At 36.7% G+C, this 72,089-nt stretch overlaps 2 protein-coding genes and 1 long non-coding RNA gene across 5 annotated transcripts; 1 reads left to right on the top strand and 2 right to left on the bottom strand.

The window, feature by feature from the left end:
- Positions 1–1,158: 1,158 nt before the first annotated feature.
- On the bottom strand, positions 1,159–10,265 carry LOC128860842 (uncharacterized). Its single transcript, XR_008454307.1, has 3 exons — positions 8,216–10,265; positions 7,988–8,106; positions 1,159–2,552 (listed from the first exon to the last, which is right to left on the bottom strand). It is a non-coding gene; the product is annotated as an uncharacterized LOC128860842 (long non-coding RNA).
- A 4,364-nt stretch (positions 10,266–14,629) lies between these two features.
- Positions 14,630–56,626, bottom strand: LOC128860841 (3-phosphoinositide-dependent protein kinase 1). 3 transcript variants are annotated; one of them, XM_054098602.1, is made up of 6 exons: positions 56,353–56,626; positions 40,505–40,928; positions 40,052–40,432; positions 23,176–24,282; positions 22,837–23,111; positions 14,630–18,886 (listed from the first exon to the last, which is right to left on the bottom strand). In XM_054098602.1, exons 1-6 carry the CDS (start codon positions 56,416–56,418, stop codon positions 18,611–18,613), a joined length of 2,529 nt encoding a protein of 842 aa, XP_053954577.1. In that variant the 5' UTR covers positions 56,419–56,626; the 3' UTR covers positions 14,630–18,610. The 3 variants fall into 3 exon arrangements, with proteins under 3 accessions (XP_053954577.1, XP_053954576.1, XP_053954578.1); XM_054098601.1 differs by lacking the exon at positions 56,353–56,626 and adding an exon at positions 47,858–48,119; XM_054098603.1 differs by lacking the exons at positions 40,052–40,432; positions 40,505–40,928; positions 56,353–56,626 and adding an exon at positions 29,349–29,435.
- Positions 56,627–58,926: 2,300 nt separating this feature from the next.
- LOC128860803 (jerky protein homolog-like) lies at positions 58,927–60,524 on the top strand. The gene is made up of 4 exons (XM_054098555.1): positions 58,927–59,157; positions 59,200–59,256; positions 59,338–59,679; positions 59,736–60,524. The coding sequence occupies exons 1-4, from the start codon at positions 58,927–58,929 to the stop codon at positions 60,522–60,524; spliced, it is 1,419 nt and encodes a 472-aa protein (XP_053954530.1).
- The last annotated feature ends 11,565 nt before the right edge of the window (positions 60,525–72,089 follow it).

The following is a 72,089-nucleotide window of genomic DNA, read 5'->3' as shown; positions in this document are numbered from 1 at the left end:
AGCGATGAATAGTTGCAAAATTTATTTTTTTCCTAATTTCAATTTGAATTTTTATATTTTTTGTATGTGTAAATTTTCACTGTACTCTAATTTAATTTTTTTCTTTGGAAATAATAAATTATTTTTGTTATATATTATGTACATATATAGGGTTTTCCAAACAGAGGTGTTATTTTTATATTCAAAGAATTGCGATTTCTATGCTATATTTTAATATAAATGATCGGACGTTTATTTCATTATAAAGAGGAAGGTATGCCGTTAATAGTGGAAAATACAATAGCATCAGGCAAATGACCACCACGACCACGCTACAAGACAATATCCTTTTCATGAAAGTTTCCATAACCGAATTGCAAAGTGGCTGCCCTATGTCCTCGATTGTCGACGAGGCCACGAATACCATCTTTGAGGTATTGAATCGACCCTGGGATAAGTTTAATTTTTGAGTTTAAGTTGACCATAAAAGGGTTTATTTTCTTAATTAATCTGCAAGTTAAGAAATGTAAACAAAAATAAGCCATTTGATTTGACGTATAAAAAATCTGACTACTTTTTACATCAGAAGCACAGCACATCAAATGAAAATAGGCGTCGTCTCGACGAAAAAATAAGGCTGAGGGAGAGCAGAAGATTACGTTAAGGATCGAGTTATAAGAGGTAGAGACTACTAGAAGTGTTTATAAGGCTCAATGAAACTGCGAAGAAAAACATATGAAACAATTACGGGCTCTTATTTATTTGGCATGCGGCTGTATACGTAAGCTGATTTGACAGCTTGCGTGAACATATTTAAGTTCTTACGTAACTTATGTTAAGTTTACGTCTACAGTAATTACAGGTTTTTAATTCAATTAAGAATTTATTTAATGTATAAGAATTTAAAAGTTAAGAGAAGCTAATAATTTGAGAACTTTGGGACTAGCAAATAAGTTTGTGGCTGTAGCCGAATGGATTGGTGCGAGACTACCATTTGGGAGTGCGTAGTTTCGAATCTCAATGAAAGACCCAAATGAAGAAAAGATGTTTCTAATAGCGGTCGTCCCTCGGCAGGCAATGGCAAATCTCCGAGTGTATTTCTGTCATGAAAGAGCTGCCATTCGTAGTCGGCTTAAAACTGTAGGTCTCTCCATTTGTGGAACAACATCGAGGCACGTACCACAAAAAGGAGGAGAAGCTCGACCAAACACCCAAAAAGGGTCAAATATAAAATAAAAAATGTTGGTTTGCCAAAAGAACCCCTTTAGAGTTCTCTGCTTTATAATGCAAATAAATAAGAACACAGCTTTTAGTTTTTTCTCCATCTCCTTTTTATTCTAAATATTCACACTTAACCATATACCTCTTTTATATATATATTTATATATACAATGTACATATATTTACGTATGTGCACAGTTTTTCGGATTCTGGCACACTCACACTCATTAATTTATTTTTCATATATCTTAGAAGATATTTACAAGCTTTTTTTGTTTAGAATTTTTGAAATAAATAGCCTTGTTTTAGTTGGGATAATATATATACAGACATTAATTTATATGAAATAAAAGTTCATACACATTTGAGTAACTTCCAACTCCATTTTCCGAAACATTTGCATAATGCACTGGGCGGAAAACTATAAAAATTATGAAAATTTTCCAATTGTTGTGAGTTGTTTAGTTAAGTCAAATGGATACAATAAATTTACGAAATTCATCAACATAACAAATTTCTCTTGGTTCCACTGGTTGACATTTTTCTTTTCAATTTTCGAATTTAATTAATAAAAATTTTAATGAATTAATACAAATTTTAAATAATTAAAAATTTAGTTGAAATTGAGTAATTGAGTTTCTTATTGAGTAAAATTAGAAAAAAAATGTATTTGACTCAAAAGTTTCGAAATTAATAAAAAATCAAATCTAACAATACAACTTGACAGAAAGTCGTTTCTCGAGTGTTGCCAGGATAACTGATTTTTACCCACTTCTACTTATCAAAAATGATTGTAACTAATCTTTTTATGTTGCTAATTGAGACTATTTTTGGATTATTAATGCAACTAAAAATGCACAGATTCTCATTTTTCAACTTGGGCATTATCTTAAAACCATAAAGGAAAAGTAAAATAGAACGATCAACCAGCATGAAGAAAATTTAACTGAAAGAGAAACATAATTTTTTCAAAATCATCTAATTCTCATTGAACGGATTTGATGGCGGTTTTATACGTTGTGTTCTCTTATATTTGTGGAGCCCTTGGGCCATTGAGTACGCTGCTTAGATGAAGATCCAGTTCAGTAATCATTCGATTTAGAAAAAGTAACAAAATATTCTTGTGGGTGCCGTTGAAGGTTGAGAATGGGAAAATCCATCTGCAAATACAGTGCATCCATTGTGACTACCATTCAGGGGTGTGTACGTTCGAATCTCCGCGCATGAAACAGCAAAATTATTGAAAAAAGTAAACTTCAGAGTGCATTTCTGCCATGAAAAAGCTCGTTTGCCGTTCGGAGTCAAGCATCAAGACGCACGCCACAAATAGGAGGAGGAGCTCGGCCCAGCACCTATGTAGAAGAAGTGCACGCGCCAATTATTTTTTTATTAATTTTTTTAATGCAGTGCATCAGGAAGGTGTTTTTACAAGCGGAGAAACAGTATTAACCTACATACAGTGGCTCACAGCTTATTTCGTGTGGCTGTATGTTAAACTAAAGAATTGTAAAATTATTTTTATTTGATTTACTTTAAAAAAAATTTAAATGCACAATCAAAGATAAATTATTTCTAATTGCAAACATGTATAAATGCATTCAAATTTTTTCTGCTTTAGTAGAATATTTACAACAAAAACAGAATACTAGGTAAATTGACGTCACAGCTTATTTCGTGTGTTTACTTTTACCGTTATTGGCGCCAGTAAACCGGTTAGCAATTATAGAAAATTTGTTTTGCATAGTATATTAGATTATATCCTTATTTAGTTTACACATTGAAAGGAGTCGGTTGTCCAGCTTAATTTAAAAATACCGTGATGGGTCGCCGTACGTCGATTGAAAGGCGCGAATTAGTGATTACGCATTACAAAAATGGAAAGTCGCAGAAAAAAATTGCTGAAATTGTAAATTTAAGTACTTCCACAGTACAGTACATTATTCAACGCTTTTCTCGTGAAAAAAGAGTGGTTGACGAAGGACGCCAAGCTCCAAACAAAATTTTTACAGAAGCTAATGAAAGGTGGATATTAAGAAAAATTAAAAAAGACCCACGAATTAGTGCGCCAGCTTTGACAAAAGAGCTTGAAAAAGTACTTGGTAAGTCATGTAATCCTGAAACAATAAGAAGAATTCTGCGCAAAGCCGATTTCCATGGTCGTACAGCTCGAAACAAACCGTTTGTTAATGAGCGTAACAGAAGATTAAGGGTGGAGTTTGCCGAAAACCATGTTAATAAAGACCAAATATTTTGGAATGACGTTATTTTCGCCGACGAAAGCAAATTCAACCTCTTTGGTTCCGATGGAAAGTCTTTCGTTTAGCGTAAGCCCAAGGCGGAGCTGGACCCGAAGAATCTGCGTGGTACAGTAAAACACGGTGGGGGTCATGTAATGGTTTGGGGCTGCATGTCAACAGCTGGTGTCGGAAACTTGGTTTTTATCGTCGAAATTATGGATAAAACAGTTTATTTGAATTTATTAAAAAATAATTTACTACAAAGTGCTGAAAAATTAGGCATTCGGGACAGGTTCAGGTTCTATCAGGACAATGATCCGAAGCATAAGTCGGAATTTGTGCAACGGTGGCTTATATGGAATTGCCCTCATGTGGTAAAAACGCCAGCACAATCACCTGATCTCAATGTAATTGAGAATTTATGGAATATTCTGGATCAAAAAATTAGAAAACATAACATAAGCAACAAACAAGATCTAAAAACAGCATTGCAAGTGGAGTGGGAGAAAATATCTCCTGAATACACTGGGAAACTTGTTAGCTCCATGCAATCCCGGTTAAAAGATGTATTAAAACAAAAAGGCTACCCTACAAAATATTAGATTAGTAAAAACTTAATAAATTTAAAAAAAAATCATGTTTTTTCTAGTTTGGTCAAGCACACGAAATAAGGTGTGACGTGGATTTACTTATAATTTTGATTTTGCTGTAAACATATTACTTAAGAAGAAATAATTTAAGTTTATTTATGTATGTTTGTAACAAGAAATAGTTTATCTTTGAATGTACGTTTAAGTTTTTTTTCTAAATAAAGTTTATACAAAAATATTAAACTTTTTTATTTTGATAAACGGGCACACGAAATAAGCTGTGAGCCACTGTATATTATATCTAGTCGTGGAAAAAGGTTAAGCTACTTAGATTTTGAATTTAGAATTAGAATTAATGTAAAAACAAAAAAGTCCATTCAAGGAAGAACAGAAAAAAGAACCGTGGCTTCGAAACTAAAAACATCAAATTATTTCCAAAAGGGCAAACACTGTTTTGGAGCCTAAGTAACCCACTCATTATTGATAATAGCCGTATTCGATTCGCCAAGCGTTGGCAAGTGGCGAATAGATGAAGCAAGTCGTATAAATAAGCGTATATTGGTAGCACTGGGAAATAACTGCCAAAAATTAACTTTGCTTGGAAGCACTTAATAAATATTAGTAAGACCACCTTCATGTAGGGCACCATTTGTTGCAGCCTTTGTGCTCTTGTTCTTCTCAGCGTTGCTATTGACTGTAGATCAAAATCTATTGGAACAATTGCAAGGTATGTGAACATGACGGGCAACACCAAAAGAGAGTTCGCAAAGCAACAAAATTTGCTCTGTATGAACGTGGTCCAATAAAACTTGCGTAATATCTGAAAAAAACTTTCTTAGAAACCTAAAAGCTTCTTACACTTGATGACCTGGAAAACGCACCTCCAGCAGAAGGTATGTCGAGCACTAAAAATCTCCTGGTAGATAACCTGCGGCAAGACATGGGGTCGAAGACTGGCGATAGTACCTTGGCTGTACATCACCCGAATCAGACCCAGTATTACCCTCTGGCCTCTGTAGTCCAGTGAAAGGCTACTATGGTTAATTCCAATGTAAAACCCCTAAACAGACTACAGACTGCTTGGGTATCACAGGTGCTATGACTGCGACATCTGGCGATGCCCTTAACGCCATTCTGAACTTGCAGCTTCTAGATCTTCGAATTCGAAAGGAAGCTATGAAGGTGGCGAACAGGCTGAAGTTAAACGGAATCTTGGGAAGCGAAGTAATACTGGCCACTGTCAGATATGCCACCAGTTGTCGGAGCGGTGCTCACTATTCTCTATGCCGGTGGACAATCGGATGCATTACGTTAGCTTCGGTAGGAAGTATGATGTTTTGATCCCAGACAGAGGTCAATGGTTAAGTCCAGAGAGCCTAGTTGGATTTCAGCACACTTTCTTAACCGACGGATTCAAAACCAATGATGGTAGCGGATCTGGAAGGTACGTACTCGAAGACACTAAGTAATGCTATGCTACAGGACAGTTAGCTACGGTATTCTTAACGGAAGTCAATGCGATCTTGAATGCAGCATACTGGCTAATTGAGAAAAAGTGACGGGGTAGCAGTAATGGAATTGGTAGTGGCAATAAAGCAGAACTAAGAGCCCTTGCCAATCCACGTTGCTCTTCGAAATTATTCGGTGAATGTAAGACAAAACTGAACAGTGGTGCAAAACATAACAAAGTTTGTCTTATTTAGGTGCCTGGACACTGTGGTATTGCAGCGAACGAGTTTGCTGATAAACTGGCTAATGAAGGTTCTGCAAGCATACCACTAGGCCCTGAACCCTTTCTAGGTGTCAATTCTGCATCGATTCAACTATGGATTGACAACTTCATGAGATCTACCCATAGAAGACATCGGTCTGAGTTGGGCTCCTGCAGAGTAGCCAAGTGCGTTGTGAAAGAACCAGAGAGGAAATTACCGACCTTTCTTCAAAAACTTTGTAGGAACGGCCTGAGAGAGATGAGTGTAATCACAGGGCACAACGCCTGTGGTCAGCATATGGCTATGGTGGGAATCATTGGTCAGCCAATATGCCTAGCCCGTCTTGAGAATGACGGCACTGCAGAGCATTTTCTCTGCAGATTTTCTCTGTAGGACTTGTCGAACCCCCAACAAATCTAATCTAATCTATTCTGTTACACTTAACTCAGCATTTTTTCGCGATTATTTTGTTTGTGTGTGTACTTTAAATAATGATTTAATGTTACGCTTATACTTCCATAATTGTTATAAAAATTACTAAGTCAAAAGTAGGCAGATGTAATAAATTGGAAAAAAGAAAATGTTTGTAAAGCCTTATTACTATCGTCTCAATCAGTAATAAAGTAAGGTGGTAGAAAACTTGACAAATCTTATGTTGGTCTTTGCGGTATTACACGGTTCGTTGGGCACGGATTGTTTAATATAGCGCTTTCGAATAGGGATATTTTATTTCAAGTAGTAGGGGAAAATAAAAGAGAAACCCAACTGTTGTGAAAAATCATAGTCTATACCAGACTAAGAAAACTGTCACAACTAAAAAACTTTCCCAACTAATGAGTATTGGAATGGGTTCGAATACCTCAATTTATGACAAAGCCATGCAACGTTTTTTATTACCACCGAGCGATGCGCGCGTCTTCACTGCAAGTGCTGATGATGTCTTCAAATTTGGAATTTCTCTCTCTTTAAAGACAATCCCGACCAATTTTTGCATTTGCGTATGCCATTTTCATTCTATTCTAAACAAACTAAATTTACTTTATTAGCAGCAGGTAAACATTTTCAATTCAAATATTTATCCTAATCTTTCCTAACTGCATACACCCCTTTGGTTTTAGTATTTTCTTTAAATTCATTTCTCATTGCTTTATTAATTGTCTATTCAATTAAATATTCGATCTGTTCAATTTCAGTTGCACTTAACATTTTGTATACCCGCATAGGTATTAGGTGAATGCTCTAAACTGCATTTCTCGGGTGTTTGTATTTACACGAAACTAATAAAAATTTACTGAACTATTTACATATGCAATGCAGGTGTAATATTTTCATATGTAATGTAAATGCATACATACGTATGTGTCTATATGGATAGGTATATATGTATGAGCAATTTAGCACTCGCGAATGGTATTTTAGGTGTACATCCATGGGAATACTCGATAGTTTGAATATTCCCAGAGCGATTTGTCTTACTTACACACATGTATGTAAGTGCAAGGTGGCGCAGAATAAGTCATCAATTTTATTTTTAGTAATTTAAAAAAAATAAAAAAAAATGATTTTGAGCGATGGATAACTTTATTCTGACCTTTACGCGTTCCATCGCTTGTGTGCTTGTGTACTGCAGCTATTCTAGTTCACAAGTGTCAAATACGATTGGCGTAGGACGCCATTTGCAAAAATTATAAATCTTCCGATAGGGTGATTAATTTTGTGCCACCTTGCACTTACATAGTACGTGTGCATGTGTGTGTGAAAAAACTAAAATAAATAGCATTTCTCTTCATTGCCGAATTTACGTAGTAAAGTTCCTAAAATCATTTTTTCACTCTCTTTTTTGTTTTCTTTTCACTTTTGACAAAGAAAGTTGAAAAGACTTCGCACCGCACCCCCTATATAAATATGGTGTAATATTTTTTATGAAACAGTATGAAGTTCTAAGCCTGAATTTCTGCAACCTTGACAACATCACTCGATTGGTTGGCAAAATCTTTGCAATCTCTTGCTCTTCACTAGCAAGGCAGACGCACAAAAAAAAAATGCACTTAGCAGTGGAAATAAAGGATTTTTTCCATTTTAATTAATGGTAAATTCTTTTAAATTTCAGGCATTCGAAATCGACTTTAGAGCTATGCTCTAATGCACTTTCTTCTCTTAGAATTTCATTTACAATCTGGATTGGCTGGGAATAATGTTCGAAAAAATCGTTCCATACAAATAGGCCCACCCTAATGTAGATACATACTTATCCCAGCTAGGCACATAATGCTCCGATTTACAAAGGGTTTTTGTGTTTTGAACCAAATCTCTTCTAAACGTTTTTTTCGACATAAATTGCACGAACTTATATTAGAGAGACACGCCCTGAAAGCCAAAATGTGTTAAAAAGCATAAAATTAATTGTATGCAAAAAACAGCAATAATTCAAAACAAACATAATTCTATGAAACTTTGAAACTTTGATTTAATTTACCAATATTTTCGGCTTACTGTTAAAATTTTGGAAACAAAAGAAAAATTTATTTTAAGAATTGTTCTCTGTGTGCATGTTCGCTGTGTGCTCCATTGGGCGGGAATATGGTGAGCAGCCATGCTCTCTGATTTCAATATTTGCCGATTTGTTTTTGCGCTGCTCACTACTCTAACGGGTATTTGCTGGCCTTAAAGTGAGTTCAACAAATACTTCCTGGAGAAGGAAGAGAAGTTAATGGAACCGAGATGAGAATTTTCAAACCACATTAACTACAGGTATGCTTGGGTATGTTCATGAATGCAGTATTACAGCAGCACTGCAAGATCGACAGCACGTGGCAGCGCAGCTTTGCAAACAGGGTTATTAAGGCAACATGTTATAGCGGCTTTCTGTTTACTGTACCAATAAACTAAGCTTAAAATGGAAGTGTGAATGAACTGCTTATAAATTAAGGTTTAAAGTTAGAAAATGCGTCTGGAATAACCGAAAGATCAGCCATAAACTATATATCTATTCTAAGCTTTGTCGGGAATCAGAAATAGAAATTTGAAAATTTAGAAACAAAAATTCGTTAAAATTGTTCAAAATTCGGCAAAATAATTTGTAAAAAATTTGGCTCTATCGAACTTATATGTATATACAGAGCGGAGGTGTCCGTTAGGAGAAAGTACGCTAAACATTAATACTTTAATCAAGCTTACAAAAAGTTGAAAATTTTTATGACAATTTTTTTAAATTAGTTAAATTTTGGTGAATTTTGTTTAAAGTTTGAAGCTAAATACACCTACTACATTATTTTATTTAAAAAGGATATAAAAAAAAAAGATATTTGGAACTTGGAACCTCGTCACACTACCCTTATTTTGAACACGGGTGTACATATTTTCTTCGCTAGTATTTTGCTTAATTATGTAGCTAAATAACTTATTCGTGCTCTAAGCAGTCGGATTAAAAATATAACGATTAATTGAGATCCGCATTTTTCATTGCTTGATAGTCAGCATAAATACTTGAGATTCGTAACCATAAATTGTGTAAAAATGAAATAAATGGGGCTGTGTTCTATTGTCCAATTCGATCCATACCTAGTTTATGCTACAACAACAGCAGCATAAATCTTCCCCATACATACGGGGAATGCTGCCAAGAAAAATTCCTCTTATAAAAAGTAAACAAGAGCCTCAACGAAGGTGTCAGGAATGCGCGAAACAGAATAAACGGTGTGAAACGCACAAAAGTTCCTCATAAAAATCATTTACCGTCCGGAGTTGGGTTAAAACTGTAGCTCGCTCCAATTGTGGAACAACATCAAGACGCACACCACAAATAAGAGGAGGAGCTCGGCCAAACACCTAACAGAAGTGTACGCGCTAATTATCTATTTTTTGAGTTTTTCGACAGGTATCCGTCACACCGCCTCTCTAACAGATCTGTCATAAATGGTTAAATGAAAATAATATACTATTTTTCTTAATTTACACTCATTTGTTTGAAATAAAAAAACAAAAAGAAATATAAAAATATGTATCTTAATTTGTAGTCTGTGAGACGTACGATTAATGCGAGAGTAACACTGTTTTTAGTGGTCTAGAGTTAAATATTGGGACTATATGCATTTGCGAAAACACTGCGCTAAAAACTTTAATCGAATATATTCCAAACATGAGCTCGTTACAAATCACGAGTCACGATACAGTCACCGGCTTTTCGAAATTAAATACCAGCACAAGTATATGCCAAATCCACAGCTTTGCCAATTGTGATGCATTTCCGAAGCGTCCGTAATTTAGATCAATTTGAGAAAAAATTAAGAAAACTTTAATACAGTAGAAACTCAGTTCTTGCACATATTTGATACTTGCAAGACAATTTTTTCTTTGTGTACTCAGTACTTACGAAATTGGAAGATTTTTACCTCGATACTTGCAACATTTTTTGTCTGGCATTTCTCTTTTACTCTTTGCGTTGTATATTTGAGAATAAAACTCGGGGAAGTACCGCCATAAATTTAAGCTGCTTACAATAGAAACAAAAACTGACATTCTAAACAAATTAACCCTAGAAAACTAAACCCCGCCTCTGAGGCGCAAAGATTGTCATTTTTACGTATTTCATTATGATTGAATGCAAGTGGCAGCACGAGCTTTCAAACCATTATAGTAGTCTCTTGTGTGAGTTTGTGGGCGAACGTTCATTGGGCAAAGTTTTTTTGTTACGGAGATATATTAATTCTTGTTGCCTGAGAGGCGAGGTTTAGTATTAAAGGTATTTTTCTGACTACATATTATTTGTAAATATTTCCTTTTTTTTGCGACAGTAGCTATAATGTTAATGGCTTTTTCGTTTAGAGATGTGTACTTCTGACTCCCAAATAGAAAAATGGCTGGAGGAGCTGTCGCTAAATGGAAGCGAAATAGAGGACAATTTAGAAAAGGATTTCAATTCAGACGATAGTCTAATTGATCCCAACTTTCAAATTGAATCTGAAGATGAAGTTGAAAATATAATTGTAGGCAATCAAGAACTGACTCCTGTTGCAGTTTCACCTATAGACGTACCACAAAGTAATGACCAACCTAATGACTCTTTAATAATCAAGCCTTCCGAAGCTATTGTAAGAGGTATGAACAATTTCATTTGGTCGACTGAACCGTCTTCTACAAAACGAAGCTCAAGTAGAACTCCAGCGCGAAATATTGTTCATATTTTACCGGGATCAAAGAGAGAATTTAGGGACGTTACAAAGCCATTAGATTGTTTTGAAAAATTTTTTACACCAAATATAATTGAAGAAATTCTTCTTTATACCAGCGAAGACATTAAAGTTAAATCCAATAATTACAAAAAAAAAAATCACAACCACATCATTAACTAGAACAGAAGAACTTCGTGCTCTCTTTGGAATTTTGGTTTTAAGTGGTGCGCCAAAGAACAACCATTTGTCAACTAAAGAGCTTTTTGATCCTTTGCTCTGCGGATCTAAAAATGTTGCTATAATGAGTATGGAACATTTCAGATTTCTTATAAATTGCCTTCATTTTGATGATCGGAACACACGAGAAAATAGAAGAAAGACCGATAAATTTGCTCTCATTAGAAAGATATGGGAGATTTTTATTCAGCAATGTAGAGATAACTTTAAACCGGGGTCATATGTGACAATAGACGAACAGCTACTAGCATTTAGAGGTCGATGTCCATTCCGAATGTACATACCAAACAAACCAGCTTAATACGGAATAAAAATTGTGCTGGTCTGCGATGTCAGAACTAAATATATGTTTGATGCTTCACCATATTTGGGATAAAATTTTAATACAGTAGCTGGCGAACCGTTAGGTTCTTGTTATTGTAAGCTTCTCACTAGAACTATACATGGAACAAATAGAAACATAATTGTAGACAATTGGTTCACTTCCATACCATTAGCAGAACAGCTATTAGAGGATCGTTTTAAGTTAACTTTAATTGGAACAATCAAAACTAACAAAAAAGAAATTCCAGATGAGTTCAAGCATAGTCGTATTGGAACATCCATGTTCGGTTTCCATGATAAGTTAAGTCTTGTTAGCTATAAAGCAAAGCCTTATAAAACTGTTTTTTTAATATCAACTATGCACGACGAACCCACACTTAACTCACTATCAAAAAAACCTGTAATTATTGAATCCTATAATGCAACAAAAGGTGCTGTTGACACTTTTGATCAGATGTGTTGTCATGCCAGCTGCAGCCGCAAAACCAGGCGTTGGCCATTATGTATGTTTTACGGTATGATAAATATGGCATTATTGAATAGTTATATTCTCTATGTTTCAAACTGTGTCCAAAAACAAATAAAGCCAATGAGCAGAAGGGATTTCATGAAGGATCTTGGTAAGGATTTGTGCTGTGACTGGCTCTCAATGAGACTTCAAGAAAGACCATCTATGCAAAAACGAGTTCGTGAAGCAATAACCGACTCCATTCATAGCTCCGAAGAGCAGCAAGAAAACTCTGAACCACAAATAAATAAAGGGAAAAGATCAATGTGCAATTACTGTCCATCAAGCAAGAAACGTATGAGTGTTTATTATAATAAATAAATAGTAAAATGCAATAGAACATACTGCCTGGAACATAGATCCCCAAATTGCTATACATGTGATATAAGAAAAAAGGTCTGAATTAATTTTTATGTAATATACAAAACAAAATGTTAATAATATATTTGAAATTCTTTATTTTTATGAAACTTAGTACAAATAGCTATAAGAAAAATATGAATTTTATGTTTTTGTTTTAAAGAAAAAAAAATTATAAAATTTTTTCTAAATGATATCCTTGCAAAAAAAAAAATTTAAGTGTTAATTTAGTAAGTACATAATTGGCTTATAAAAACAATTTGATGAAATATTTTTTTTATATTATAGTTAAATACTCCAACTCTCAAAAAATAAAATGTTTTTCAATACAAAAACTTAACAAAAATTAGAGAAGAATTTTGTTTTTTTTAAAAGTAGCCTGATAGGCGAGCTTTAGTTCTAAGCGTTTAAAAAAAGGTTTAGTTTTCTAGGGTTAAAGAAGTTTGTTACGCGATCTGAATTCTTAGATCTGAAAGCAAAACTTTTAAACTGTCTCGAGTTTCCAAAAATGGAAAAGGCTCTTCAATTTGAGCCTGGAGGCTTCCACGCTAGCAATGGTTGGGTTGTAAGCTTTAAAAAAGACATAGAATACGACGGGTGCAAATAAGAGTGACTCCATCAACAAATTCTTGGACAAATTTAATAAAACAATTATAGGTTTAAGTTTAAACGGGCAGATATAGATATACAATGCCGACGAATCTGGCTTATTTTGGAAGCTCTTACCCGCTAAAACTCTTATGGACTCAAAAGAAGCCTCGACTCCGGGGTATAGGATTAGTAAGGAGAGAATAACGTTCCTTGATTGTACAAATGCTGTTGGAAATCATAAAGTAAAAATAATGGTTATTGGGAAATCGGCGAATCCGCGTTCATAAAAAAAGTTTACTTACATACATATGTATAGTATATGCATATGCCTGTGGTCTACAAAAGGAAAAGAAGTACTTGGATAGCCTTAGTTTTATTTGAAGAATGGTTTCACAGAACATTTCTTTCAGAGGTATGTTAATTTTTTGTCAAAACAAAGAATCCTGTTTTAATCAAAAAATGCTTAAATTTATCTGTTTTTTCTAAGAATTCCTTCTTGCGCAAAATCTTTCCTCCAAACTGAACGGCTCTACTGTCCATGGATCAAAACGCTATAAGGCTTACTGAAGTGAACTACAAAAACATCCTCTTAAGTCACATTGTTACTCCTGGAGAAACTATGAATGAGTCACTGCGAAATATCAACCTGAAAAATGCAATATATTTCTTACTGTAACTTCAATTCAGCCATCGTTTCAAAAGCTGCTTGAAGAAGAGTCTGACTGGAATTGTAACGATATCATTCCTCTTTCGGAGCAACAATTACCGATAGTTGATATTCAATTCTATTCATTTTATTGCAACTTTGCTTCGGAAAGTAGACCCATTGCAGCAAGCCTCCCAATTTGAAATCGAGCAGTGGATTGCTTAGCCTCATTGGGAACCCGCAGCCTTAAATTCAGATACTGCAATGAAGACGACGGAACAGTCGGTGAAGGAACTTACGACGTGATGCTAAATACGAATAAAATTACATTGGAGGAGGTAATACCAACTTTCAATATATGATTAGATGAGTAGAGCAAAACAATGCTTGCTTAAACGATGTTATGACGCTGCAGAGGCTCAGAAACCGTGTGGTACTGAACAAGCGAGTGTGTACAAAGCAAACCAAGACCGAAAGTTTCTTTAATTTCAACTGAAACTTATCGCTTTAAAGTAATTTTAATTAATACAGTAAAAACAAATAAACTTGGATTTTACTATCAGTAAAAGATTTTAATCTGTATGAAAAAACCCTCAGTACTTGCGACAACCTCGAAACTTGAAGCGCGCCCGGTTTTTATTACGTGCAAGATGCGAGTTCCTACCGTACATTTTTAGCGCCGAAACGGCAGGTGGCCCAATATTCTAGAGCTCTTCCTCTTTCATAATTGTTATGCCTAATTTTTTTGAAAAATAAATTGAACTAAGCTTCTCAGTTATTTTCCAATGCTTCGACCCGTCAATTCAGTGCCAATTCAGAAGCCAATTTAAAAGGGTTATTGCAATTTTACTAGCCCAGTTGTTTATTCGCCAGCCCAATGCCCATGAAGTGTGTGACTCTTCCAATTTCAATTAACTAAAAATCTCTTTTTGTTTTGTTTTTGTAAATTTACAGTCGACTTTTATTTTAATCAGTAATTTTAATAGTATATTTTGGGGTTGTTTTTTGTGAATTTTGCTTCCCAACTTTCTTTTAAATAATTTAACTTAAACCTTTTTCTGTTTTCTGTTTTTTTTTCTTGTTTTGCCATAGTTTTCGCATAAATTTACCTTAAGTTTAAATAATAATCAGAATAGTAATATAAATTAATTCATTAAAGTAACATAAATTAATTACAAATACAAATATAATTCATCTATAAGCATTAATTTAATTAAATAAGAAATTAATTATTCGCTCTTAACTTGTTTTAACTACAATATATGTATGTATGTATGTTTTCTCATTGTTGATTAATGTGTTTTCATATTCCATGTTGTGTGTATGTGTGTATAGTATACGTATGCATGTAAAATAATGTGAATGATGACAATTGAGAAAAATCAAATAAATGTTTGCGTGCTTGTATGCGCTTTAGTACTAATCACTTATGCATATACTTAAAAACAAAAACGAAAACGAAAACAACAAAAAGTGTTGAAAAAATACAAACAAAAAATATACAGCGGTAATTGAACGAAATCTATAAATGATCGATTGCATTTGTTGCTGCTTTCATTTTCACTAAAAACTAAGATTAATTTCAGCTCTGCACATTTTTACAGCATAACGCTAAATTCAGATTCACAAAAATTCATACAAATACAAATATATACAAAATATGTATACTTTGTTGCAAAGGTTGCACTCTTTCCACACTCCACATTTTCCAATACAATACATTGTTGCACACAAACAAAAGTTCAACAAAAGTTGCGCACGGTGCTCACAAGCAGGCCTTGCGTTTTGTTGCTTTTGTTTGGCTTTCTATAGTGCCACAAATGGCTGCTTAAACTTAATTCGCTACTGCTTACTGCAAAAAGCGAAAATTCAATTTCTCAAATCTTTTCGAAATACGAAGGTTCTTTAAAGCAAAATCATAAGGTGTCTCTGGTTTGTTTAGAAATAGGCATTTTCCTAACTAGAACTAAGAGGTGGCAAAATATTTCATTTTTGCTTTTGTTTGTTTTAGGGGAAGTGCAACGTTTAGCATTTAGTTTAATTCCATTCCATACATAACAAAATTTATTTTAAATTACATTTTTAACGCTTAACTCAGAGGCTTTTACAAAGCGGCAACCAAACTGAGTTTGCAAACATTTAACTAGTCGAACAAAACATTGAAGAAAGGAACCAAAAAGAAATACGATATTCACTATGTATATGTATATTCTCCGTTACAACGTATTTTTTGTTTAATTTAATTTCTTAAAAAAATAACATTTCGAAATATTCATGCTTACAGATTTTTCGTACGCATTCAGTATTAATTCTTTGCTAGTTTTATTTAATTATTTTTGTTTATTTGTATTCTTTTTGTATGTCGTATAAAAAATGAGAAATTAAATCAATTAGGAAAACGTAACTTAGATCTTCATGCGGTTTTGTTCTGCAATACAAAAAGGAATTACATACTTTTGTTTAGAGCTTTTTCAACGGTATTTCAGTAGCTTTTGCTTTTCCACTAGAGGTCAAATTTGTTCTATAATTAGTTTAATTACTTTGTTGTTTCTGGTTTTGCTGTTATTGTTGTTGTTGTTGTTTCTGTTTCTGTTTAGTTTCAGTTTCATTAGTTGCTTTTGGTTTTCCTACCTTTTCATATTCTTGTTTTGTTTCATTTTGTCTACAATTAGATTCAAGTCTTATGCGTTGCATTATTAGGGCAAAAATACAGAGTAAACAAGGGAAACCAAAATAAAACAGGATACATACTCATACATCTACTAGAATTCTACTAACATATTTCAAAATTCAACACACCACAAAACTGTCGCTTTCAATGTATCAATGCATTAATTAGCTCATGGAAACAAAACGAAAAATCTAAGTCAAAGTAGAAGCACAAAACCTAAAAATCTGAACACGGCGGCGGCGTAGATGTGTGTTGTTGTGTGAAGATGTGTGTGCGCAAGTGCGAGCGCCCGAGCGAGAACGAGCGTGAGAGCGCCAACATGTCGCGTGTGGTGTTGGTGTGTTAAACAGTGACGCAGAGCGTTAGCAGTGACTTTGCATAAAAAACAATTTACAATTTACAGTTTACAGCTTACAGCTTACAGCTATGAACACACTACATTTGCAACGCTTAAAATTCACTCTAATCGCATAAAAATAGTTTTCGTTTCCTTAGTTAATTATTTTGTAATTTAGCTAAATGTTGTATGCAAGCACTGACGCCCAACGATAGACTCACCACCACCAGCACGCGCGTTGTGCTCGCCGACTGCATTTGCGCCGGTGCGCGCCCGCACAAGCAGCAGCTTGATTGTGTTACAAATTTGTTTGATATTAGTTTTTCAGTGTTTAACTAACGCTTTACAATTAGTACTAGAAATATTTCTGCACTGCGCACAAATTCTCATGCTTTTTCGCAATCTGCATACTATACATCGTCGTGCGCTCAACATTCCGCGCCACTTGCTTGGCTACCTTCGAATGTCCTGCTTAAAAACTACCGTTATTACGAATTTACAAACTACAATACATGCGTAAATAGTAAATAATTTACATCGGTCGACGCTGAATCTTCAGAGTTCACATTTACATTCAGCAGCATATTCGCCCAGCTTTTCGGATAGTTGGGCTGCTGCGTCGCGCAAGTTAACTACCACCGCATTGTTCATATGCAGCAGTTGCTGCATGAATAATTGGCGTAATCATAGTTATTACTGGCTGCAATATCTCACGAACTGTATGTATGTATGTGTGTATGTTTTCTTTCTTACTACGGTGTATAAATAATTACAATATTCTCATTTCATTTATGCTTTGCTTATACGCTTATACGCTTGCATGTATTCAGTATTTGTTTTTTTTTTCTTTGCCTGACCATGTATACATGATGTATATAGAGTATAATATATATGTATGGTATAATTGTAGTTATTATATATACGATTTTAATTATATTGTAGTATTTACTTGACGTTGCATTACACATTGCCCTGCTTCGCTATGCTTTGCCTACTGCCATATGTTTTGCTAGCTAGCATCGTTAAGTTAGTTCTAGCTTAAAGTTTTCTCTCTCATTTTACTATGAACGTACGTCTGTCTGCATGCCTGCTCTGCTGGTGTATAATTCATTTAATTGTGACTAACTACAAAATATTCACATTTGTTTACAATTAGAATTACATTAATTTAAATTATGCTCCATTTCGTATATACTTTGCATGTGTCTTTGCTATATATGTATGTATGTTGGCATATATGTGTATATGCTTGCTGAAAATGCTGACCACATATGTATATGTTTGCATGCATTAACTGTATTGCATTAGTATTGTTTTAGTTGTTGTAAAGATAGCATATTCGTAAATATTATGTTTGTCTGTTTCTGGTTGAATATATACTATACACTACGTCATTCGATTTACAACTCTTCAACTCCCCCGCTGCATTGCATATACATACATATGTACATTACGTCACGGCTTCACATGTGCACCTCAACTTCTCGCATACTTTTTTACCCATTCACTGCTATTGCTTCCTCCTGTTTTCGCATTTGCAACTACATATTTTGGATTTGCACACTTAAACGCTAAATATTGTTTACTAATTTTGCTATACGCATTTTTGCTATGACCTTAATTCTGCCTACTTCTGCGCTATTCTTCTTGCTCTTCTTGTTTTCATGCTACAATTATGCTTTGCTATTCTGCTATTCGCTACACTTCTGCAGTTATATACTATACATTAGTTTAATTGATATTTTTAGTAATTAATAATTATTTTATGTATTTGATGATTTGAACTAAATTTGTTCTAAACATTTTTTAGATGTGAACACAGCAACTCGCCCGCCACTTGCTGAGTCTGCTCTCTTGTTATTTATCTTATTCCATATTCTTCGGCGCTTATTTGTCCAACAGCTACTGTAGTTGCTGCCTTCGCCTTTCGCTTCCCCCGCTATAGGCATTTGAACGACGTTTTTGGGGTTTTGTAAGATTTTAGTTGCGCCTTCAGTAGATATATGAATTCCGGCTGGCGCTTCATTCAGTTTGACGCCGTTTTCATCGTCCGGCCAGTTGCAGCGGCGATAGCTGCCGTCAACATGTTACCACTGCTACTGCTGCCACTGGAGGTGCTGCCGTTGGCCAGCGCCGTTGGTGAATTTGTTCGATGGGACGATTTCGGCGAAGTGCCCGTCGCTGTTGATGCAACTGCCACTGTCTCACTGTCTGGGTACACGAGTTTTCGCATTCTTTCGATAGAATCGACCCATTCGAGCGAATAGCCATCAGGATCGTCCAGATAGTATGTTCGGTTGGGCTAAAAAAAGAAAAAGATACAATTAGTTGCAACGAAACGAAACGATGTATCAAACTACACAACAGATGTAATAACTAAAGTTCACCTAATTACGAATAAAAGATACAAAAATAAATAAGTAAAAAAAAACAATCCATACACGTGCCTTGCAAAATCTTTCTACATACACACAGATTTCCAACACTCGTAACTTAGTGAACTTTATTGCTCATATACCGCAGATGCAGGCGCTATCCCCACTAGCCCCTCCATCAGCAAGTGGGCGCACGTGTCAACGCCAGCAAAGTTTACGACTGGACAATAGCGCAACAGCGCTCGTAAAATTGGTGGCTGCAGCAAAATTTGCTAAAAACAGTTCAGCAGTGCATGAGTATGCATGTATGTGTGCCTATAAAACTGATACACCCATACCAGAGCACCGAATGTTAACATGCGCGTACACATGGATATGCGGGTAATAAACTACAAGCAGCAATGTGTGGCACACACACATCTCCAACCACCCACCCACCTACCTGTGTTGGTCTGTTGGTCGCTGCTTGCATGTAAATAAATTCACGCCCACTTTTAGCGCTATTACTGCACATTCACGTCATCGCTACATACGAGTACATACATTTTCACCGATGGCAATACTTACAAGCAAAGCCCAAACACAATAGTATATACGACTATAAATGAGTGGTGGCTAGGAGGTGGTGCAGGACGCGAGGATCGGTTGAAATTTAATATACTCAAAGCCGCACGCGCTAGCAATCGACCTCATCCTGCCGCAAAAGCTTCGCCCATTTGCTGCGTACACGCGCGCCGGCTCTTTATGGCTTAACTGTCAGCGTCGCTGCATCCATCCGGCCAGTGCAGGCACCAAGGCATATGTTGCCCATGAAAAATGCGTCATTGCCACCTTCGGCGAGCGAAGGAGAAATATTTGCGGAAAGCGAAATATTTGTTTGTTTAATTTTTGGCAAATTTTCAAAATGTTTGCAAATTATGTACATGCACGAAAACGAAATTTGAACAATCGCGCGTGAGTGTGCATGAGAACATGCACACATACATTGAAGCGTGTATGAGCGGATCTATACATTCACACATCTCCAAATATGTGCATAGACACACATAAGTGCTTTCTGGCTGGCAAACGCCCCGCGAAAATGTGGCATATTCCATACAAAATTCAATCCTTCCGCAAATTATATATGGAATATAGTAAAATTGAACGATTTCCTGTCATTTTTTGTAAAAATTGAAGTTTTCGTACAACTATTTTGACAAACTTGTGTACACTTATTAATTACAATCAGCTGGACAACGCTCACCCCCACTTTTTGTAAACTGTAGAAAATGTTGCACTTTTGCCCGATTAGAGCAAACCATTTGAAGAAAATAATACGCTAGCCTATGGCGAGAATTTTACAATCTTAGGGCCAAATAAATTCAACATAATTACGAAAAACATAAACGCTATAAATGGATTTCACTGTCTCATGTTTACTTGTATGCCAGCTGAAGGCATTGACATGCGCCGATATCCAAAAATCATTGTGTAATTTGTAGTTGCGTAAAAGGCAAACCTAAACCAACAAAGAAATGAAGAACGCGCAAGTGGAAGGAATTAAGAAACCTGACATTTATTTAGCGCCAATAATTTTCAATTTGCGGCGTCTGCATGAAAGACGATAACTTTATTTTTCCACTCAACACATAAATCTGTTGAAGATAAATATTAATTTTAATTGTGTACGATACTTATTTTTATTGTTATTGCTATCGCAAGTATCACCTTCACATTGCTGCGCATTCTCTTATTATGCAACACTCAATGCACTTCCACAAGTAGGTAATCCGAGTGGCCCAAATAATCAAATTGATAAACAGCAAGCAAACAAAAAAGCAAAGAAACACTCAGACAAAATATTAAAATAATACGAAAATAAACAAGAATTTCTCGTGGTATTAGTGACGGCAGACACACCAGTCAAAAAAAAAGAGTTGTTTTTCAATGTCAAACGATCGCAATGAATGCAGAAAAGTGTGCACGAAAGCCATCTTTTGAGGTTTTCCTAGTACGGCATGCAGAATATTGAAGGTGTGGCAAATATCGGGCCGTTAACCGGCTCTCAGCGAATTTGTCAGAATTAGCTGATAGCCTCACGAAACAGGGGAAGTGCTTATAAAAAAACTGAGATTGTGTGTGTGATTGCAAAATAAATAAATCAGCACAGCCAATGCATTTTCATGTTACTTCGTTGCCATCTGAACAACGACTGATTGGAAGAGCGTAAGAATACGTGGAAATGAGCGGGACAATTCTGCCGACAAAACTCCCGTGACGTAACAGCCATTTTCGCAATTTCACTTGGAACGGTCAATCTTGTATTCTATCCTCCTTGATTTCGCTGTGCTCTAGTCTATAGGCTAAATTCCATTGCTGGCTAGTGAGATCAACCATAGAACAAAGCAAAGGGAAATGTATGGAGAAATAAAAGAACAAAACACCGGCAAGCAATCAGCCACCCAAAGCATCTAAATATGAAAAATTAGCTGTAAAGTGTAGAAAATCTGCGGCCAAAAATAGTTAGAAACGTTGCGCTGAAGTTGGCTGTACAGGCGCGCAAAAATTTCACTCATTACAACATTCCGTTTGCGCACTCTGTGTACAATTGCATAAGCCATTGTTCAATTACTCTGTTTACAGCCATTGCTGTGAGTAATTTCGTCATCTAATGACGTCATACGTGTGTGAGACGTACAAATATGTTTGTGGTGTACAAATGGAAATGTTCAGAAGCTTCGGCACACCAATGCGATGTGATGAATTGGATTGAACTGCAAAACTATTGAATGGTTGATTGGACGTTTTTTCACTAATCTTTTGAGGGCATGAGCCGATATTTCCGAAGCTCACAGCCGAGACGAACACATAGAACAAATATAAGCGAAATAGCTAATAGACGTACATATAAGGGATGAGTAAAAAAGAAGCATGACAAATTTGAGCGGCCAGCAAATGGTAGCGATGCGTATATAACCGAAGCTCCTTATAGTTGCTTAGTCTAGTAATCGGCCGAATTTACACACACGCAGGCAAATGTCATGCCATGCCATGCCAAAAATACTGAGTACCAAAGTAACAAGTTCAATAAACCGGGTGGAGCGTGCAAAAACTAACTATTTCCGTGTACTCAAGGCCGTTTTCTGAACTCTTACTAGTTTTGCTATTCATTTAAGCTTTACGCTCATTACGTTCGCTAAATTTATGGCATTCGTTTATATACAAAAATGTGTGTGCATTCACCCAAGTAATGAGTTGATTTGTTGCAAAATTGTAGTAGAACGCTGAAGGTATTTACATATTCTATTTCGTATATGCTTCATATTATTGTGCGGAGTCTCGGTTTGTACTTTTTAACGCAAAAATACAACAGGTGTGCTGTCCGCCCTACCGCCGGTGATGTAATGCCTCTTTAAATGTGGGAATTGTAAAATGGGCAATTGTAGCGGTGCCTAATGTGGCACCATTTTTGGGACCATTTCACAATAATTAGACAGCCATGGCGCCAGTCTCATGTGTATACACCTGCAACCCGGGTAGACTTTAGTTGTGTCCACATACAAATGCGGCCAGACAAAGTGGGGCATATGCGCCGGCTATATTTAGTGCACCGAATGCGCGCCAAGTATGCAAAAGCTGGGGAATTTTTTCATAATTCATCGCAAAACGATGCCATTTTACAGTATATAAATAAAGAAAGAAAATGGTTTATATTTGGTATGGAACGCAATGATTTCACATTTTTTACACTTTTGATTTTGTGCTGAACACTTCGCGCTTATAAGATGCAGTCACGCAAAGGTTTACAAAAGGGTTATGGTGGGTGATATGGTTTTGCAACTAAATGCGATTGAAGCAAACATAAAACTGATGCCGCTAAATTTATTACACTCACCGTATGCACAAAGAATATTTTGAAGTTTTTAGGCTCAACACGCAGTTCCGCGCTCCATGGTATTTCACCTTTCTTCACCATCTGTACGGGGTCGATGTAGATCAAGCGCGGGCCCGTCGTGAGCAGCAACATGCGCTTGCGTGCGAACAGGCCTTTGCGTTTATTGATATAGCCCTTCTTCAATATGACCTCGTTGTCAGCAAAGATGTGCCACTTATCAGACTTTTGTTGCTCTAAACGTTTCTGTTTCTCAGCATCCGAAATGTCGTAAATATCTGCATAGAAATAAAGGAATTTCATTATTGAAAAGTTGCATTACAGTAGTTAAGTTTTACTCACTTTTTATTACAGTCTTTTTCTCAATCTCTCTGCCATTCTGTTTGCAATCGCCGCCACCAAGCGATGTGCCTAATTCAATGCCGAGCAAACGGGTAAGTTGCTTGTCGTCCAAGCCCGGTTCGAGATTTTCGGGCATACAGTATTGTGAGCGAAAGTCTTCGTCTTTCGAAACGCCCGGCAAGTATGGGTATATTGGGGGCGGAGTTTGTTGTCGCACAGTGCCAAAGTCAATACCGTTAAAGAACGGATGTGAGCGTATGCTCACATAGGAACCACCTCCGTCTTGTGCACCCAAGCGCTCTTCAGGCTTTACCTTCAATAGTTTTCTGACTAGATCCTCAGCATCTTTGTCGAAGCCTTGTGGAAAGTCTAGGTCGCAAGCCAAAATTTCCTTGAATATGACATAGTCATTGCTGCCGCGGAAAGGCGGTAAGCCAGATATCATCTGGTAGACTATACAGCCGAGAGCCCATAGATCAGCAGCGGGTGAAATGGGTCCATTTTGCAAAACCTCTGGCGAAACGTATTGCGCCGTACCTACAAAGCTGCCCTTGCGTCTGCGATTGTAATAACGTCCTGGTCGCCCACTATGTGTGCGATCCTCATCGCTGCCAGTATCATTGGTGTCCTCGGCGTCGTCGTCCTCATCCTCATCACTGCGATTCGGAAAACGGCTACTACGCGTCAACGTAGACGGCACATTTACACAAGTGCTGGCCACCGAGGAACGCTCATCGGGTTTGAAGATTTTCGCCGAACCGAAGTCGGCTATCAGTGTGTGCATGTCTTCATCCAATAGGATATTCTCAGGTTTCAGGTCACGATGCACCACATTGCGACGGTGCATTTGCTCGCAAGCTAATACTAATTCGGCCACATAGTGGCGTGTGCAGTCCACATCGAAGGATCCCACCTTATTGATGTACGGCAGCAAATCGCCATTCTTGGCATAGGTCATCACAAAGTACAGAGAACGTCTGTCCTGGAACGTACACGACAGATTCACAAAGCCGGGCACATTGGTCATCATGTGCATGGCTTCGCGCTCACGCCGCACATACTCCTGCTTGTCCTCACGCAGAATGTGGCGTTTCTCGCACACCTTAACTGAAATGACAGGAAGTAACAAAGAAAAAAGATGTTAGTTGAGCAAATTTTAAGGAAAAAAAAGAGATTTCGATAGAAGTTTCTAAAGCGTGAAAGTCAGCTCCAGCAATGCTTGTACACCTACATATATGTACAAATGCATATGTATGTGCATTAATTGCCCACGTTTATGACTATTTTTATTTCGCGCCACTACCGCAAAAGTTGCACTGCATAACTGCCGGATACACATACATATATGTGTATGGATATATGCATATCGACGCGCGCATGTATGTATGTATGTGCATATGTATGCGCGCATACCTAATTATAATCGAGCGGGCTGCAACGTGTTTCAAAATGCTGTTTGGAGAGAACAATAAAAACCCACACAAACACTAACAGGTATTAACTGTAAATTCTTCAAACGTGCTGCTGAAAAAATGGACTTCGAAACGAAATCTGGTGCTGCAGGAATCCCGATTTAGCCACGCGTGCGGCAATAAAATTCATGCAAATACGAGATGTCGCTGAGCAAAGCCACACAGGCATGCATATTTAATTATGGCTTTACAAATGTACATTTATAATATTTTAATAGCAACAATAATTCTGAACAAATGTTTTCGCCTCGGTCAGCCAGCAGCACAAAGCCATTTCTTTATTTTTGTTTTTTATCGAAGTTATCAATAAAAAATGCTATGCTAATTTCGGTGACAATTCACAAACACAACTTGCGAAATTCAAAAGGCATGCAAACTCGCCGCAGCAGTTTTAATACAATTAGCAATTAATTATTCGGCAGTATGCGAGATAACTTGATTTTGCATACGAATTGTACAAATGTACTGCTGCGCGACCTGCTCACCTCCTCCCTCCCTCCTTGTCCTCGGCTACAAGTGCATACATACGTGCATATGTATCACATATGTGTGTAAGTATGCACTCAGCTGTTGGGCAAGCTTTCATTTCTGAGCCATTTCGGGGCTCTGTGCAAATCAAAATCAGGTGACGTAATTGACAAAGCCGACGACCTGATCTATCGCCTACAACGCGCACAAATAACGGTTGAGACTTTTATTGGTTGTGTCCAGCGAATTCTTGGTCCCCTGTTCAGCTGAGCTATTGTACATAGCACCCACCCACTTCTTTGTGATGTATTGAAGTCATTGTCATGTTCGGTTAGCGATAAGGTTTGCTTATAAAATATTGCTTTTATTTATTTATTTTTATATTTACAATTCCTTCCAACATTTCACTTGACAACGCGAACTATTTATACAGCATTTTGCGGTTATTTTGTTGGCTGTTTTGCTGTTGGCAGTTATTTGCCTTTTTTCTTGCCATTTTTAATTGATAACTTACCTGTTTACTAAAAACGAAAGCATATACATATGCATATGCCCGAGTATATTATAACAAAGCGAGTAAATGGAGATGCACACATTCAGACATATATGTACATGTGTTTGTACTTTCGAACTTACATAGATAAGGATGTTTTTGAAAAGAGAATTTGCCGAGAAACCGAAAAAAACACAAAGTCGCAAGTAAAGCTGTTCTCAACCGCAGCTTTGCGGATGCTAGGCGATAAAAATGCTCATATGTATGTGTGAAGCTTACGGGACTATTTTTGGGTCTGGCAGTTCATTAGAACCAGCCCACTGTGCGCCCATTTGTGTTCCTCAATAACATTATTTTTTTGTTGCGATTTTGCTTAATCACAATAAACAACTTTGAGCAAATCCTCAATTGGTGGCGCTCACAGAAACACAGATACACATAATCACATAATAAAAATAAAATAAAATCAGAATATTGTATTGAAGCTCACCAATCGCGACGCCATCGTGGCGACAGATAAATAAAAATTCTGTTTATTTTTAAACATTCCGAATGTTAGTTTATTTTGGTTTGTTTGTTGTGTCTAGGCCAAGTAGTTGTAGCTGCTGACCGTTTGGCAGGCGAGCGGATGGACTCTCGTTGATTGCGGGTTGGTGGCACGTTGAGGCTGTACATACAACCGAAGCGCCCGCAACCTGTTCACCTATTTCAGCGAAGCCTTAGAGGTTTTTCAATTTTCATACAGTCACTTAAAAATGTAAAAAATCAGTTTATCATCCATTTATAAACGCAAATTTTCTATATACATCTTCATGCATCATACATCTTACAAATAAATAAGGAGCTTCCGAACGGCAGACAGTTTTTATGGCAAACAGCCATTCGAAGGTTTACCATTTGCCCGAAGGGGCGAGCGCAGGAAACGGATGGTTGTCACACAAAGCCATACGTCTGCAGAGGTCTCCGTATCAAATCTGATGAATCTGGCAAGACCCTCTGCTATTTCTGGGTGTAGACATAAGAATTAACACGCCATCCCTCTACAATTTTCTAATACATAGTTTGACTTTGCGGAGCGATTAACGGAACATAATACAATGAGCACCAAAAATATCAACAATTTCCACCATTCGCTATAACATATCTAGAATGCCACCCATAAAACACATACCAATGTATATATGTTGAAAAAAATACAAAACCAAAATTCCGATTGTTAATTTTTCTGCGAAATTGTTATTAGTTTTAGTTTGATTGTAGGTGCTTTTCTTGTTGTACTCGTATCATTGCTCATTGTTGTTCGGTATGAGCACATCGTTGTTGCTGCTGTGAAACATCTCATCGCTCAAGAATGCGTTCAGCGGAAATGTCACTCAATTGTTGGGGAGCAGCAGCAGCACTAACAGCCGCCGTCATAAACGCAATGTAAGAATAACAAATAACGAATGACATACACACATGCATACATACACACACACAAGGAAGTGGGGTAGGTGGTGATCACTGCGTTTTCATGGCTAAAATCAGTTGTGAATTATCAGGTCACCGGTCACCAGGTCTGCGAATATGCAACAGTAAAATACAAAAATATGAGAGCTGAGCGATTGTCTCATAAATACACCAAATGCCACTGACGGAACAAATTAGTCACAAAAATGTATATTCCTGATTAAATTATTGGATTTTACTTTATATTTCTTTATATACCTACATAGACACAATATCGCAATGCAGCTCCGCAAAGGAATGTAACTTCAAAAAACCCGACGCTTCAAGCAAGCTTCAACATCAGTCAATAAAAAAAAAATATTTTACAACTAAAACAAAAAATTCAAATTAAATAATAAAAACTTCAATTTCATATTTAATTGCACTAGTGACGAAAAATATCAAAACCACCTGTGAAATCAGCACTTGCATGAATTTACAGCTGATGCGTATTGCTAAAATCATGACTGAGCGCCTCATTACCAAAATAAGGCGTGTGGTAAGTATTGGTGCTGAACGAGAAACCAATGATTTCATCTGTACTGAAGGGTATATACCATACACGTATGTATGTAGCGGTAAATATGTAATCATTCGCAAAAAATACTACGAGTATAACTGCCTAGCATCGTCAAAGTACACCAACAAAACTGACAAAGCACAGGAGCGAAAGGGTACAGATCAATCTAAAATATTCATTCATTATTTCAGCAAAAGCTTCCAACATATTTCTTATCAGTGCAAGCATGAGATGGCGTATTCTAGTTGTTAACATCAATGACCTTTGTTGGCCACTCACGGCTTATTACTAATATTAATCGCAACATTCAAATGTATGTTTAATAATTTTTAATTTTTTTCGACGACAATACTACTATACGTTATTGCTTTTAAAAGACTTTCCAGCCAAAATCGATTGTGTGAATAACTAAACTTATCAGATAACCCTTGGATTCTTCCCTTAATTAACATTAAACTCTAACGCTACCCTTCCAAAATAATTCATTCCATTCGTTTCAGGGTATTTCATTTCGGCCCTATTTATGTGCCAGCACTGCACTGCATTCTCCCTATAAGTGCAACTTTTGTTACGAAACTGGGTCCAAAAAGTCAACAACATCGTCAGCAAGACCTCTTGAAAAACACACCGACCATTTAGCACGCAAAGGCAAAGCTCACCAACAACATTGTCGTTCGTTACCCCCTTGTGCCGAGATGTGCCAGTGCTGACTGACTGCCCCCCAGTTTGGTTGTATGGAAAGGTTCATTTCGCTCTTATGGAATTTTATTTTGCTGTTTACTTTACGGGAGCATCAGACAGTTGTTTTATTATTGCCGATTTGTTGTTGTTGTTGTGTTTATTTTTATATTTCTTTTAGGGGTTTATTTTTATTTCGTTTATTGTTTTCCTCCCTCCCCACAAATTTCATGTATGAAACTTTTTTTACTCTGCTTTTGTTTTCAAAAAAGGTAGCAGCGGCTTTACTGGCTATTCCACCGAACTACGAACATCGTCTGCCCATGGGTTTTTCTGTGTGATCGCAATGTTTTAATATTCTCAATGTATACTAGGCGAGACGGTCGCCGCGGTGCGACGGTTTATTCTTTTTAGGCCGGCCAACCTGCCAGCTACTTTATGTTCTGCTCTCGCTCGCAATCGCTCGTACATACATAAGTCGCAACGATAACTTGCAGAAGCGAGCAGTCAACAAACAGCCATGCGGTTAATGAACGACCAACCAGATTATACCAAGTAACCTTGAACTCCTATGTTGGCTGGCTCTGTGCTGTTTTAAGAACACAAAAAGTGAGCACGAATGCGACAAAACACCAATTAGAAGGCGGGGAGTGAAGAAGATGGTAAGCAAATATATTCCATGTTAGGCAGTTAGGCAGCTGAGCGAACGGGCAAGTGAGGTATTGTCAAATTGTATATTGCAAGGATTTCTCCAGTGCATGGCTCTCTTACCTTGCAAATTACCAGCGACCTCAGCAGCGCAGCGTCGCCCACGTGTTGGAATGTAGGCCTCGCTGGCGCGTGGACTGCCAATTCAGCAACATTCTCCAGCAATTTTTGGGTAATGTTTTATATTATTACAACAAAAACAATAATTTTTGCATTTCAGAATATAGCTTGACACGTCAAGTCATCAGATATCAGTGTTAAAAATAACTTGTTGAGTGTAAATATCAGATTGCGCTCCCAAACGAAACAAACAAAGGCGTAGAAAAGTAATAAAAAATATGCTTACCGGCGGGCAGTAGAATAGTGAGAAACCAATAATGCAGCAGCTTTCGCATACAAAACAAAATCAGTAAATATTGGCGGGGCACTACCGTTCGCCAAACAGACAGCAAAAAAAAAAAAAAAAAAATAAAATAAAACAGAAGCAGAAATGCAGAGTCGACCGTCCTAGTGGAACACCGCCTACCTGTGCATTGCAGTTGCTTTGCGTCCTGCGATACCAGTCAAGCAAACAACTGCTGGCGTTCGATCACTCACTTGTTTTTTGTCATTTATTGTTTCATTGACAGCTGTTTTCGGCTGCTCTCAGCTGTTACAATAAAAGCAAAGAGAACGTCATTATTGAGGTCATTTGCATTTGGCGATTGGCATACGTGAAAAAAATACTACAAACTACAAAAACCAAGAGTGAGCTTGTTTAGCGAGCAAAACAAAAAAATTTGCACTTGTTCGGGTGAAAAATCGTTTAAAAATATTTTGCTAATTCTTTAAAAACCAAAGCGATTTATTATCAACGCTGATCAGGCATTATGGAACAATTTCTCACACGACCTGTCTTGGGCAAATCTAATTAAACAAACGAAAAATATAAAATTATTGCTGAGCGCCATTTCGGTGCAGCCGCGAGGAGTGCCATCAGTAATCTGCAAAGTGGGGAGAATGCCCTCAATAGAATTCGCGCCAAGCGAATTGCATCTTTGGCTTGCACATCGATACACACAACTATAAAATATATGTTTATGCATGTGCATATGTATACTTACTTATATGTATGCGCATACAAAACGATGAGAGGTATGGAAAAACGAGAATGAGAAGTAAACAAATCAAAAAACAAAGCGGCTAACCAGGTGAGGTTGCAAGTAACAAACGGGCGCGCAAGCGACGTACGCTCTGTCCAAGTTCCAAGCTCCAACAGCAGCATCCCGCTGCCACAACATCGGCATCAGCATCAGCAGCAAAGCAAGAGCAACAACAGCGAAGCGACAAAAACAACGAGAACGGCAAGCGCAAGAGCAATAAAAACCGAGTTGCTGTCATTCGCAATGGAATGCAATCCGACAACTTTTGGTTGCGCACGCGCGTCGCTTTTTGTGGAGACGTTAAGTAAGCAGCTACTTCTGCTTGAAATAATGCCATTAAACTTGCAACAGCCACCAAGCCAGTAAACATAAGCAACACTCGAGCGTAGCTCTGCGCCATATAAATCGCAAACTGTTCACCGGTAATGGCAGCTATATGGCGTGTGTGTGTGTGTGTATGCATCCGCCGCCATTACACTCAATAAATAATCACCAACACAATACAAGGAATAGCATGGATGGCATGGATGATGATCGTATGCGCACGGTGAAAATGTATATATGTAAGACCCATAAGACATATCAAAACTAAGACGGGCAGGTTATTAGAAAATACAAGAATGCGGAAATTCTTTTAAAAGCTCTAATAAAATTGCAGAAAAATTTAAAATGTTGCTATTTTTACAGAATTTTACAACAAATACAACCAAACAACTTTTTCAAATAATTCAACATCAACCAAATAATTCATCACCCCAAGCTAAGGTGAAAAAAGCGATTCATTAATTGCGTTTTATTTAAATTCGGCACATTTGGCCCACACACATACATTTGCATTCTACCAAGAGTTACAGGAAAAAATGTTCTTTTTTTGTTGTTTGAAACTCCGCGGGGAGTCGTAAGCTTCCGCTAATTAACAATAGGAACTGGAGCAGGTAATCACCGAGAAAAATGTAAGTGGGTGGTCCATCCATCGCATTTATATTTATGTGCACCTATGCGCATAAGTACGGAAACAGTAGCGGTAGTAATAATTTGAAATATATCTGCGAGTTAAATTTAGCTGCCTGCAAGAGTCCACGCCATAAATAGACGGCGAGTAGCGGAAAACGTCGAACAGTAATGCCAATGTCACTTGCCCTCTACATACATATACGCGTACGTATGTATGCTTAATGCAAAAAAGATACGCGTAAAAAGTGTAACGAGTACGGAAAAAGGGGAAAATTATATATTTGTGCTTGCGTAAGGACCACCAACAGCGTTCGGGTGCAAGTTTCATACGTACGGCTTATTTTTCACTTTGGTGTGAGCTCCGGACACCCGGCGCAACTACGGAGGTGAACAACTGATTTCCAACCATTTTCACAACCCAGTTCTCACTCTCAGACAATTATAAACGGGAAGTTAAGTAAGAAAAAAGATTAACTGTACAACAGCTGTCATGTCATATTACCCCTAAATAATAGTTCAGATAATAAAAATGAGTCCTAAGCGAATGTGGCAAAGGGCCGTGAAAAATGTTACGTTTCCGTCGTCGATGCTAATTCAGGCCAATACAACTATTAGCCAACGGTTTAGCCTGTTGTTAGGGCTGACGAAATAAATCTATTTATTGTCTTGCAATCACACATTACATTATTTTTAGTTACTAAACACAGCTAATTTTGTTCTTGTTTTTTCCCCCAACTGCTGGCAGCACCATGAACAAATTTCTCAAAGCTTTAGTTTTTAAGTTTGTTAGTATGCGCTATATGTGGGATGAGGTCGAGTTTCTATGAGTAGGCCTATGACTACAATTTACCCTCAATGGAATTGCTAAGAATAAACGTATGTACGTATATAACGGCTATGAAGGTACATAGATATAATTCGGAATGGGGAAGGTGTAATAAAAAATTTGGAAAATATCTTCTCATTTGAGAGATAAAATTGAGATGGGTGTCAAGTAGCAGGCTGTGTTGTGAAGCGTAAAATTAGCCATGTGCCATCTAATGAAATGTGGAAACTGTGTAAGCGTGGGCTGAAAAAATATTGTGCGCTGCAGTCTTGCATTTATGTATCTGTCATTGGAGCGCAGCGTGTACCAAACATTATCAAGAGACAAAGCAGGCATTGCCGCAAGTTAGGAGGTAGAGCGGCGTTTTCAGCTTTTGACCAAAAGGCGCCAGACAATCCAAAAACTCATGATCAATGCGCCATACACAATAAGCAGCACATTTTTTACTACAACATATTTTTTCTCTCGGCCATACCATGTGGGTTGTCAGACATTAACAAAAAGTCTCAAAGGAAAAGGCTGACAACATGGCGAAAATTATGTCAAATCAAACAAACAAACTTATTGGCAGCACCAGAAAAATAATGCCAATTACTTTGGCAACTGAGCACTCCCTATATTCCCCCCGTATCCTTAGTTATGGCAACGATAGTCGTATGTACGTCAACGGCACCCCAAATTTACCGCCAATACGCATGCACACGCACGAACGCACGCACACACGTTCACTTTTGTTGCTCTTTCCCGCGCTGCTGAACACGTTTCCTCTTTCTTTTCGTCTACCGAAAATGTTACTAAAACCGTGACTCATAATTTTTTCGTTTATTTCATTTGTTAATTTCCCTTTCGTTTCTTCTCTATCAAGTTACCTTGTTGTTGGTGTTGTTCGAACACGTTGCTGAGTTTATTGCCCTTTGGGCGTCATATTGACTGCACGCAAAGGATTTTTAATGCCTAAACATCACTTCATTGTTGTTGCAGTTGGTGTTGGTGTTGGTGCTGCTGTTGCTTGCTATACTGTTCTCCCGCTCTGCTTCTTATCCATCGAGTGCGAATGAGACACGAATTTTAGTAAACTCAAAATCGAAGGTTATTTCATTTCACTGATATCAAAGTGTACAAAAGCAACAAACTTTATTGCTGTGTGTACATAATTTTTTTGTTGCTGTTGTCATCAAACAAATGAGAAATGAAGGGCATACCGATGAACCAATGAATAGACGAAGCAAGGAGCCGGAAAGTGACGACTTGGACAATTTTCACCGTAGCGACTTAAAACAGCTGTCGTTCTTTGCATTGGTAAACGCAGCTGTTGGCAATGCCCGCCAATCCTAAGGTTAAGTGAAACGTATTGATAACCAGTATTGCGCGCACTCCAGACGAGCCACCGAACATCGAAGCAGAGACATTGTGTTGTTGTGGGAGAGGCAAATATGATGATGAACAGACAGGTATGCTCTTGACCGCTGGACAAAGGCAAAAAACCTCTTCCTTTGTCCTTAAAACGCATGACATGCACGTCTAGGTGTGTACACACTTACTACTACATGCGAGCATGAAATATGATTATGAAAAATTGAGAGCATAAAGCAGACACACATGGGGAAAAGGTCACAACTAATGAAAACGTCAAAAGGATAATAAACAGAAGTAAACAACGCAAGCAGCAGCGCTGGAGAAGTTTTAAACGGCATCGAAAGGTTAATGACACAAATTTCAATTCGTTGGTGAGGAACAAAGTTCGAGCAACGTCTGTATTAAATTTCACCAACAAGCTAAATCGCACTGCGAGTCGAAATTGGGGCCATAAAAGCGCACACGCGTGCATACAGGCACAAAAAAATACAAAAATATTCTTTCAACTCATGCAACACATCACTTCGAGTGGAAATTCCCGCCGCAAAATAGATTTAAGTGATTTTTCTGCTTTACAAATGCAGCAAGAAACTTCATTTGTACAAACATAGTGCTGATACAGAATCGCAGATTGGAGATATAAGGGGAAAACCAAAGAAGCGCGTAAAATCGCTTTACCGTGATCACCCCTCACGATGCTTTTGCCAATTCATCACAAGCCAGGAGCAATGAGCAATTACAGCCGTTTTGTCTGCTGCATCATGTAACAACTATGAATGTAAAATGCGTACAGTTGCCACAAATAAAAAAGCAAATAAGCAACCAAGTGCTGTCGGAATATCACTGCCCGGAGTACGCACCAGTGACATGATTTATACGAATCGTTTTTCAATTTTTCGAATTGAAAACATAAAACACACACGACGCTGATGGAAGAAAATCGGTGAGAATAATGCAAACTCATCTGGAATTTCTCTGAAATAACTTGCAGCTGCGCGGGGGGCACTACTTAGGACAGTGGGCGGTCCAACGGCTTATAAACACAAAATGAGCAGACGGGTACGTAGTTACCAAGTCAACTGTAAGAATAAGGTGAAACGCAGTAGACAGAAAGCAAAAAGAAGACTCTGGTAGATAAACCAGTGAGCGCATTGCCAACGGACCAGTGTCCACAAACTGGTTGGAATTCAAATGTGCAAGAAAAGAAAATGAAGTGGCTAAGAGAAGATGCGGAATGGAAGAAATTGAAGCATTACAACATTCTTGAACACACACACACATCCTTGAGTGTGTAGTGGTTGAGGATTCATAAAATCATGCAGCTAAAATGGCGGGAAAATCATTGCAGTCGTGTGCAAGAGGAGATGCAGTCAGCAACACGTGTTGCGACCAGCGATAAAGGCGTTCTAAGAAATAAATATTTCGCATTTAAGATATTCACAATTACGAATATACAAACAGACACTATGGAACATATGAGAGTTGAGAAACGCATGATTAGCAAGCCACATACATACGCATGCAACTAAAGAAGTTAATAAAATATGTGCCTCAATACATACATATATGTATGTATGAATATTTATGCGCCTAAATATACCATCTACCTTATGTTTGCCTACTCTATATTCCCCCTCACGATGGAATGTGTACATACATGCGAAATGTGCGAATACATACATGCACATATGTAAACAACGGTTTGCGGATATTCCAATCGAATATTTTTCTTGATTTTTCTGCAACCAGGCAGTCAGAAGCACGCACCCAACTACGCCCAGCCAACAAACAATTTATCTACATACTTGCGTTGACTGAACAAAGCTCAACGCTTATCATGTGACAAAACAAGTGTACGCTACATACTTAAATACTATGTAGGTATGTACGTCAGAAGAACACACAACGACGTCAAAGTGCACGTCATCTTCTGATCCATAGGACGTCCCATATACAAGGTATAAGCAAATTGAAACCGGCTGCTCACCGCGTGTACGCTCGAAGCAACTTGGCTCCGTCGCTGCCGCTGCCGACGTCGTCGTTGTCGTCGTAATTATCGTCATCGGCGTACGTCAGTCACTGGGCCGAGGGGGGTTTGTGGAGGTGTATATGTTTGTTTTCTCACAATATAAGCTCAAAATTCATGAACTGCAGATAAGTTTTGGTTTTCAAAAAAGTAGTCGAGTAAATTTACATACATACAACGTTTTGCTGCTGTGAAGGAGCTTAAAATAAGTTAATAAAATACTGATAAAGAAGCTATTAACAGCACAAAGCGCCTTTTTTATTATTAAAGGGGCAGCGTGTCGAGCCGCGATATATTTATTTAAAATCGGCAGAAATGATGAAAGCTACAAATAAGCAAATAAATAAGTTAACAATAGAAAGGTAAACCACGAAAAATTTGAGAGTTCATTTTAACCAAAGCAACAATTTCGCTCTGAACATCGTGCTAGACTTGCAATAAGTGTACTAAGAATTTCGAAATTTTCTGAACCTTTTTCAAATCAAATAATAAAAAAGAAATGTAAAATGAAATTGCATGCATGGAGTTTGACGAGAAATTATATATTTTTTTAAGTAAGTGGTCGTAAAATTTACGAGGTTTACTTGTAATGTCACTTCAAACGGGTTTACCTTTCTGGGGATGAAACAGTTATACCAAGTACAACCTGCGTCGATTGAATTTAGAGTTAAGTTTAGATCAAGTTCGTGAATTTCAAAATTGCTGCCACACTCTGAGCATTAAACAAACAAATCAGTGACAATCTAAAAGAGCTTAAGAGAGAGAAAGAGTGCAAAGGGAACGAATTAATGTACCGCGATTTAACAAAACAAAACAAAATAAGTTTGTGTGTTTGTGCAATGTAAGTATGTACATCATACATACATGTGTATATGCATAAATTCACACCACGCGTACTTGCATGACGACACGTAAGTCCCAAAACACAATCAAATCCAGCGCGTCCGACCGAAATATCCAGCAACTTCTCAAGCCGAAAATTTGAATTCACGATTTTACGAAAAAACTAAACAGCTGGCCACTATACCAGTGAAAGAGCCACAATTTGAACCACAGCGATACAACTTTTATACATTCTTAAATACAGTGGCTCGCAGCTTATTGCGTGTGGTCATTTATTTCAAAGATAATGTAACGACATTTTTTATATAAATTAAAAATATTTGAAAAAAAAAAAACTGAAATGTGCATTTAAAAACCCATTTATTTGAATTATGAACACCAACAAATAAATTCAAAGTAACTTTCATTTAAGAAGAACATTTACAACAGAGACAATTAAAGCCGAAACGATTTCACAGCTTATTTTGATTTTTATTAATTAATATTTTGTAGGGTAGACTTAGTGTTTGGAAACTGATCTTAGCCGAGACTGGGGTCGTTGATACGGAGAAAGCGCATTGGATCTTTAAATCTTTTCACTGTTATATAGGTAGGTACAAATGTATCTATGTATGTAAAGAAATCTGTCGAAATCAGAATTTGAGGTCCAAAGGTATGAGGGAAATATAAATCACACATTTACATATATAGTCCGACGAAAACTTTCTAGTTAATACTTCTGGAAATGGCGTTGACTAAATGATATTATTATTTTATTTATTTTAAAAATCAAATGAGTTAAGTGCCAAAATAGCAATGCAGTGACTATCAAAGAAAAAAATGTTAACCACAATAAAAAGGGGGCAAACACTGGCATGTATTACATACATATGTATGTAATGTAGGTATGTATGTATGTATGTGTATATGTATGAAGAATGAGCAGCACATGAATTGGGGATAATAAGTAAAAAACAAAATATCACTAAAATTGTTGACGATGCAGACCGTTAGGAAAAAAAATCCGGAGCAACGACCAGTTTAAAATATTGAGGAGTAGAATACAAAACACGGCATTCAAGATTCACGAAAGAGAATAGGAGAGAGAGTGAGAGGCAATACAATCAGAGGAACAGCGGAGTGTAAAAACAAAAATTTTACGGCTTACACGTGTCGACATTTCAACAATTATCATTGTAAGCAGCAATATTTCAAGTGAATAGCTTAGAGGAGCGCCGGGAGCGTAAGAGTAGAGTAGTAACGCATGGAAAACAGCAATGACTTGTAACTTATTGTAGATATTTATGCATGTATGTATGTACGTATTGTAGTATGCATACATATGTGTGTACATGGCTGCCATTGATATGAGGAAACCATGCAGTGAAGTGAAATAAGTTGGAGGGAGTCGAGCAAACACAAAAGTATTCAATGAAATTATTTACACATCAAAATAAAGATGAATTAAAAACAATAAACAGATATGAGAAAATTATAAGTATAAGTGCAAGCAAACAAAATGAAATTATAAACAAAAATACTATATGTACATACGTACATATGTGTTGTACGTGTATTTGTGTATGCATGTATGTGCGTCAGCTAGAGATAATTACAAACTGCCTACGATTTGATAACAGATCCGTACTTTGACATTGTTATTGTGTTTACAACTTTTAAAAAACAGACCTGCATAAATATATATATCTACGTACATATTGATATAACGAATGTGTTTTTAGAGGTATAGAATGGTTGTATCAGATTCAACATCAACACAAAAACTCCGACTGGCCAATACCTTGGCGGTATTAGCTTGCAAATTTTCTCGTATTTATGATCGCTATTGCTGGCAATGTTGATTCCGTTCGATTCTGAACGAGTATGCACCAACGATGAAACCTGATTGAAAATTATACCAACCAGAGGTTCAAAAAAATCGTGGGATATAAATGAGCCGAGCCTTTGCAGTGAATAGAATATGTCAAATAAAAAATGGAACAATTTTTGAACGTTGTCCGGCTACAAGTAGAAATAAGAAATGTCAAAAACAAGTTAAATGAAAACCTTTTGAAAGTTTAACACTTCTGAAAAATCACCCGTTAAATAAACTAAATCGTATAATTTTCGTCGTCGACACTTTCTTCGCACTTCAACGAATGTCCGACTGACACTTGTCGACTGCCTATTATTGCCGCGTACGCCCCTACCATTAGCCGCATCACCCGTTTGCTGGGCTGGCTAATTTTTCTCGTGCCGTGTGTTAATTGAAGTAAACAATTTTATTTGTGAACAGCAGCAGCAACACCAACAAAACAATTCATATTCCACGTATTGCTCGGCGCTCGAATGCACATACTTACATATGTACACATACATATATGCATGTAAGGAGAGGAAGCAGGCAGGAGTGAAATGTGATGAACCAATAACAACACGCTGCTTTATCAAATTTCGCAAGTATAAAATGAAATAGCTATCAAAACTGTGAGCTTGTTTAATATGTATTAGCGAATATGCAAAAGCGCCTCCTAAGTTGAGGTAAACAACTCGTGAGCATTTAGTACTTTCTAATGCCACAAACGTAACTTTCGATTGACTCCGGGCTGATTACTGCTCACAAGCCAATTGCTAAATCAGACGTCAGCACGAATTCCAACACAAGCGGGAAAATACGAACCAGCATTAAAATCACAGCAGCAAAGCGACAGCGAGGGAAATAGATAAATAAGCGCGTGCGGTAGTTATAAAATCATAAAAAGTTATAAATAACATAGCCCAATGTATGTCTTTAGTATGCATGTATTTAATTTCGCGAATTTTAGTCAATGTGACATGATCGCTCAGCTGCTTGACAGAGTGCGAGTCGTTTTAAACGTCAATGGGGAAAACCCACCGTGAAAACAAAGGGTAAACAACACATGGAGTGGTTCACACACAGCACAAAGAGCAGCGAAGACCTTCTGTAGATTAACGAAATTCAGATAAGATTCCGTTAGAATTAAAATAGAGCCAAATTGTACGCAATTATATGATGAAGTAAAACTGCTGACGACTTGAAAAACTAAATGAATAATAACATAAGACTACGCAGATTTAGCGAGTTATTAGTTGTGCAGCGGTCTTTAGTGGCAGGCAGTCCTTGTCCATAGCAAAAATGTTAATGCCACCATGGCATTTGGCGCATTGGCATATGCATATGCAAATATTTTGTACATACAAATATGCATTCATAACCAGTTGATGACGTTGATGGTTGGTTAGCGACAAAAAAACACACAATTAGCACTTGGTCAGGTGTTTGCTGCCACTGCCGCTGCTGCTAACAACAGCCCAACATCCCACATTCCTCACTAATTGGCCCCACTAGCGCTCATATTAGATATTAGTCGGCAGGCAAAAGCCAATGCTGAATTCAGACTAGCGCATGTTTCTCTCTAATTGCACTAAAAGGCAAGTGGATATTACAATTTCATATGTCGGCGGTGCATATGTACTAGCCGCTGCTATCAGTTCTTTGTTTGCTTATTTTTGTCAATTTTGGCATTTTACCTCCGTTAAACGCTGTAGCGTTGAATTTGTTTATGTTCTTGTACAGCACCGCTTTGCTGGCGCCATGCGCAAACAAACAAGCTAACAAGCGTTGTAGAGATGGAAAAATCCCATTCAGAATATTTTCACTCCGTGTTTGTCAACGAATCGCTGCTTAAAATGGTTTATTTTGGAATTTTTGTACTTCGCGCTGCTTTATTATTTGCTTCTGCTGACAATCACGTTGAATACGCCCTGTGCTGAGTGATTTCACATGCAAATGTGCTCACATACATACATAATACATTGCTTATAGTAGGTTGCGCGTTAGCGTGTTTGTACATCTTCTGGTTTAAAAAAAAGTGGGCATATAATTATTTGTTCACACTTACTTGCATATTCACGCTTTGTGTGCACATCCACTGCGAGGTACACATTGCTGAAGCTGCCCTCGCCAATGTACTTGCCAAAGATGTAGTCGTTTGGCGATTTCTTTGGCGGAGTTACAGCCACGTTATTTGTGGGGGACGTTGAGGCACAGGCTGGGGACGTTGCAAAGAGTGTGGAAGCCGAGGCGATATTGATGGCGGTGGTGGGTGCAGCTGCACCACCACCTGCAAGTCCATTGTTTGTGCGTAGTGACTGTGGTTCCCCAATGTAACCATTATGTTGCTGCTGTTGTTGATATCGACAACATGTCGGTGTGTGTTGCGGTGATGTGGCACCATTTTGCTGTGCAGCAGCAACAGCGGCGGCCAAAGGTGATGAATGTCCTGCAATTGGCAAACAAATTCAAAATTCAATAAAAAAATAGAACAAAGACTTTCCACAACACTCAAACTTACCATTGGTTAAATATTTACTGCTGCTGCCATGATTTATGCTGCCCACTGTCTCCGGTATGGCCGAGGCAATGCCACAGCCACAAACACTGTTGCGGGACTGTGGCTGCTGCTGTTGTTGTGTTTGGCGTTGTGCCCGATGCTGTTGAGGCATTGTCTGTTGTTGTACCGCTGGAGGCAGCGATGTTGGAGTCTGTACTGTAGCGGGAAGATGGTGCGTGGGGGTGTTTGACGTATGCTGTTGCATGCGACTTGCCGCTGTTGTGGCCATGGCGGTGGCAGCAACGGTAGCGCTAGTAGCCAACTCTTTCAATTTCAATTCACTAAAATTATTCTCATTCAACGATACTGCGGTAGCCTTTTCTTTTGGCATCGCTGGCATCGTGCTGCACGGCGACAGAATTTGTTGTTGCTGTTGACCGTTTATCTGTTAAATATGGAAGGAGGAAAAATTGTATTAAATATTGAATTTTTTCGCTTTATATCAAACACAAAAAAATAACAATAGTAAAATTGATCAATATTCCTAATCAACTAAAAGTGCTGATTGTTCAAAAATTGAACTAAGGAGAAACTGAGTATATTTACTGATATTTTTTTAAATATAGAGCGCACATATATGTATATACATGCATATGTACCTTTGTGCATATAATTGTTACGAATAAGATGCTGGAAAAGAGAATGTAGTAAAGGAATAAAGCGGATAAAGCGAATGACGAGTGTAAGAAAGTGTACATATGGCGAAGATCATGAAAAAAAAACAAAAAAACAAAGTGGGAACAGAAACCGGACGAGTATATCATAAATCATACTCGGGTTTAAAGATCCGTTTACAAGAGTTCATTCACCACAACTGGCTTTTTGATTCTAAGATCTAAACGAGTACATTCGGAACAAACAACAATGCACAACACCTGAACAAGCGCGTAGTGGTGCGGCAAATTGAATTTTTTATTGAGAGAAAGGGTGGTCAGATGTTTTGTTTGAATATAATTTCAACTTGTGCTGTCGGTAAAGGTGGTGACGTTGTGCTGGTATAAATAGAAGTAAGATTTGAGCACATTTACGCATTTAATGGGTTTCATATGGTTTCCCTTCGAATACAGACTTAATATAACTAAATCTCGCGCAATAATGGACCGTTCCGCCTTGCTTTTATAGCCGCTTCACAATGGAAAGTCGGTTAAAGCTAAATTCACAAATGCTAAATATTAGCAACGCCCAACATATCCGAGACTATACGCTCCAGTTATGATCGCTGGTTCATTTTCTTTACAGTGAGCGTCGTTTAAGCCAATTAGTGCGAGCTATGTACGTATGTACGTTTGTTTGTGTTTATGTCCACATATACATTCATATGGAGATATGTACATATGTATAACATGAGAAAAAATCAAGCCGCGAAAAAAAACCAAGTTTGAGAAAAAAATACATTTTCCAGTTGACCGCACGATGTGGAATTGAACACAAAACGATTTTCTAAATGGAATAATACAAAACTAGGCGTTGCTTACTCTGCCGTTTTTAACTTCAATTACACCGGAGTCTGCTCTTAGCGCATATCCCTTAGATAGACGATCGTTACAAAGTGGGTTTTGTTGGATTACAGTTTGTTCAGATCGAGAATTTAAAGATTACTTACATACATGCACTCATATTCACTACACACGCACATACATCACACACGTATAGGTGAGAGGTGAGCGGTGAGCACGGTCCTATTGCGGAATGAACGTGACATCGTATCTAGCGCCGATATTTAGAACATATTATGAGTTCTTTAACAAATACAGATACTTCTTCAACTCACTGTACTCTCTGAATTCTCTCTAAAGTCGAGGTAATCTTATGAGTTGCACATCTACACACGCATTCATACATATGAGCGCAGTCATGCCCTAATCATTTTCAGATTATAAGGGGTAAATCTTCATTCGGGCGCTGCTTATAACTGCATTTAACTGGATTAGTTGTGGCCATTGATAAGCGATCACTTCAGCAGCGGCGTTAATGAAACGAACCATCAGCCGTAATAAAATACACTAAATATTTGGTCACACGAGATTACAGTTTTTGTTTTTGCACATTACTTCTTACTTATAATTTTTCGTATTATACTCTCATTGCCCATTAGCAGTTTTACGATTTTCACACTTAAGCAATTACTCACAATTCCTTGTGTATTATTCAAAATCTAAAATGTTGTGCTTAAATACTATACACCTCCTAATTTGTTGTTCGCCGATCTCCACTGGGTGCTCGGGCTCAAATTTCACTTTTCATTGTGAGCATGTGCATACAGCGATTATTTAATTTCCTTTTCTGCTGATATATTTAGCAGCGTTTATATTTAACGGGAAAATATTTGAAAAATGCATAAATGCCGCAGGCAAATGGAAATGGCAGACTCGCAGCAACAACGTCAATGACTGGCGGCCGAGTACATACCATATTTCAAAGGTTATTCAACACATGCAAAACGAGAATCATTGCCGATCAGAATAAACATACACATACATACGTACATGTGGTGCATATGTATGTTCAGTATTTCGAGATAGTGATATTTTTTTGAAGTACTTACACTAAAAATCAATTTTCCAAAATCCAAACTACATTTTCGAATTTATTTTAAAACACAAATTAAATAAGAGAATGTCTCTCTTGGACCGTTCATCGGATAGTCTTTCAATCACACATTCACACATGCTTACCATGAACGCGAAAAATGTATGCGTCAACTTCTGTAATTTCACTTATATTGTATATTTTTCGCTTTTTGTTCCTGTGTGGTGTAGTGGATTATGGCTAGCAGAATTTTGTGCAACAGTTTTGAAAATTGTTTCCACGCCAACACCTTCACAACAAGCGAAAGTCTTAACGCCCACACAGAACCAACAACAACAGCAAACTCAACCGCGTACGACAGATACTTATTTAATAAACAAGCCAATGCAAACATTCAATTATTATTTTTCACTTGGATATGTATGTATATGTACGATAATGTGCATTAGGGTGCTCCATTTTTTGTTTCTTTGCAATAAACAAGATCAGAATAAATCTGCGAACCAAAAATACACACGCGGAACTATAGATCTGCAGAAAAGTCCAAAATACGAAATGGTAATGCAGATTTAGATTTTTTCAGAAATTGACAGACTCAGACTAGAAATTGACTACTGATTGAGCGCGACAATTTAGGCTAAGAACGATTTGTATAACTGGATATCAGACATGCATTTAAATCACAAATAATACTTAAATTGTATCCACCTTAATGCAAGTACTACATATGTACTCTTTTGTTTTTACCGTGGTACTATATACATACTTACATATATACCATACATATGTACATACATTTATTTTATTGGCACAAAAATTGTGTTTGTTGCTGATGCTGTCTTTAATGTCTAGACAAAAGTGACATTTAAATAAAATTAAAATTAATCTGCTTTATGGTTGTCGTGTGCGTTGCCGAAGTGTTAAACGAGTGTCGCGTCTAATGTCACAAGCCAAACCGTCGGTACGCCAATTGACTATTTTTAACAAAACAGAAAGTCCAATTTCAAAACAAACACCAATTGGCGAGATGGGGCATGCAGGAATGTGTGTAGCAATCGGGTATTTGTGTATTTTCATCACTCTGCCTACACTCGGTATGTTTACATGCACGAGCACTAGCGAAGGGCAAGGAACATACAAATATTGATTACTATCACAAATTTTGCAAATTTTGTAAGAGACATCTTTGAGGAAGATTTAGCTGCTTGCAACAACCTCAAACACTATTGCTGAGGCGAGGAGCGCACTATTTTTTGGACAAATATCATCAGAAACACCAGAAAAAATATTTCATAGCAAGTTAGTCTAGCTTATCAAATGTGATAAAAAAACAAGTGTAACTTTTAATTAGAACACTTCTAGTTGGCAGGTTTATAGTCCATTCACATTTAGTAGATTAAGGAGCAAGTTTGAAGCGCCACAACGTTGATTTTTGAGAATTTTTTCTTTTTTTTATACTATGTTGAGCATTTTCCTCCATATATTATAAATAAAATACTTCCGAACATCTGCTATATGTGCGATTTGCACCCACCAAACACAGGCATCTTAGAAAAAAAACCGAATTAGCTGAAGTTACAGCTTTTCCATTTACGCCAACAGACACCGACCGATTTTTGCTTGCAATGGAACGTTGTTTGCTTGTTTTTCACTTTTGCAGTTGGCGCTTTGCTTTGATTACTGATGCAACACGCAAAATAGGAATTTTTATTAAAAGAAAGCCGAAGAGGAATTAATCAGCATGTGAAGCACAAAGCGAATGGAACACAAAGAAAATAAAGCGGGCTCTTTGCGGGAAGAGTTCGGCAAAAAATCAGATTAAAATTTAAATTAATGAAATATTTTAACTTTTTCATTTTCTTCACTTTCACAAACCAACACAGGTGAACAAAATTACTACAAGAAACTTTGTGGCACATGACAAATAAGAGATCAATTTTTTTTTTCAATATTTACACTCTTCGCTTTAAGTATTAACTGCTGCACATTTTTAATTTTTGTTATTGTAAATAAAAACACTTATTTATTTTAGTTTTGACTAACCAGGCAGTCATTTGAGTTTATTTTGTATTTTATATGGCACTATCGATGTTTTTGCATTTTTGTTAAACGCCGAAGGTTGACCATTTTCGGCAGCACATACATTTTTCAAAGCATAAAAAACATTTGATCTCTTTTTTAATATGTATGTGTGTTTACGTTAATCTCAATGAATAAAAATTTTACGTTTTCTAAATTTAATCAGGAATAACGTTATCTGTTTGCTTTATTTCATTTGCAAAAACATACATTAACGAAACATTTTTTTGTTTTTCAGATCAATCGATATTATAAACATTGGAGGCAGCAAACATCGATGTTTCTCTACCTCTACCTTAAGGGGGGAGATACATGTAAAATGTTGAAAAAAAAAAATTTTTTTTTTCCCATAATATGTTAGTATAGACCTTTCAGAATATGTTACCAAATTTTTAGAACATAATTTTCAGTATTTCTCATATTATAGAGCGTAAACCGTGACAACTCTATTCTTTGCCTTCGAGCGCTGGGAGAGGTATAGTTACGTTGTATTCAAACATTAGACGCGTTTTTCTTAAAACTATATTTTTTGAATTGGCGTACACGATAACTCATAAAGTTATTGACCGATCTTCCTGAAATTTTGCACACATCTTTCTAATGATATTACTTTCTATGTGAACCTACAAGTTTCCAAAAATTTTTTGAGAAAATAATTTTTTTAGAGCAAAACAACATGAAAAATTAGGGCCAAAATTCATTTTATTTTTTTTAAGCATTGTATTTCGTGAATTTTTAATTTTTTTTTAATTTTTTTAGGTTCACCGACAAATTATGACATTAATAAACACAAAAATGTTTGGTTTTTGGTTTTCAGATCACTAGAAACGATGCTAGAATGCCCGCCGATTAAAAAGCCTCGCTCCGACCTTCACAGGAAGAATTTCACGTATACCCGCCATTTTAAATTATTATAATCAAAACATTTTTTTTGTATTATTTTAATATTTAAGCAAAATACATGCCAATTTTTAAAAACATATAATGACTCTTTAATAAAAAAAATAAATCACAAACATCAAGGAAAATTTAAGCATTTACATGTATCTCCCCCCTTAAAAAGCAAATAAACAGTAGAATTCATACATTCCATCAGTTTGTGAATTCCATGTCGAGTTCAATTTGGAATTTTCGCTCTGCAAAGTTTGTTTTGTTGGTATAATTGCACGCATATTCTCTCACACACACGATCTCTGCTCTCCAGTTTCATTAGTGTTATTGCTGCGTAGAATTTAACGATTTATTTTCGACACACCACCCCCTCGATTCATCTCTTCATCTTTCAACCAATACAACGCTTTTTGTTCGCTCCGAGTAATTCACAACTCTACGCAATGCCTACCATAAACACTAACCCGCATACTGCCCAAAATATTAGCTAAGAGAGCGTTGTGCTTACGTTCGAACACAAGCACCAGAGCCACGATTGTAAAGCCAAGAACTTTGTACAGACCATTTCCCATTCCCCCACCCGTTGGGTTTTAGATGTTTTGTTGACGAGGAATGACGGCACGCATTAGGAGAATTGTTAGGCATGATTTGGGAAGGGGGAGAAATGACTCGTACGCACAATGAAATTTGTTGAGAGCGCTGTAGCCAGTGACTGGCACAGGGGCAGTGGCTGAGTTAGGCAGACAGTCACTGCCGTTGGACGCTTTGCGCACGAATTCCAAAACAAAGTGTCGTATTAGGGCGGAAGGTAGAGTTATAAGGCGAGGAAAGCCGTGAGGCAGTTTTGATTAGTGGTAATATCCAGGGGTATGCATAGGAGAACAAAGAGTAGTTTAGCGATAGTAAACGAGTAGTGTACGAGTATTTCAGGCGGATATGTATACATATCATGTGTTTATGTACAGACATAAGTTTGTGTTTGGTAAGCAAAGCCATAAGGTAATGTGTTATAATCTAGAAAACCAATGTTTTGATACAACTATGAGTACAACTGGCTCCTCTGCTGACGACACCGCTTCTTTTTTTTCACCTCAACTACTATTCGTTATTTTTGCGTTTGTCTACTTTACGTTTTTCCAAGTGCGTCAAATAAAAAATGCTTAATCTTTATACAACAGCGTATAGGCATTTTTGATTTGCGTATTGTGATTGGATGGCCGCCGTAACCGAACGGACAAGAAACACTGAATGGTAGAAATACCATTTTTAACCTCCGAGTGCATATCTGCCATGAAAAGGTTCTTATCTTCCGTTCGGAGGCAGCATAAGACTGTAGGTCCCTCTATTTATGGGAAAACATCAAGACGTACATACATACATCACAAAGAAGAGGTGGAGTTCGGCCAAACACCAAACAAAGGGAGTAAAGCGACAATTACAATTTGTATTATTAAATGGCAAAAAATCTACCAATGAGCACAAATGATGTTTACTGTAAAGAAATAATGGACGAGACGCCGACCAGAGCAACGAAATCCCTGTGAAAAATTTGTGAAGATACAAATTAAAAATACTTTTTTTTTTTGAAATATTTGAAAGGAATCACTCGCTTGGTTTTTCGCAATTTTTAATACTAAATAAATCAGTAAGTCATTTTTCGAGAACTTTCTGCCTTTTGTATTTTTCGTTTTCGTTCGATTAGCTAACGGAACGTTATGTCCCCGAGAATATACGTTTTCAAGTTTGCCGCAGTCGCCCAAGGTAGCGCCACCAACAAAAAGAGAAAAAATCAATAGAAGAATTGCGAAAAATCACCTTTTCTTTTTTTCGTTTATCCGCAACCAAAAAATTAGAAGCACACTTTTTTATCGCACTGCAGCCCTTTCCTCATTAAAAATCTCTTTTATTCGTTGTTTATAATTATTCTATTTTTTAACTCGATAAGCTTGTTGCTGAATTTTTGCAAATTACAATTTTTTATATTATTTACTTATATATATAGAAACTTCAGCTAAAATATATTATACACAATTTCTTGGTTTCTTTTCTCTCTTTTAACACTGTACAATATTTGTCCGCGCACCTTTATATTAATTCAGAAACATATTTGTCTCGACAAAAACGCCACACAAACTAATCAAGAATCAAAAAATAGAAGCATTCGTAACCGCATAAGCAGTACGACGTGGGCACGACATACGATTTGCTGAAGCTGTGCGAGACCCGATCTCTCTACTGCTAAAGCTATCCCATTACGAACACACACATAAATACAGCGGCGCACGCTCTTCCGCTCCACATTCGTTGTACATTTATACTTCGGCTGTTCTCAATCTTGTGGCGCCCTATGCACATATTTTCACACACCAACATACTATGTTACGACAAAAACTGCCAAAGGCGAAAAATGTGTAATAGGTGTACAAGGCGAGCAACTATCGAGCGGACATGCAATGACGTCCAAAATGAGGAAATCTTCAAATTCTCCCAACGCTAGCAAGTGAGCCTCATAATTGGAGAGTGTAGCGCCAGCACGGTGGGCCTATGGAGCAGATAGCTTTTGGGAGAGCATATTGTCGCCAATACGGCATAAAAAATGTAGTTAATTTTGTATTGGCCTGCAAGTTTGCTCTACGAGAGAGAGAGAGAGAGAGAGAGAGAGAGAGAGAGAGCTTAGGTAATGTTGACGAACTTAATGGATTGCGCCATCAACAAACATTCAATGGCAGCTAGCTACACTTGTTTTCAAGTCGTCTAGTTTGGAATGTTAGCTTTATACGAGTATGTATGTACATACATACTACTATATGAATGTATGCATTAGTGTGCGCGTAGATGGCAAGAGGGCAGGTTGGGTGGGTTGGGTTACAAGCAACTGTTGGAGAGGCACTCATGTATTTATATACATTTTTATATATGCATATGTACATGTGTATACGTGTACGTCTACTGACTTTCAAATGAAATGCCTCTGATACTTTTTTTATTCATTTTTGCTTTCGATTTTTTATTTGCGTTCCTTTTGTTGCTCTCAATTAACCTTCTCAAAATTGCAACAAGCCAATAAAAATTTTTGCCAACGAAAACATGACGTTGCAGCCAAACAACCTCAAAGCTGTTTACGGAAACAGAAAATCACCCAAGTTAGCTGCGGAAAGCTTGCTAACGAAAATGGAGCACTACATTCTCTGATTGGGTATTTATTTGACTTGTATTTTCAAAATGAGAGAAACTGTTTACGTTGCATCGTTGGATGGACCGTTACCCCTTAAGCTGCCATAATATATTAAAATAAAACTGGATCGTGCTCTGCTCTAACTTCTCCGCTCAAACAAGAAGAAAAATTTAGGCAAAACAAAAACACAACCCACTTGCAATGGTTGTGGGAACAAAATAATGAACTGGCGGCAATCAGACATCTGCAATGCCATGTATACAAACATCTAGACATCAGATACTTTAAAATGCAAAATAACAATTCTTGCATATGTATGTACATAAATACCCACCAGTGGCAGAACTGTCAATTGTCACTGTATAGCTAACGATGAAACTAGCGAATACAGTAACTAACTACTCTTTTAGCGAAAGGGTAACGCAAAGCGGGGAAGGTTTAACTGATTTTTTACAATTATCGCAGCAATATAGAGACTAATGAGGATGTACGCAAGCAATCAAGACAAAAACAAAGATGCAAGGCACTTTGACGTTCTTTCATATAAATTGCATCCATTTTCAATACTAATTCTTATGATTTATTTTACGTTATAAAATAAAAATTTACTAAATTGAAATCAAGGTATTTTATTTGAATTAGCGAAGTGATTGGTATGTAGCCATTTTTGAGGTAGTTGATTTATTACATACTCGTACAGTAAAGTGCATTGAGCAATGGCACTAGAGATTTTGACAGTATATCAGCATTAGCATTAGAGGGAGGGCAATTGCCTTCTTTCCAGGACATCTTAACGTTAAATTCGCCAGTTGATTACAAGAAAAGTGGGTTGGCGCGAAACCAGTGACCAACACCGAAGTTTAGTGAAATCGTTTGTTCTGAACTAGCCACGTTTACTGCAGGGTATGCATTCATTGATGTGCATACATATGTATATATACGAGTACATGCAAAGAAATATTAACACATTGACTGCCAAGGCACTTTCAGCAAATAAGATGATCTGGGGCCACAGCATCTTTTTTTTTAAATCTCATCAGAGACGTCAAAATTGGAATTTAGGGTAGTGCTGGTAATATTTTCTGCTTAGAAACAGGCAGTTTTTAACTAATTAGTATGTCACACACATACCTATGTTCGACATGGCGCTTATCGACTTTTTTTAACTCAGGGCCATGGCGGACATATATGCACGACAAAAACATTGGCTAAACATCAAAATACATCGTCGTCATACAAGCTCTACTTCGTTTTGCAAAAACCAAACAATTGGGAGTATGTTGTTTCTGCAAACAAACACCAAACAACGTTATATGACGACAATGTATTTTGATGTTTGAGTCCGTCATTTTTACAAACAGAATTATTTTTTGAGCTGCGCCGAAGCCACTATAACAGAAATTTTATGGGAAGCCATATATTTTATTATTGCAATAAAATCATATTTATCGTCAATCGTTGCTGTGTGACATGGCGAGAGAGAATAATAGTCGTGTCGGATATATGTGTCCGACGTGGCGTAAACCGCATAGTACAGTGTCACACATATATGGCCGACGTGGCAGTCAATGTGTTAAGGTCACCCGACCTGACTTGAAAGAGGAATCTTCTAGGCCTTTATTTGCATTTGCACTTAGATACAGGCACATCTAAATTTGTATGCGTATTCGCTTATTTGTACACTTGTAAATTTCTTTGCCGTCTGCGCTCGAAATACTCGCGGTAGTTTGAGTTGACGATTTCTGAGATCACCAATGAGGAAGTAAAAATAATAAACGAAATCGAAAATGGTGAAGAGGCTAAAGTGAATGCGAACCGAGCAATGAAAACCTCGCTCGAGCCCCCCTCAACCAACTACTCTATCTAAGGCAAGAAGCTCGAGGAAAATTAGACAAAAATAAAAAGACGAAATAAGATGAACTAAATAGAGCACAATCATTCATACACACAATCAAATAAAAAACTTAAGGCAAATCATTAATAAGTTAAATTAGTTTTTCTTTTTCAGCTTTTCTCAAACGGCGAGGCAAAAATGGTTTCCCAATAATTTTGAACAAAAAACTTGATTTTTTTCCAAAACACTTGGTCAAATGGCTCGGAATCGCTCAAGTTCAAAAATATACGGACTGATCCAAATTATGACTACGTAGCAGTTCAATGCGTTTTGTCCGACACTGTATTGGAATATGGCATAAACAGCAATGAATTACATCCACATTTTGCTAGATATAACCAGCCAGCGGAAAAGACGAATTGGCGGCGGGATAAAAAACTGGAGTAAATGGTGTAAAAAAGTTCCATCAAAACAAAAAGGCATTGGAAGCGATTTCGATATAGAGAAACAGAAACTGAAGTTAAATCAACTGAAACCGAAACTTGGTTGTAGCAGCAATGGCAAAAACAAAATACTAACAGATATTGAATAACAACAAAAGCCGAGCACAGCAGAATAGCGCAGACAGACAAAAAGTTACAGCAAAAAATATTGAAAGGCAAGCGGTGCGAGGTGCGCAGCAACAGTCACAGAATAAAGCGAAACGTTTTTGGAAGCTACTCGGAAGTTACGGAGGCGTGGTGGGAGCGAAGGGACTGTTTACATTAGCTGCACCAGCTGCCAGTGTTGTAATTGCTGCCTGCACCGCCTTGCTGCAGCTGCTATTTCTTTTTCCCTCCCGACACCTTCTTGTTGCTTACACTCTAGGGGGACGCGTCGTCGTCGTCATTGATGGGCGCCACGAGTGAACGGGGCGAGGAGACAAACGAGGCCAAGCAAAACGAAATGGGATCATGAAGACATGTGTGAGTGTGTGTGTATATATATTTTTCTTTGCCACAGCAAGAATGAGAAGGCATCGGATGCGAAGTACAGAACAAAACAGAGAAACAAGAACAAGTTTACACTGCAGAGAGTGCGCAGCATTGTGGCTGAAAGGGAGAATCGGAAGGAGGAAATCGAAAAGGGAGAAGTGTAAATACAAAGCGAAATTGTAAAAGGGCAACCATAAATAATGTACTTGCGGCGCAGACGCCATTAAAATAATAAAAGTGTATGTATAAATACAGCTACAGGGGTGTGTATGCGAGCTGAGCTTACACCGCCACCAATGAGTGCACTAGTTACAACAAGAACAAATTAAATAGCCTGTAAAGGGCGCAAGCAGAAGAGTGTAGATAGAGAATAGGTATAAATATATGTATATACATATTTTTCGGGTTATTTATGTATCCCCGCACTACGGCAATAACAGCATCAGCGAACGCTAGAAACACAACAGAAAATGCCATAAAAAGGGCACGGGGAAGTTAAGGTGACTACCGCCAACGTCAAGTTGCACCTACTAGCGAATTGGGGGAAAATAAAATAAATATTAGCTGCGAAAATGTAACAGTAAATAAATAATTTGGATAAAAATTTAAATATATGTATGTATGTATGTATGTTTACGAAACATTTGCAATTACAGTGCACTCGCGATAGCTCGAACTAATTAAAACAGGCGCTGTTCGATTTATCGAATTTGTTCGACTTATCAATTGAGTGTGCTATGTTAAAAAAACAGTCATCGATATCGATTTTTCGATCGATTGTTGAAAATGGAAGCCAGTAGAAAATTTCTGTAGTATAGTTTCGTTATACGAATTACATTTTGGTCCATTGGCTGGATCAATGGTGTCACATTCGGCGGCATAAACATAGTTAAAATTAAACCATTCGATTTCGTTGGGATGTGATGGGGCATTATCAATTAGAAGAAGAGCCTTCTCAGGTAGTCCCCCATCTTTCAAATATTTTCTTACCTAAATATTAAAGTCATTTAACTTGGTTAAAAAAATTGCTTTAATGAATCTGGATTTTACCTGCGGCACGAACGAATTATGAAACCAGTCTTTGAAAATCGCCGAAGTCATCCAGGCTGATTTGGAATTTTTGTACTCCACCGGACAGTTAAAATATTTGAAAACACGAGGATTTCTTGCTTTGTCAATAACGAGAAGTTTAAGCTTATGGTTGCCGGTAGCGTTAGTGCAAGCCATAAATTGCCTTATCTTTCTTTTTTATAAGACTTATGGTGGACTTGGCTACCCCATATTCCTTCGCTAGAGAAGTAACACTACGTCCACGTTTAATTTTGTTAAGGACTTCAGCCCTCTCTTTTAATGTTAAACACTTCAACCTTTTACGATCCATTACTCACGTGCACTGATACACTACAAATGACAAAATTAAAGCAATTTGGTCAATGCAAGATGTTGTTCCCAGAAAACTAACGGGATATTAACGCCGAAATATTCATATGGACAATTCACTAATATACATATAATTTATATACATATACTATTACATATGTATCTATGTACAAAATGTACATGTTTGAAAAGAATGTGTGTACAAATAAATTTGTTTTTTTGTTCGAGTTATAGCGCTTTTTTATTGTTCGAGTTACAAAGAAGTCAATAGGGGAAAAAATGTGTTCGAGTTAGCACGTCGTTCGACTTAGCGGCTATTCGAGTTACCGCGAGTGCACTGTATTTATAATTTATAATTATTTATTTGATACATAGCTGTCTTTCAAGGTGCATACTTATGTTTGTATGTGTTTGTAAATATCAAAATTACTAAAACGTAATTAGAGGCTTTCATCGAAACGATTACAAATGATGTACGTAGATATGAGTTTGTGCAAATAAACAGAATAATACTACAAAATCAAAACATGGATGCGTACATATATTCAAGAAGGAAGTTTTTATTAAAATTTGCATTTGCACATAGATAAATAAATTTTTGTTTAGTATGCCCACACAGAAATGTTAAAAAATAATAAAATTTAAAATAAAAAACAGAAATTAAATCGAGACAAGTGAAAGGCGGAAAGAGCAAAAAGTGAAAGAGGAACTCCGTGGCAGAGTACAAATAAACAGTGTGGCAGGCAGAGCGACAAACGTCAATAATAAAAACTGGTACCTACTGCAATTCAAGCTGGAACAAAACAACTGAAAAACAAGCTGGCGGTCTGTGCAAACGGCAATAAAGCAAAATTTCACAACAATAAACAACAAACAACAACAAATCGGCACATTCGAATATTCCATGAAAACACGCAAACATGAAAATTATGTGTTTTTTAACTTCATTTACGATTAGCGGATTTTGGTATTTCTTTAAGAAAAATCGTTATTTCAATTGGCTAGTTAGTTAGTGCTGCTTTTACGATACGAGTGGTTGGCTATGTGGATATACATATGTACATATGTGTGTATGTAAGCTTTTATTTACTTTTTTATCAAAATGATTTTTCTTCAATTCGGTTTTAAGTATTTCTCGCATTTTGTTTTGACGGCGACTCTGCCTTACTTTTCCTCTTCTCTCTCCCTCTCTATCTCTCTCCAACCAATCTCAAATGGTGCAAATAAAAAAACATAAATTACTAAACGTCCAAACGACCAAACGACCGACGGGTCGGGCCGATCGTCTGTCCAAAAGTCGATGACGACGACAATGACCTGAATTTGTATGTTGGAATTGTTGTTGTCGCCATTGTGTTTGTTCGTATTGTTGCTCATTTTGGTGGCAATGCAGTGCACAGCATTCGTGGAATTTCGCATCGACGTTGCGTTGCTGCCTTCATTTTGTTATTTTTGTGGCCTTTGCCATTATGTTTTGCAGTTTAGTTATCTGCTTGCAATTTTCCCCTTCTCCTCCTCTGCTAAAATCAACATTCATTTCTGTTTACGTTTTTCCTCTTATTATTATTGGCCAGTATTGGCTTTTCCAAAGCTTCAGAACCAGCATTCAACAAATAAAAATAAAAATCGTTCCTGCTTGTAGTTAGGTAAGTATCCAAGTAACTTCTACAACACGTAGCAAATGAATAAATGTCTACCGAATTATAGGGTTTCGGTTTAGCAAGCCGTAATTACTAAGTTGTGGCGGCTTTATTGAAAAAGAAGTAAATAGTAGGCAGGTACTTATTTTTGAAGATTTACAAAAAGGTATTTCTGCACAAAAAATAAAGCTTTATAAAGCATTTTAATTTTTATAAAATTCTATATTTAATGCTTTGAAAGTAGCGAAGTCAAAGCGAAGATTGATACAGAATTCATTGTGTAATTAATTACTTTCTGGCTTCAAAAATTGAATAGTTAAGCGTAAGCAATTACTGCGTACAACAGCTGAGTAAACTTCCAAATAAGGCACATAAAATGTGTTCAAAAAAAGTTAAGCGATATGCCAGGTATGAAAACTTATCTACAACAACTGTTCGTAACAATTAATTTGTTATCGCATTTAGAAATATTGTTTTCGATTTTTGGTAGATAATGGTACAGTTATTTATTTACATATTTATTTTTTTTGTTAAGATGACGTTTTTTCTGATAATGAATTTGTGGGGATTTAAATCAGTCTGAGTATTCCCAAAAACATCGACTTATAATTTATTATTGCACATTTTTTTTAACTTCCACATTTCTTAATTGACAACTCCGAAGCATTGCGTAGTTTATGCCAAATTACTTAGAATATTTTTTGACCATTTATCTGTTCTTAATTTTTGGATAGTTTTTGAGTTTTCCACTACATTTCCATGACAGCAACGAATTATTTCGGGAAAAAATGTAAGGAGTTGTTTCAACTTTTCCAAGCTTAACCTTTTCCAATGGGCTCCCAGTAAAGCTGCTTGAAATATAACAGCCCAATAAATTATTCTATTCGTTTTAAATAAATGCAGTGCATTCTCAATAATCGCGACTGCTGCTGGCTTTGCAAGCTTAAACTATAAACGTTTAAACACATACCTGCATACAAATATATCTCTTACATTTTTATTTGTTAATATTCACCCACTTCTAATGAGTAGGAAATTCTAGGAAAAACGAGATATAAAATTTAGTTTTCGAGGAAATTGAGTTCCCGCAGAAATCAAGACTCGCGATTGGTGGCAATGAATGCGCCTCATTTAGATAAAAGTCTAAATTCCACTCACACACACTTTCCACTATCGCACATCGAACATAATGCTTTTTCGGACTCACTCCAGGAATTTCACGCTAACTCACGATTACTAAAGTTTTCCTTTCGATTTAAGTTTTGTAAAACATAGAAATTGCATTTGGAAACTTTAATTTTATTTACCTTAATTGACTTCAGGCGACGCACAACAAAATTGTTGATTTTATTCGACCAGCTTTTACATTTCATTGGGGAGGCTGTTTTATTAAAAACCCAAATGTAACAAAAAAAAATTAAAATCCAATTCAAAAAACTTCTCCTGGTTGAATGTGCACTGCCATTTGAAGACTTTTGTTTCTCAACTCTCTCTATTTCGTTTTCAAGCTTTAACTTTAAAACTAAAATTTGCGGAATTATTGAATATTCTTTATTTTTCAAATTCAAATAATTCGGTTTTTGTGTCCGAATTCCGTTTTAAATCAATTTATTATTCTTATTTATCACACATCAAGAATTTTCTTAACTTTTGCATCAAATTTCTTTTATTGTTTATTATTAGAAATTTACACCAAAACTTCTTTCAGATTATTTTAGTTGAACTTTTTAGTACTTCTTTACACCACTCCACTGAACTTTGTGAATTGTGCAATTCATTTATTAATACTGCTTGATAATTTTCCTTTTATCATTTCACTATAATATTGTTTGGTTTATTTATTTAGCAAAGCAAGTGGTAATTTTATGAAGTTGTCTTGTTCACTTTTTCAAATAACTGTTTGGCGCCTCAACTCTATATTCGCGTTAAATATGCGACCTATTAATTTTTAAAACAACCAAACCGATCAACGTTTCAAAATAAACTGTCGCCACAGTCGTTACAATAGCGCAAGCAAAGTCGCTGGAGCTACTTCTCTGCTTCGATGCCGCTGTGTATGTTCCTCACATTTCACTCGTTCTCAATTTTTCGCTACCAGTGAACAAAGTGGAATGAAAACAAATAGTTTCCCCTTGCTCAGAGCAAGCAGCAATAAGCATTCAAAAATGCACTTTTTCTCATATACCAATAGCAAACATACTCCGAATCGTACTTCACTACACGATGAACGTTCTATGCACAATATCTGCGCTCGTGCAGCTTATAAAGTTGACTCTTTGGATTGCCTATTTAGTTCGTCGTGTGATGCCACTCAAATAATTATTTTTTCTAAATAAAGTTTATTAGACCCACTTTAAAACAAATTAAATTATTGAATAAATATTCTCTGTTAGCATAGGGCTGGGTTCAATAATATGAGATATAAATCTACGTTTAAGACTATTTATCAATAATGAAAACATTTAATAGATTTCTATTCGGATGGGAAGTTCTGCAGCACAAAAATCTGTTGAGTGGCAGCACAAATTGTAATTTCAAAGGAATTTCAGTAATGCTGCCAAAGCTGCAAAGGAAATGAGGTCGTTGGGACAGAGAATGTTATCTGATGATATTCTCTGTTTGGGGTTCACGTCAGCGCGTTCCTATCTCGCTTTCTGCTGCATCGTTCCGATCTCTCTTTCTCTCCCACATGCAATCCACAGTTTATTCTGTATTCCTCCGTTATTTACACATCGAGCTACCAAAATCCGAAAACAAATCGTTAGCGTTCGTTCAACTCGCTTTGTTGTTTTGCTGGTTTTGCTGTGTAAAAATGCTTCATGTATACTTCTTTTGCTCTGCCACTATTTCACTGTTTTGTTTTGATGGTCTGTTTTTGTTTTTCGATCTGGTTTCTTTTCTGCTGTTTGATTACAAGCGGAAGTTGAGCGTAAAGATTGGTGTGGCCGTGGCGCTCTGGTTTCTTATTTCATGCAGTGCACCGTGCTACAATAACAACACAAACATTTATAAAGCGAAATGAAAATGTACCAGAGAGTTTCCTAAACCACCACCAAAAGACCAACTCCATGTGCAACAACACAACAAAACAACAACGCATACGCATACATACTCCGTTTGTAAGTGATGGAAGTGAATTGGACGTTGTGGGGTGCGGGGTAGAAACAGCAAAACAAAACATTACAACGAAAACGCTTAATTTAGTGCGTCAGATAGTTGGCTTTACTATGGTCACGGTTACCAAAGGTGTTGCTTATTTATCAAAATTGATATACATTTGTAATAGTTTCAGCTCGGAACATTGGCGCGCATTCTAACATATGTACATACAGTACCGTGCAATAGTGAGCACATGTTGGGCGATTTAACTTTAAAGTCTCTGAAAAAATCTAAATGCACAACTTAATGAAACGAAACTTTAAGCATTAATTCGTTGCTTAATTCTGAAAATAACGGTTTAAAACAAAACAAAAAATACAAATGTAGGAATAAGAAGGAGGCAATAATATAAAAAAGTACGTATTTACTCAGTTTTGCACGTTTTGTTTATGTAAACCGAAAGGAGCTGTAACATTTAGTACAGTTGTAATTACAGTAGACGCTCACAAATTAGAACTCTTAGTAATTAGAATTTCCAGAAATTAGAATCAACTTTTTGAATACATTACACGCTCTGAAATTAGAATCGAAAATTCTAATTTCAGAGCGAATTTTGTTTTTTTGTTGCAAAATAGATATAAAAAGGGGAATCCCCAATTTATTCATGTTACGCTCGGTAGTCGTTGGATTTTCGTCGCTATCTGTACAGTTTTTGTTTGAAATTCGATTCGCGTGCACGTGTTTCGGCATTGTTTGCTTAAAAGTAAAAGTCGTTCGTTGAAATGCCAAATAAACGTAAGAAAAATACTTTGTCTTTGGAAACCAAAGTGCAGATCTTGGAAAAGCTTGACCAAGGTATTCAAGGGAAGCGGTTAGCCCTAGAATTTGATGTGGCGCCATCTGCAATCACCTATATCAAATCTATGAAATCATCAATTTTAAGCGCTGTTTCTAATACCTATCATAAGGCTAACAAAAAATCATTGCATTTCGCTGAATATCCAAAATTGGAAGCAAGTCTTTATGAGTGGTTTTTAAATTAACGCGAAAAAAAGTGTACATTAACTGGGCCAATACTAAAGGAGAAAGCCAAACAAATATTCAAAGTGGAATATCCCGATAAAGATGAAAGTACATTTAGCGCAAGTGATGGATGGTTTAGCAAATTTAAAAAACGACACGGAATACGTTTTTTAAAAATTTGTGGCGAGATTCTCTGTAGTGATGTTGCTTCAGTCTCCCCGTTTATTCACAGATTTCGTGCAAAAGTCGATGAGATGGGGCTGATGGAGTCACAAATATATAATGTAGATGAAACCGGATTATTTTACCGTTGTTTACCTGACAAAACATACGTCTCTCTTTTCGAGAATACTGATGGATCACATAAATTAATGCCATTAGTAATTGGAAAAGCAAAAAAACCAAGAAGTTTCCAAGGATTCAATAATCCACTCCATTACAACTTTTCAAAAAATGCTTGGATGACATCTCGGATTTTTCATGATTGGTTTCACAAGATATTTATTCATGAGGTAAGAAAAAACTTTGTTTTTAGATTCAGTAATTCCAAAATATTTTCAATTCACAGGTGATTCGGTTCTCTCAGGAAAATAATTTGCCTCCGAAGGCAATTTTGCTAATTGATAACTGCTCTGCTCATGCACCAATTGAGAAACTTCAAAGCGACGATGGAAATATAATTGCATTTTTCTTTCTACCAAATGTAACAGCAACTTTACAACCAATGGATCAGAATCCTATTAAGTTAACCAAGCTAAACTACAGAAGTATGCTTCTTTCTCAATTAATTGCTGAAGGAGGTGACCTCAAGGTTCGCTTGAAATCCTTTTCAATTCGAAATGCAATCATGCTATTAAAGCAAGCTTGGTATGATGTTCCAGAAAGAGTAATAAAAAAGTCCTGGTCAAAGTTGAACAACTGGGACTCTGATCAGTATGAAAGTGATGACGATGATGTGCCACTAGCACAGCTACTGCAAAAAGATCAAGACTGCAATGGAGCTCTTCAGGCAGCTCAAGCACTTTTAACAGAAATAGAACCAACTAATAACATTAGCATACCAGAAATTGAAATATGGAACAATGATGTGCTTGATGACGACCCTGCACATGATCTCAATAGCGATGATGAGTCTTCAGGTAGCAGCGAATTTGATGACCGGGAGGTCTTACCAGTTGTCTTTACTTCTACAGCCATTGAAAGCGTCAATAATTTAATAAAATGGTATACTTATAGTGAATCGTTTTCCGCAAAGCACACAAGCAATCTGCTAGCTCTTCGCAATGAGATTGTTATTGCAGAAACAAATAAAAGGAAGAAGCAAACAGCAATAACAGACTACATGCCTGCAAATTAGTTACGAAGTTTTTGATTAATTTTTGGCTGTTTTAATGTATATTTATCGATCTCTTATGTATTTTTGATAAAAAAATATATATTTACTGTAATGGAGTTTTTGTTTTTTGGACCTTTTTTTGACTTAGCGCATAAATACATATATGTATATTGGATTGTTACCTTATGTTTTCTCGTTTTTATGAATAAAATTTAGTAAGACAAAATTTCATTGTAGTTTTTCAATGCAAATTGACTTAAATTTTAAGGTTTTATTGAAATAAAAAAACGTCCAGGAATTAGAATTTTTCAGAAATTAGAATCACCCTAAAAACAAAGTGGTTCTAATTTGTGAGCGTCTACTGTATATACCGTTATAGTTTTTGTTTCATGTTACTGTGTTTTTACTTTTGTTATTAGTAGTAGAAAGGTGTTCGAAGTTAGACAATCGCTTTTTGATTAATATTAATATCAATTATGATGAAAATAAGTGTGGAGCTCGAAAACAGCGTCGTGGTTTTGACTAATAGTGGAAATTCCTCCAGAAAAATTGCTGAAATATTAAATATTAGCCAACGCACAGTTATTAATGTACAGAAGCGAAGAAATGTAGCGCATGCACCGAATGTTGGAGGTCGACCACAACTTCTTTCTGACTCAGACGCACGCCTTATGGTACAAGAAGTACGTAAAAACAGTTTTGTGACACCAAAGAAGGCTGCAGCAATGTTAAAAAAGAAAGTCAGCGAGTGGACCGCGCGTAGAGCATTCCATAGAATCGGGTATAAATCAGCTGTAAAGAAGAAAAAGCCGGCGTTATCGCTCAAAAATATTAAGGCCCGTCGAGCATTTGCTCGAAAATACAGAAATTGGAATGTTGAAGACTGGAAACGGGTAATTTGGTCGGATGAAGTAAAAATTAATCGTTTTCAGTCCGATTAAATAAGCTATTGCTGGCGCCGACCTACAGAAAGGATCCAAAGGCATCACGTGAAGCCAACTGTTAAACATGGCGGTGGTAATTTGATGGTGTGGGGTTGCTTCACTTGGTGGCACATCGGACCACTCGTTAAAATTAATGGTATTATGAAAAAAGAAGATTACTTACATCTATTGCAGACTTATTTGCCAGAATTTGTTGATATGAGCGCTTACCCAGAAGAGGAAGTTATCTTCCAACAAGACGGCGATCCCAAACATACCGCCAACATTGTTAAAGAATGGCTGTCGCAACAAAATTTTCAGGTAATAGATTGGCCTGCACAAAGCCCGGATCTAAATCCAATTGAAAATTTGTGGGCAATAACCAAACAGCGGCTGGGAAAATATCGCAGGGCTCCTGAGAACATAACAGAGCTATGGGACCGGGTACAGCAGGAGTGGAACCAAATTCCGCGCACATTTATCGAGAATCTTGTCGAAAGTATGCCCAAACGCATTAAAAGTCTAAAAAAAAATAAAGGCCTATGGATTAACTATTAAAATTTATTAGTTTTTAGCCATGAGTGCCAGACGTGCAAAACTGAGTAAATACGTACTTTTTTATATTATTGCCTCCTTCCCATTCCTACATTTTTATTTGATGTTTTTATTTAAGCCGTTATTTTCAGAATTAAGCAACGAATTAATGCTGAAAGTTTTGTTTCATTAAGTTGTGCATTCAGATTTTTTCAGAGACTTTAAAGTTAAATCGCCCAACATGTGTTCACTATTGCACGCTACTGTATGTACAGTGGCTCACAGCTTATTTCGTGTGGCTGTATGTTAAACTAAAGAATTGTAAAATTATTTTTATTTGATTTACTTTAAAAAAAATTTAAATGCACAATCAAAGATAAATTATTTCTAATTACAAACATGTATAAATGCATTCAAATTTTTTCTGCTTTAGTAGAATATTTACAACAAAAACAGAATACTAGGTAAATTGACGTCACAGCTTATTTCGTGTGTTTACTTTTACCGTTATTGGCGCCAGTAAACCGGTTAGCAATTATAGGAAATTTGTTTTGCATAGTATATTAGATTATATCCTTATTTAGTTTACACATTGAAAGGAGTCGGTTGTCCAGCTTAATTTAAAAATACCGTGATGGGTCGCCGTACGTCGATTGAAAAGCGCGAATTAGTGATTACGCATTACAAAAATGGAAAGTCGCAGAAAAAAATTGCTGAAATTGTAAATTTAAGTACTTCCACAGTACAGTACATTATTCAACGCTTTTCTCGTGAAAAAAGAGTGGTTGACGAAGGACGCCAAGCTCCAAACAAAATTTTTACAGAAGCTGATGAAAGGTGGATATTAAGAAAAATTAAAAAAGACCCACGAATTAGTGCGCCAGCTTTGACAAAAGAGGTTGAAAAAGTACTTGGTAAGTCATGTAATCCTGAAACCATAAGAAGAATTCTGCGCAAAGCCGATTTCCATGGTCGTACAGCTCGAAACAAACTGTTTGTTAATGAGCGTAACAGAAGATTAAGGGTGGAGTTTGCCGAAAACCATGTTAATAAAGACCAAATATTTTGGAATGACGTTATTTTCGCCAGCGAAAGCAAATTCAACCTCTTTGGTTCCGATGGAAAGTCTTTCGTTTGGCGTAAGCCCAACGCGGAGCTGGACCCGAAGAATCTGCGTGGTACAGTAAAACACGGTGGGGGTCATGTAATGGTTTGGGGCTGCATGTCAACAGCTGGTGTCGGAAACTTGGTTTTTATCGTCGAAATTATGGATAACAGTTTATTTGAATTTATTAAAAAATAATTTACTACAAGGTGCTGAAAAATTAGGCATTCGGGACAGGTTCAGGTTCTATCAGGACATAAGTCGGAATTTGTGCCACGGTGACTTATATGGAATTGCCCTCATGTGGTAAAAACGCCAGCACAATCACCTGATCTCAATGTAATTGAGAATTTATGGAATATTCTGGATCAAAAAATTAGAAAACATAACATAAGCAACAAACAAGATCTAAAAACAGCATTGCAAGTGGAGTGGGAGAAAATATCTCCTGAATACACTGGAAAACTTGTTAGCTCCATGCAATCCCGGTTAAAAGATGTATTAAAACAAAAAGGCTACCCTACAAAATATTAGATTAGTAAAAACTTAATAAATTAAAAAAAAAATCATGATTTTTCTAGTTTGGTTAAGCACACGAAATAAGGTGTGACGTGGATTTACTTATAATTTTGATTTTGCTGTAAACATATTACTTAAGAAGAAATAATTTAAGTTTATTTATGTATGTTTGTAACAAGAAATAGTTTATCTTTGAATGTACGTTTAAGTTTTTTTTCTAAATAAAGTTTATACAAAAATATTAAACTTTTTTATTTTGATAAACGGGCACACGAAATAAGCTGTGAGCCACTGTACGTATGTAAATACATTCATATCTACATATACATTGTAGAGACACATCCATACATACGTATATCATTTGCCTACCTATCCTATGATATGGTGAAATTCTAAACTTGTTTTACAAGACGCTTTTGAAATTGTTGCTGCTTTATTGTTTCGAGTGATATTGTTGTTTCACATATTAATAGGTAAGTTTCAAGGCTTTGCTAATATAATTTACATGTTTATTAATCTGGCTACTAAATGTTAACACAGTCACAACACAAATATTGCAGGTGCGACAGATCAAGCTCGTGCGGGTTAGTTGTGAGTTTTCTAAAGCTAGACACAATGTCGCCTAAATTAAAATCGTGTTTCGATAACGCACGCTTATAGATCTACACACATACAAATATGTATATGCGTGCACACTCGAAAGATTCGCGGAGACTTAAGGTCTACGAAGGAAAAGTTGTGAGCGCTCATTGGCTTTGAGAATTTGAAAGAAGTTTTGTTAAAACAAACGGCTTAACAAATTGTCACACCAAATATCCTCTCAGTAGGAACGAAGAAGAGATGTAAAAAATAGAAAATGAATTCATGGAGTTTTACCAACAACATTTTCAAGAATTCAATAAGCTTTGCCAAGTCAAAGAAACAATACGGTGCGAATTGGTAATTAAAACCCTTCCACCCGCAGTAGATGCGAATGCGAAACCTTCGATGATATTTTGACTTGCTGCCTATTAATTAGTACGTATACTTATGTATGTACGTATACATATTTACAACTATAATATATTTATATATTAATTAATGATATTAAGGTACATGCAGGCACACCTTTGCTTTCAAGAAAAAGAAAACCCCATTGAAAAAAATCCGACGGCACCAAATCACATGATCAATGTTGGTGACCAATCCACACCGCCCCGGCGTGAGATAACGACATTTTCCAGCCATTAATTTTCAAAGAGCAACGCTGTAAGTTCGTCAAACAAAAATTGCCGCTAAATATTTGACGTGGAGTTTTTGGGAGCCTTTCAGTGGTTTGAGACGAAGGTATCTAAGTGATAAGTCATATATATATAATATATATTACATACATACTTAGTCCTGCCATAAGTTCTGTTACAAGTTTCAATGAAGTTATTGTAGTTTTATCAAGTCAAGTAAATATTAAAAAAATAAAGAGTTTTAATTTTCATTTGAAATGGCCACCATTTGCTTTTGCATAAGCCTTCAAACGATTATCATTGCTCCAACCAAAGATTGTTTGAGACTCTTCAAATTTCTGTGCGGACTTCCAATTTTGACCACAAACTGTAATCCACTGGATCCAGATTTGGACTTCTGCGTCTATGAACCCAGAAATATTGTTTTTTAGCCACTACTGGATGGTTTTTGCTTAATAGACTGGAGCGGTATCTTGCTGGAAGATCCGACGCTCTCCATTGAAGAGAGTACTGCTCAACTGCTTCACCATGCCTTCTAAGACATTCTCCTGGTACTCTTTTGCTCCGGTCTTAACCTCTTTTTCGCAGAAATGAAGAGATGTAATGCCTTTACAAGAGACGCCAAACTATTACGGAGGCTGGATGGTGGCCACGCTGAATTCTTGGAACAACATTTTTTACGTCTTTAGAAGTTTTAGCATAGATTTTGTCGTTTTGCTTATTAAAAACTTCTTCACAGTGAAAATTCTCTCATCTGTGAAAATAATATTTTCATGACCGCATACCACTGAAGAAGCTGCTTGCATCTGCCGAGTCGAATTTTCTTCAAGTGCGTTGTCGAAAGATTACCACTTGAACAACGGAAGGCTTTCATTTGGAGATCATCTCTAATTAGGTTTGACATGGATGTGGTTGTTGTTGTTGTTGTAGCAGCATACACATTCCCCTTACTTACATACGGGGATCCTGCTGGAGTGACAATCCTTGGCCGGATGTAAATCCGGGTCGTTTCGGTAACGTAGAACCGACTGTCGTGGAAACGACATGGATGTGGTCAATACGTTAATTTCCCTGGACATGAATTTCTGCGATTTCTTTCTCGAACGGCTTTTATGGCTGCACTGGTTGTAACCACGCCAGGATCGCTACTTCTTTTTCTGTCTGTCACTTCAGACGTTTCCCACACTTTTGTAATGCCTTCACTGCATATCCGGGCCCCGGGGGAAAATTGCAAATGCGGGCCCATTCCAATTATGTCTAATTCATATAAATACGCATAATCTCAAGTCCGGGCCCCTCTTAGAACTCCGGGCCCGGGGTAAAAAGGCACCGATACCTCTTCCCCTCTCGTTGGGCCTGATCACTGCAATGCAATTTTCCTTAGCTTCCTACTCCATTGTTAACACGTGTATTTTGCCACTAAACGGAGTCTAATTTGTCAGTAGACAATGCATACGAACAAAAAACAAAAAATAAGGGAACTTTTTTGTGCGAATTCGTTCTCGTTCTCTGAAATTTTCTCAAGAAATAATGGATCAACTAGCGGTAGAACCAATATTTCACAGATTTTCTTTTATTTTTGTTTTATTTTAAAATTTTTATATTAAAACACAAAAAGAAACGCCGCGCTAGCAACGGAGGCTTTCAGCTGTTCCATGCGTTTACGTATGCTCCTATTCGTCAAGCACTAGGCCCACTAGTTCAAATAACAGAATTCAGATAAAAATTCCAAATGAAAGTAATGAATTTTAACATTTTTTTTCGTCAAACCTTTTCGACAACCAACTAACGCATACAGGTATCCCTTGTATAACGCGGTCTTATACAACGCGGTTTCGATATAACGCGACTTGGAAAAATTAGGTTTCAGTACAACGCGAAATTTAGACTTATATAACGCGAAGGGGAAAATACATAATTATTTGGTAACACTAATTTGCGTACCACATATTTATAATATGTAATGTATTTTTAATGTAAACCGGGAATTACCCTTTTTTGCCTTCACAACATGTGTGAGTATACCATCCGTCTCAAATATCGCACAAGATGACGTCACTTCGGTAGAAGATATCTGTGAATCAATTTCCAGTTTCACTCTACAGCGCATACGAGAGGGTTTAAGTTTGGTTGAGAAAATGGAATCTTTCTTTACAACTAAGGATTCTTCGCTGGAGAGATCCAGCAAAATAATAAGGGAAAGAGATATTAATCTAGCACCTTATTACGAAATTGAAAAGGAGCTTAAAAAAGCCTGATAAAACTGATAACAGATTTTGCAATTATAAAACCAGTAGAAGAACCACAAGGTCCCACAACTAGTTTCTTATCCAATAGCGAAAATTATGTTGAAGAAATATCTTCTGATGAAGCTATTGCTCCCCCAAAACGCCCACGTGCAAAGATCTTTGAAGGCAGTGAAACAGATTAATTACTATATGAATTTAATAAACCTTTAATTTGTTTTAGTTTGTTTTTAAATTTTTTAATGTGCACATAATTATTTAAATTTTGTTTTTTGAATTTTGAAATATGTATGTACACATGTATTATTATTCATATATTATATTATTTTGTGTTTTTAATTGTATAAGAAAGTCTGAACTTTAGTATTGAGTTGAAATATATGTGCATCTGTTATTTTGTATATATTTTATTTAAAAAAACACCTATTGGAACATAACCCCCAAATTTATATGAAAACTATGTTTTAGATAACGCGGAATTACATAACGCGCAATTCTTCTGGAACGTAACTATCGCGTTATACGAGGGATACCTGTACTTATTTTTTCAGTAATTTAAACTTTTTTATTTGTGTTTGCTTTTCTTTTTTCACAGTATTTCCAAGAAATCGCAAGTGCAAAACAAAAACTTCCGCTGCTCGAAAGCATCACATTATAATTAGTCAAATTCCACGGAAAAAACATATGTGTACATGCATATAAATGTGTGTTTATACGCGAAATCGAATGATGTAATTGCTCGGCTTGTAAGTTACCAAGTTCAACTGATACCTTCATTCGTTGCAGTGTGTGATCTTATCCAAGAATGATAGAATACAAGAATGCACCATCCCTAGGCCTTGACGCCAGCACAGCAACAAAACAAACGAATAGAAAAGGAAGAACAAGCGAATGCAAGTGGAAAGCAAGGAAAAAACTGCCTTTGGAGACTTCATTATTTGATTTGAGCCACTGAATATCCACAAGCAAGTAACTTGCAGACAAAAGTGTTTGTTTATTTTCTACGTTGACGTCGCTGATTCTGTCAAATAAGCTGGCATGGTTGGCTGGCCGGATGGCACCACTTTTACATTCTCTACATGGATCAAAATGTGGATTCAAATCAAGTATAGATATGCATATGTACATAATGTACACACATATATAGGTACATATGTATGTATATACACACACATTTATTATATTTTTTCTCACCCATCTCTCGTCTCGCTTTTTGTTTGTTTTGCATTGATTTTTGTATTTAACTTTGCGATTTGTTTTAGCTTCGTAGCCGATTTAGATAAATAATCAATAAAAACTAAGAGAGCCAGTAATTACTTCGTGTCTTCGGTGAGCTAATTCAAGCTACAAATTGTGAACTAAGAAATAGAACTGAATGAAGTGACTCGAGTTGAGGTGAAAACATTCTATAATCTAACCGCATCGAACCGTTTTAAGTGCGCCTCTTTTCATCTTCACCGCTATATTACTGAACAGGTACTATTGTCGCAGAGACTCAATTTCAGTTTTAACTTTGAGTGAATGCACAGGTGTCCCCATGACACGCAGATACATGAGCACACATACATACATACATACTTATCTACACATGTCCATATGTATGTGTAACGAGGTGCTTCAGCGACGCCAAATGGATCAATGTACGCAACACGCGCGTAGCTTTTAGCCTAATGGCAATGTTTGTATGTACGCATGTATGTAGATATGTATGCGCAAATGCTTGAAGCGATAGAGGAGTCAATAAGCGCGTTATTCATTAATGAATTTTTAGTTTGTCTTAATTGTTTTATTTGTTATTTTATAGCGCTCATTTTGCTTTTTGAAATTTCTTTCATAATTTTCCACTTAAGCTAAAATTGTGCTGTTGATGGTTTCTTTTGAAATATGCAAATATGTACATAGCTTTGATGAAAGATACTAAAAAAATAAATCTGGTGTGGATCAAACTCGAGTAGACCTACAGCCACTCACAGCCTATTTTATACAGGCAGGATTTTTTTGTTAAGTGTATTAGGATTTGTGAGGGCGGCCGCTGTAGCCGAATGGGTTGGTGCGTGATTACCATTCGGAATTTATAGAGAGAACGTTCAGAACGTTGTGGAACAACAGCAACACGCACTTCACAAATTGGAGGAGGAGCTGGGCCAAACACCCAAAAAGAGTGTACGCGCCAATTAGGCCTTGTGAGGAGAAATAGTTCCAAATTCATTCCCCCTATTACTGTAGAGAAGCAAATGCATCCACAACGAGTCACTGTTTGGTGCGGTTTTTGGTCTGGCGGCATCATCGGGCCATTTTTTTTCGAAAATGAGCGAGGAGCCGCGGTTACAGTGAATGGCGAGCGTTACCGTGACATGCTCAACGAGTTGTTTCCAAAAATTGGAGAGGATGACATGGACGACATTTGGTTTCAACAGGACGGTGCAACTTGTCACACTGCCAAAGTTACACTCGAACTTTTTGCTACCGTTTTTGAAAACCGATATCAATTGTCCCCATCGGAGCTGTGATTTAAGCCCGTTGGACTATTTTTTGTTGGGAGCCGTTAAGGCCAAATGCTATGCGAACCCTCCAGAGACGAAATCGAAGTTGCCATTCATGAAATTGGAACCCAAATAATCGAAAATGTGCTAAAAATTGAGTTGATCGAATGGCCTACTGTAAAGCCAGTCGTGGCAGTCATTTGAACAATATTATTTTTCATTCATAAATGACAATGTTCAATTTTCAAAATAAAAAAAAAGTTTGAAAAAATTTAATTAGTTTTTTTATAGCTGATTCAAAAAGCAAAAAGCTTCTTGGTTTTTTATTCTTAATGGTTTTCATGTAGCGGCTCCTAATCCACCGCTCCACCTAGGGTGATAGTTGTGGCTTGATCCGACGCCCGCATAAAGGGGTTTACCTAATTTCGCCTTCTTATATTGGCTTGTTTACACAATTGACGGAAAAATCTTCCAAATTATCATTTTCGGTCTTTCAAAATCGAGGTCGGCTGTAAAATCGATCTGACTGAAGCATGGAGGCATATTATTAGAATTTGCTCTCGTGTTCTTGTAGGTTACACCAATTAGGATTTCCATAAAAAAAAAAATAAAGTAAAAAAACTAAAGTTTATTATATTTAAAAAATTATAGTTTGTTTTTACAAATAACGTCAGTCTTTCTCTCTTATTTTTCAATCAACCATAAATTGAAAGGGAAGTTCGGCTTCAGTCTGTCAAGGCGCTGCATTAATGTTATTTTATGTCTTCTTGGATACTTACATATGCATGTATGTACATACCATGTATTTATGTCCTTTTTCCGTTCCTCTTAATTAATAAAATAAATTTGATGTACTCAGGGCCGTAGAGAGCATATCCGGGCCCGGGGGAAAATCCGGGCCCCAGGGGAAATTTGCAAATACGGGCCCTTTCAAATGATGTCTAATTCATATAAATACGTATAATCTCGAGTCCGGGCCCCTCTGAAAACTCCGGGCCCGGGGGAAAAAGTACCCGATCCCCCCCCTCTCGTCGGGCCTGGATGTACTCGATAGATATCTTACACAATTAACAGATAATTTTCGTAAACACAAACAAAATTTTCCCACCGAAGTACCAAATTCGGTTTGCTTTCATTCCGAATCGGTGCTTTTGCAAAGAGCTCACGTACAAACTAGTTCCGAATCGCAAAAAATACAACAAACAGTTGTTTAATACCTCACTTCCCACACACAAATCCAATAAACAAGATTGAACTGAACGGTAAATTAAGTTGTTTGTTTATTTGTTAGTTTGCCTCTCTCATACAAAAGACGAACAAAGTGAAGATACATATATGTATGTATGTAAATAATACAAAATTTTGTTATTGCAGCAAGAACTCGTGTCAAATGGCATAAATTCGCCGCATTGATTAGATAAACACGCATTCGTACACATATGCACATATGTATGTGTGCATGTTGATTATACACAAGAACATGTGTATGTATGTATGTAAATAGTGCTACCTACAATTATTTGGACTATCGAGCAGCGTATTTTTATGATCTTGACCTCTGTTTACGACACCCAGTTTATAAGTCGAGTTGAGTTATTTGATTTTACTTTCACTGCAAATTATGTCGAGTTTTGTTTTTTCAAATTTACATTTGGACGTGTGCGATCAGCGCAGATGACAAAGCTAATTTTGAAAGTTATGGTTTAAATTAATGAGATAAAAGTTAAATTTCTCAAAACATATAACAAACAAAAATAAAAAGAATGTTTTTATACATACACACATACATATTTAATGCACTCTCCAAAACGAACACAATAAATCGTACCTATATAAACAAAAAATTATATTTACGGACAGACATATATACAATTTTCTTAATATTTGTTCTATATTCACTTTTGTCTAAAAACATGAAAGAAAAAAAATCAGAGACTTATGGTTTATTATTAATAAAATGTTTTACTAATATTTAAGGGGAGCCGGTGGTCTAGAAATTTCAAAAAATCGATTTTTTGTTTTTAGTACAGTATCTTAAGAATATACTTTGGAATTTTCATGCGGAAATTTCCATTATTATAGGTTCTACAGCCCATTAACTAGGTAGAGAGCGGTCCGCGCGTCCTGTATCTGAAACTTTAAACTCAATTATATCAAAACTACTTTTCGGCCTGCTGTTGTCAAAAAAAACTGTTCAACCGAATCGTTTGAAATTTTAATATGTTGTTCACAACATCAATGGCGATCGCTCGTTCTAGAATCATATTATTACTTCAATTATTATTGTCAAATTCAAAACCGTGCCATTTTGTAAAATTTTTTTTGTTTTTTTATTCGCTTATTCTAGTAGCGGAACATAGCTACAGTTATACTGATTAATCATTTTTTTTGGTTTTTGTGTTTCAGATAAATAGAAGAGCCAAAATGGACAACACCGTCTGGGTCCAATTTTTCGTGAGGGTCAAATTCTGCGCCATTTTTGAAATTATTAAGATAAAAAAAATTGTTTTTCCTTTTTGTATATAAAAGAAGTTAAATAAAAAGCCTAAAAAATGT

The sequence above is a fragment of the Anastrepha ludens genome, chromosome 4 (genome assembly GCF_028408465.1).
Source record: "Anastrepha ludens isolate Willacy chromosome 4, idAnaLude1.1, whole genome shotgun sequence".
Classification (NCBI taxonomy): domain Eukaryota; kingdom Metazoa; phylum Arthropoda; class Insecta; order Diptera; family Tephritidae; genus Anastrepha; species Anastrepha ludens.
This window is presented reverse-complemented; position numbering and strand designations above follow the sequence as displayed.

What these genes read in the sequence shown, in the direction of transcription:
- LOC128860841 (XM_054098602.1), bottom strand. Translation starts at nt 56,418, where the DNA reads ATGAAATGTAAAAGCTGGTCGAATAAAATCAACAATTTTGTTGTGCGT. An exon ending in CACAAAGCGTGAATATGCAA is followed by an intron (nt 24,283 to 40,051) that starts GTAAGTGTGAAC and finishes CTGTCATTTCAG; the next exon opens with TTAAGGTGTGCGAGAAACGC. An exon ending in GAAAAAGACTGTAATAAAAA is followed by an intron (nt 23,112 to 23,175) that starts GTGAGTAAAACT and finishes ATTTCTATGCAG; the next exon opens with ATATTTACGACATTTCGGAT.
- LOC128860803 (XM_054098555.1), top strand. Translation starts at nt 58,927, where the DNA reads ATGCCAAATAAACGTAAGAAAAATACTTTGTCTTTGGAAACCAAAGTG. An exon ending in AACAAATATTCAAAGTGGAA is followed by an intron (nt 59,257 to 59,337) that starts TATCCCGATAAA and finishes GGAATACGTTTT; the next exon opens with TTAAAAATTTGTGGCGAGAT. An exon ending in ACAAGATATTTATTCATGAG is followed by an intron (nt 59,680 to 59,735) that starts GTAAGAAAAAAC and finishes TTCAATTCACAG; the next exon opens with GTGATTCGGTTCTCTCAGGA.